At 38.8% G+C, this 71,582-nt stretch overlaps 5 protein-coding genes and 1 long non-coding RNA gene across 12 annotated transcripts; 1 reads left to right on the top strand and 5 right to left on the bottom strand.

Annotated features, from left to right (window-relative positions):
* Positions 1-1,863: 1,863 nt before the first annotated feature.
* LOC104414280 lies at positions 1,864-3,719 on the bottom strand. 2 transcript variants are annotated; one of them, XR_005545498.1, is made up of 2 exons: positions 2,732-3,719; positions 1,864-2,651 (listed from the first exon to the last, which is right to left on the bottom strand). It is a non-coding gene; the product is annotated as an uncharacterized LOC104414280 (long non-coding RNA). The 2 variants fall into 2 exon arrangements; XR_005545499.1 differs by having other exon boundaries at positions 3,583-3,719.
* An 8,561-nt stretch (positions 3,720-12,280) lies between these two features.
* On the bottom strand, positions 12,281-13,383 carry LOC104414279 (protein RALF-like 24; the record flags this gene model as incomplete). Its single annotated transcript, XM_010025347.3, has 1 exon — positions 12,281-13,383. A coding segment is annotated over one exon (603 nt), but the record flags the coding sequence as incomplete, so codon positions are not given.
* A 1,323-nt stretch (positions 13,384-14,706) lies between these two features.
* LOC104414278 (heat stress transcription factor A-5) lies at positions 14,707-21,165 on the bottom strand. The gene is made up of 2 exons (XM_010025346.3): positions 20,702-21,165; positions 14,707-16,231 (listed from the first exon to the last, which is right to left on the bottom strand). Exons 1-2 carry the CDS (start codon positions 20,927-20,929, stop codon positions 15,005-15,007), a joined length of 1,455 nt encoding a protein of 484 aa, XP_010023648.2. The 5' UTR covers positions 20,930-21,165; the 3' UTR covers positions 14,707-15,004.
* Positions 21,166-29,253: 8,088 nt separating this feature from the next.
* Positions 29,254-37,915, top strand: LOC104414276 (thioredoxin-like fold domain-containing protein MRL7, chloroplastic). The gene is made up of 6 exons (XM_010025342.3): positions 29,254-30,028; positions 30,574-30,658; positions 30,867-30,978; positions 31,090-31,230; positions 31,380-31,506; positions 37,458-37,915. The coding sequence occupies exons 1-4, from the start codon at positions 29,307-29,309 to the stop codon at positions 31,191-31,193; spliced, it is 1,023 nt and encodes a 340-aa protein (XP_010023644.2). The 5' UTR covers positions 29,254-29,306; the 3' UTR covers positions 31,194-31,230; positions 31,380-31,506; positions 37,458-37,915.
* A 2,580-nt stretch (positions 37,916-40,495) lies between these two features.
* LOC104414275 lies at positions 40,496-41,315 on the bottom strand. Its single transcript, XM_039299014.1, has 2 exons — positions 40,911-41,315; positions 40,496-40,865 (listed from the first exon to the last, which is right to left on the bottom strand). Exons 1-2 carry the CDS (start codon positions 41,076-41,078, stop codon positions 40,620-40,622), a joined length of 414 nt encoding a protein of 137 aa, XP_039154948.1. The 5' UTR covers positions 41,079-41,315; the 3' UTR covers positions 40,496-40,619.
* A 3,616-nt stretch (positions 41,316-44,931) lies between these two features.
* LOC104414274 lies at positions 44,932-46,299 on the bottom strand. 6 transcript variants are annotated; one of them, XM_039300844.1, is made up of 2 exons: positions 45,411-46,299; positions 44,932-45,344 (listed from the first exon to the last, which is right to left on the bottom strand). In XM_039300844.1, exons 1-2 carry the CDS (start codon positions 46,116-46,118, stop codon positions 45,087-45,089), a joined length of 966 nt encoding a protein of 321 aa, XP_039156778.1. In that variant the 5' UTR covers positions 46,119-46,299; the 3' UTR covers positions 44,932-45,086. The 6 variants fall into 6 exon arrangements, with proteins under 6 accessions (XP_039156778.1, XP_039156781.1, XP_039156777.1 ...); XM_039300847.1 differs by having other exon boundaries at positions 44,932-45,425; positions 45,540-46,297; XM_039300843.1 differs by having other exon boundaries at positions 44,932-45,425; positions 45,459-46,296.
* Between the last annotated feature and the right edge of the window lie 25,283 nt (positions 46,300-71,582).

Raw genomic sequence — 71,582 nt, 5'->3', positions numbered from 1 at the left:
AAATAAAAAAATTATACAAACTTACCAAACGTGTTTCTATTTATTTTTTATTCCCGAAACAAGTTTACCAAACGCGTTTTTTTGTTCAAAAATTGTTCCCTAACGAAACACTTTTTTCTATTTCATTCCCTGGAACAATTTTTAAACAAAACACAAACAAACGCACCCTAAATTGCTTTGGAGAAAATACAAAAACTGTTTGATAAATTCTATCTTGAAAAAGCAACTTTGAGATAAATGTTGTTTGATAAAAAAAACACATTTGCAAAGCCCCTTTAATAATTAATCTAAATATTTTAATTTTTATTTGTTTAAAATTAAAAAATAATGCTTGCGACTTTTTTAATTTATATTTGACAATAATATTAAAGATGTTGTGTAAACAATTTTATTAAAATTAAAATTTCTTTTTTTGCTAAAAAACATCAAATGGAAAAAATTTATATGCTATCTTTCTCAATTACAAGAAAAATACTTTCTTTAAAATAAAAACATGATAACATATGCTTTGAGGAAATAAGCTCATTATACTTCAAAATTACAAATATCTTTAATTATTTCCTAAATTCATAGTTATTTGATCACATAAACATGCCATATTAGATGCTACATCATCATCTGAAGCATGACCCTCCTCATTTACATCATTAGAATCCATTATATAAATTGGGATTCAAATCTACTCTAGCAAAATGTACATTATTCACGGCAATTCTTCGTATATGATTGTGCAAAATCATCATTGTTATCTCAATTTCCACTTGCTTTGTATATGGATAACTTGGCATACTCTTTAAAATCTTCAACTTCTTCTTTAATATGCCAAAAGCTCACTCAATTTCTGATCGTAGTGAGGAGTAAGCACGGTTGAACATTTCTTTATAACCCGTCGCTTGAGAACCTTGTTGAAACTCAGGTAAATGATATATAACTTCATAAAATATCCGAGTATGAGAAAATTGTAAATCATGTTTCCTAATGGCTTCATAAAATATCCGAGTATCATGAGTGTTCCCTCTCAACCAGCCCAAACATAAGTAAATTACATATTAAAATTACATTCAGCCATCACATTTTGTGTTGATATTCCTTTTCGACCAAATAAAACGAATTTGCTCACTTGTTTGTACCACCGCTGGAATATGAGTACCATTTATAGTTCCAATGCAATCCTAAAACAATAACAAGAATATTATTTGATTTATGTTTAATTCATATTTTCTATTGTATAATTATAACCTACCTTAAAATGTGAAAAAAAAATCTTATATTATTCATAATCTTCTTTGGAACTTCCTTGAATTGTTGATCGGATGGTCAGATCAAATCTGCTCACATTCACATACTTTATCCAAAACTAAGTTAAATAGCCTGCATATGATTTTCCCAGAATGGTAAAAACTCTTATGCTAACCTATTAACTATATTATGTCATAAAATATGAAAAAACAATTCTAGCATTTCTGCAACATCAATATTTATAGATCCTTGCAAACTATATCGTATCACTAAATCATTCATTAAATTCTTAAACACAGTTCTATCCATTCTAAACATTCAATAAAACCTTTCGAGATTAGCATCAATATCCATCAACTCTCTTAATCATGCATTTCATGTATATAAAAGGTCATGCATGATATTTTTTTTATCATATGTTGCATGATAAACACCGTAAGTATGTATAGCTGCACAAAATTGCCAATATTCTTATTCATCGTTTTCATAGTTTTCCCTTTCAGGATAATCATCCATAACTGATTAAAGTAACAAAATAGAATTAAAATAAAAGATATAACAAATTATTTAAATCATTCATCAACAATATATATATGCAAACTCAACTCAATAAAAAAACACAAATTAAAAACAAGTTTGACAATATAGCATAAATATGTCTCGCTAACTAATACAAATAAGTAGTGCAAATATGTATCATATTACAATAACGTTACATATGAAAAAAAATAATAATAAATATTCTAGTGATGATTACGTTGTGCAAACTTATACTTGAGCCATGTGACTTTTTCTTGATCACCATCCAAGTTCATGAAGATTTGTCTATTATCTTTCTTTTCTGAAAAATAATCTAGTGCAAAAAAATATAACTCTTGGTTTTGTTTAACCTCGGGTATAGCTTTCAATGCCTCTATAAGTTCCTTGTAAGGATCAAACTCTTTGGCATAACTTCTACTTTCAATAGCTGAACAAATTCTCTCCATTTGCGTCACTAGCTTATCAGTCATACTCAATTTCTTTTGCTTCTTTCTTTGAGATTGCCTCCTCACCGAACTCTGCGACATTCTTTTATCACTTCGATGTTCACTGTCATTTTCACCCACGTCGCCTTCTACATTATCATCAGTAAATTCTGTCGAACCATCGATGTCAAATTGTGTGGCCACATCATCCTCATCAATGCATAAGTCTTGTGCAGGATTCCATGCGATGCTTCCAGTAGTAACAGTATCCCCAAACATTCTATCCCGCACCACACTCGTTCGACTCACCGCTCAAGTTGAGAAAATTAAACAGCACCGAGCAAATTCCGACGCTCGTGACCAAGGTGATCGCAGCCCAGACCTTCTGGTGCTCCTCCCTAGAACCTCTGATGATGCAAAGCTTCGTGATGGGATTTACGTAGTTCACTGCACAAAGGATCACAATCACATGGGTTGACCATGACCGAATCACAGAACTTGGTAGCAAAATAACAAGATAATTTAACCTCCAAACACTACTGATTCCCTCTCGGCAGTTGCATCGGCTATTTTATTTGCAGGCCGCAGTTAAAGAAAGCAGCCAGTACCACCTTTCAACTACAGCAAAAAGGTTTTCTCCCCTGTATCACTATCAGGGGCGTTTTCCCCTTTATCAGGATCAACATCAGTCCGTTACTATGCAATCTACACAAATCTGCAGAAGCATCAGAGACGGACAGACTACCCACAAGCAGGAACAGACCCAGATGAGGAGAAGAATCGAGCTAGAGATGACGACAGAGGAAAGTGAAAACAAGCTTCTTTGCCAAGAGAACGAGGGAGATGAAATCAAGAATTCTCTGCGACATTCGAAACTAACTCGGCTCCATGGACTACCCATTTGTCCTCGGGTTCCGGGGAACTCGAGATTCACGAATTTCCCATTTCTCGCCCTGCATTCACCGGCCCGAACGATGAAGAAAACATACAGAGCTAACCGCCGATCGATGAATCTCCCGAAAAAAGCCGGCTTTTTTCAAGAATTACGCCGACGAGCAAGAAAGACGTACCAAACGAGAGCCCGCGTCCGATTCAAGATGGACGCGGAATGCAGATAACTCGTCTTCCGAGCCCCGCAAGAACAGCGCGGAGAGAATCGAGCGGAGGAAAGTCAATTCCTTTTTTGTGCAAGATATGAAGGTAGCGTCGAAAGGAGGGAGAAGCAACTGCCACACTACCCGGCAACCACCACCCACAACAAGAAACTTCGTTGGTCCTTTGGCCGGGTAATGGATCGTGGTTACGACGTTAATTGTCGATTACAAAGCCCCTCTTTTGTCAATCGTCAATCACAGAGAGAGAGAGAGAGAGAGCTTACACGCTGAAGGTGCTGGAGACCGTGTTGTTGGCTGAAGGAGGATTCGATATCGAAGCTGATGCGCTGATGCGCTGAAGTCGGCGTCGTCGCTGGGCCCTCGGGAGAGTGAGCGTGAGGAGTTGGGAGCGTAAGCAACGTCTGGAGGAGCTGCCAGGAGAAACCTAGGTTTTGTTGTTTTAAAAAGGGGTAAATTTGGATTTCTTGATGATTCTTTTAGGGTAAAAAAGGAACTCCACAAAATTTTATTAATAGAGCCCTTCAACATTCTGAAAATATTGAAAGCTCAATGCTAATCTCTATTAACATTGAGCAATGCCAACTTTCAACTCAAAGCTCATTAAAAAATGATTGTTAAACACCCTAAAATTTTCTCAATAAACTTTCAGGCCCGAAGGGTCTATTTTAAATGTTAAATCAAACACACTATATATGGCTGAATTCAATGTTTAATTGGGATTTTGGAGGCCACATATTATAGGGGTCGCTATCAAGTTACTTTGCCTCCCTCTACTTGAAGGGCACCTAAAAAAACCTAATTCATATGAGGTTACAGTTTAATGAACATTGATTGAATAAATCGACAATTCTACTGTTTGGTTAGCAACGCATGTATGATTTAGCAAAAGCACCAATGCAATGAGACCCCTCTAGACATGGCCTTGGGCCGGACTTCTTGTTCTGGAATGGTGCTTTTATAGTTTGGTTGTGTCTAGTTGGACTTTGCATAAAGGTTTTCAGGCTCTAAAGGTCTTGAGCAAATGCAAGCAGTGTTTAATATTATTTTTTTTATTATTTTTAGAGCTCTAGGCTTATATGACTGCATTTCCAAAGTCCTCCAAAGACCATTGGCTCAATAAAACTCCTACTTAACTTTGGGCTTTAAGCATTTATGGAATGTTGATTCATTTTTTTCCAACTTGGTCCTCACTAAACTTTTTGAAATTCCACATTTACCATCATCATTTTTACCTCACACGTCGTCTTTGGCTAGCCTAAATCTCATCACCGATGAGCGAGACCAAGTGCCAGCAAGCTTCACTTGAGATTGTGCAACCCCAACCGCCCTCGCTGCGGTTGCACGAGGTGGCCCTTGACAAGGCCACATAACCACGACTTTGGGGTTGTGTGACACTAGCAACCCTAGGTGACAGCAACTGGTACTAGATCTATCAGTGGCATGAAGCAACAACCAAGCCCTTCGTTGGCATTTGGCTAAGGATTTGAGGTGTTTTTTGGGGGAAAAAATAGCAATAGTCCTTTACAAGTATAGTTTTTTTTGTTTTTCCAAACAACATTTAATCGGGATTGCTTTTTAATAGACTCTAAAATTACACCTTACCAAATACTATTTATATTTCAAAAAGAGAAAACCCCTTTAACCAAATTCCTTTACATTTTGCTGTTGACTTTCCCCAAAAAGCAAAGTTAGGCATTTTACTCCGAAATTAAAAACTTGTTTTTAGATTTTCGAAAATATGAGAATATTATTTATGTAATATTCAAATATCTCGAAAGGTTTAGAGTATTTTACATTGAATAAGAAGTCAAGATACTAGAACCACGAGATCAACAAAAGTCAAAAATTCAAAAATAAAAATCCACCCTACTCGGGCTGGGCATCAAAGACAGCAAAATGATACAATTTGTCACGTTCACTAGAAATAACATCACCACAACTTTCTCATGCTTTCAACTAGTTTATCAACATACCAACCGTTTCTCCATACATGTCAATCTGCTTCTGCCAATGGATGGTCCACGGTCTTTGTAACTCCTATATTTTAGGAATAACATTTGAACGGAAAATAACCATTCATGCACTCTTCTCGATCTTATATAGCCCGTTTGGCATCATGCGAACCGCTCTTACCACGTGTGTGCCGACCATTGTATGATAGTTGCCTGTGCCACATGTCTGACTGTAATCCTTACATGAAATTACTCACATAGGACCCGCAGGCAATTGTACTTGCCTATCTTTTAAAATAAAATGTAAAAAATTGATCGGCTTTCGAAAATATCAATAGAGAAGCACTAGCTATTCTTCGCCATTTCTACCTGACATTCTTCTTCCTCTTCTAAATCGACCCAGTGGGAAAGTGCTCCTTAGATATGGAAAAAATGGTACTTTCCTTCATTTTCTGTTTCTTTAATTTTCTGCAAGCCTTTACATGCTATCTTAGTATAATCGGTCTCAAACAAGGTAATACAACAACGCTTCGTCCCTTGTTTGAATCTAGAAAGAAATGTCCCATTGGCTCATTACGGCTTTGGCATGTCTTCACCAATTCGACCGTTAAAATTTCGAGTTTGGTCCTATCAAATTGAAAGTGGAACTGTTTTTTTTTCCATTCCTTGCCATGTATGGATAGAGTTCAAGCAAGCTAGCATACTTAGAAAAGGCTACTTTTGTCAATGACAATGGAAGCAACCTTTTACTTCAAGAAATCATTACCAGCCCACAAACTTTCTTAAGTGTTGTATGGTAAATTGATCACCTTCACTAGTTAAAGTAGTGAAGAATTGTGCTATTTGCCCTAACCAATTCAGCTATATGCCCTATCCCCGCGTTATCTCCACATAATGGCGTTTTGGCATCTGGTGGAAGTAGATTTTGCCTTATGTTTTGTAAAGGATTATGCCCCCCCAGCAACTTGATTTTTATTTCCAACTGCCTGCTAGCCGTTTTGGGGCATAATTTGGCATTTCGATTTGCCCCTATTGGTCGTACACTCAGTATATTGAGATTGGCCTAATTCTCTACATTGCCAACCCCTAGCCTTTCCCATTGGTTATACTCCCGTGGATTGAGGCAATTGGTATCTTGGACTCGAGTAGCACCTGTCTGAGTAAATGTTTGAGGTGGATCGGTGGCAAGCCAGTATCGCCATGGTTGGCTTGGTTTAAAGTGGGTTGGCACCAGAACTATCCTCAGAGCCGGCCAAACCAGGGAACCTTGCCAGCATCGTAGCGCGTGTGAAATTGTATGGGACAAAAACTGTCAGTATTGACCAAGTCAGGGTTGTGGAACAGGGATCGAGATATGATGAGGTTACAGCCTGTATCTGCCCCCATCCGGCAACGCGCCCAACATTGGCGGCTGCTACCCAAGATATAAGTACGGGTTTGACATTAAACATACCCAGGTCGACAATCAATGTGCTCGTCAAACCAGCCAAACTAAGGTATGTAATCGATGCCAAATCTTGCTCACTGGCATTCACTCCTTAGCCACAGTTCTCGCCATGACTAGAGTCCCCTAGTAAAGAACTCAAATCAAGTTTTGGCTTTCGCAATAATTGAACATTTCCACACTGGAGGTCGTGACTGGTTTTCAGCATACCTACTGGGTCTACCTGGTTCTTGTCAAACTCTAGTCTAATATGATTCTTTACGGAGCCTCTCCCCTTGCCCGAATTCAGTAAAAGGAGCTTTTGATCAACTATTTTAGATCATTGGAGGAGTCGGCAATAATGGATTTAAACACTTCATCCATGAATTCAAGAACAACACCTTGCATATCAGATTAGGCTATGATCCATTTCTTGCCAAAACATGCTTATATCCACATTAGTCTTTCCAGCATTCGCATTTGATCGTTTTCCTCAACATTTTGCTGGGCGGTATCCCCAACCCCAGCTTGCGTGGTTCTCCTTGCATTACTCCCAGGCATGTTCCTACTCCAAAGATTCGTATGAAAAGCAAAGAAAGAGCCTTTAACTGGCTCCACTCTAAAGTTCCACTGGGCGTGCCCCTAAAATTGGCTGAATGGGATGCCAGCCCCTTCAAGGAAGAGTTCTGAATGAAGACCAAGCTGAGAATTTGCATATATGAAACACATGTAGTCCTTGTATTATTATTCAATGATTTACAGCTTAGAAAGAAACGTGACTAAGATTATGGGTGTCTTAGAGCTAAAGAACGATAACACAAGCTCAAAACAAACTCACAAGAGTGAGAGTTCCGTAAGATAAAAAGAAAACAATTTAAAACTTGGATAAGTAGAATCTTGAAATTTGATTAAGTGCACGTGTCCTTTCCTAAGATATTATTTTATAGTCATGAGTCTCTAAAATCTCACTTTCCACGGTTTAAGACTTGTTCTCTACGTTTTGTATGTGTTCCCCAAAGTTTTGGAGATAAGCCCCACGGGGTGGAAACAATATCTAGTATTGGATTTGATACTCATGCTAACCATTTTTCCACGAACGCCAATTCGCTTCAGCCACATCTTTGGCCATGATCTACATTATTCCTCTACTTTGGGGATGACAAGATTTGACCCAAAAAGTTAAGCATTTTCGCAATTTTCTCGGACTTTTAACTGGTTTAGCATTATGCTAACCGTTTCTCCACTTATGTCAATCTGCTTCTACCATGTGTGTTGCCATAATCTTCCAAACTCCTACGCTATAAAGATGGCGTTTAATCAGAAAATAACTGTTGTCAGACTTTTAACCGGGTTGGGATCATACCAGTCACTTTTGCCACGTCCGTCCAAGCTGCCTGTGCATCTTGTTTAGCCATTCTAACCACATCTCAAGACTCTAGGATCAAGAATCTCCGCCTCTACTTCTCTTTTTCCATGTCGACATCGTCGCAAATTCTAGTGGCCAAACCTATGCTAATAACAACATGATTGGCATAATTTCTATGCATCTTGCAATTATAAAGTAAATATCTCACTTGGTCAATGCCTCACAAGACCAATGTCTCTCAAAATGGCCAAATGGCCATACCTATTTTGGCCATTTTTAGGTATCAACACTATCCAACTCAAATTTTATCGTTAGATGATGTTTTTTAAGCGAACAAAATCACTTCCATGTTGACCATACGCAACAATCAATCAATTGATTATATCACACCAAAGGCCATAGTGGATGTGGTCCTCTTCTTGTTGGCATTGAGAATAAGATGCTTTAAGGTACTTGGTGCTCAAATTGATGCCACAACAGGCCACGCATTTTGAAAATGGGTGCTCTCCTTTCTATGGCTCTTCACCTACCAAAAACTTCACCAAACTTGTAATTTTCTTTTCCAGCAGAGAGGAGGAATCAAATATGCGTGCTTTATGGGACATTTTGTGTAATGACGCCCCTTTACTGGGCGCTTCATCTTACATTACATAATGAAATGCTTTAAATTCAGACCCAAATATATATATGCGTGCCTGTTATTGTTACGGCATCTGTGCGTTTACATATTAATCTGACATCAAATTCCACCTCGGGTATTTTAGATTCTTTTGTATTCGGGTCAGCAACAACTTGTGACGCAATTCGTAATTCACCAAGCGACAGCAACTGCAACATTACATTGTTTATCACCAGCTACACCTTATCAGCCTCTGCTTTTCTTCTATTTTTGAGCTTCAAATCCATGATACCACCTGCAAATCAACTCTTGTGCTTCCTAAGAGATAACTGTCCTGTCTCGTCAAAATAAATACAAGTTTAGTCGTCATGGTTCATCATAACTTCTGTTCCAAGAACAGAAAGGTCTCATCATCTCAGAGTACATTCGGTAAAATAACGCAGTGAATCTTTTACGTTAAATTGTGTGTCAAAGCAAGAGACCGATGAATTTAGCATTGGCATAACGTCCCCTGGAAGCACCAACGGAGAAAAGGGAAATTGGATCAAAAGGCAAAACGGATCCAGGGCTACTATAGGATGAACAAGCATGCCAATGGAGGCCTAGACATGATTAGAACTTGAGTTCTTCCAGAGTGAGTGTACTATGAGACAGTTCGATTGGCTGGTACAAAGTGAAGGACCAGCTTGTTAATTTTTCTGAGGAAGCTGAAGTTGTATAAGTTATCCTGTCATAACTGAGTGGCTTCCTTCACTCAGAAAAGCAAGCTTAGTCAGTCACTTCACTCAGACAAAAGTATACCACGTAACAGTGATGATTGACTGACATATCAACGGGGTACAAATGAACCAATCGAGTGTTCTCCTTTCAAGACATTAATCCTAAGTGCAATGAAAAAGAAGACTTAATTCACTCGGAATACAATTGCTACTGAATATACTTCCATATGGAGCAGGTAGGAGCAAGACAGACCAAATTCATGACCCTATATAAAGTGACTACCAAGAATGCATCTTCAGGGCTAATTTCCATCATCTGGCTCAAAAAGCATTGAGACCAGGCAATGCGGAAACAGAGAAGATGCCTGACAAACACAAAAAGGCATGCAAGGTTTTCCTTGACTGACAAAAAGAAATAAGTTTTCCTCGTCTCCAAAAAGTATGAGCTGACAACAGGCTTATAGCATTACTACAGAAAACAAGTTCAAATGGAACATCTTCTCATCTTTGCATAGATTTTCAACTCCTTGCTTCATATATCAGCAGATCAAATTTTCCCTGTATTAGTTAGAAGTTGTTTGTCTTGAGTTGACATTGAAGGACACACGAAATGACCAACATTTGTGGTAGAGATACTAGAGAAGATTGGACCAAAAGTATGCTTGTAACAATGGCTGAATCACTCTACAACTATGCATCTACCTAAGGCAGATCGGCAATTACATGGTTAGGCTCTCAAGGTCACTTGTAACTAGGACACTGAAGCTCCTTCGACCACATTATCGAAGAAACTTAAGCTTCTTCAAGTAGACAATCCACTTAGGCAGCCAACAACTAGAAACAAGGACCTAAAGTTGCACTATGATCAGAAACCTTACCCCATGGTTCCCCTTGAGTTCACCCTCCCAAGTCATCAAGCTTCAAGGCTGATCAGTCTGCAAAAACTCTGAAATTATCAGGAATTCCTTACGTTGATCACATTTTTGCTCCATTCATCTGTTTGAAACCCTGAATATGCATAGCAACTCAGTTTTTTTTTTTTTTTTTTTGGTTGAAGTAGCAACTCAGTTTAAGTCCATGAAAATGCCTTCCCAACATGTAACTAGTTCTCTCAAGTTGTGAACTTCCCAAATATGACTTCGGTCCTTCCTCAAATTTTACTAATGGTTATCTTCAAAGATCACTGGTTCTCTTGTTTTCTACGATTTTTCTAAGCTTCACGCTTGATCTGCATACTGGCTGCCTCAATTTATCTAAGAAAGACTGAATCATCGTCTCTTGCTTCTTTGGAAGTCCTCAAGTACTCCCATGTCATATATCGGTCCTATGTACTTGTTTAATAATAATATGGGTATTGAGTCATTTCAACTCAACTAATCTCAATAGATATACGCATAATGCCCGTACACATGCATTGCAAAAAAGAAGCATTGGGCACTATAAACTCACTTATCCACATCCACACCTGATGGAGGCAGCCACCTCCACAGAAAGAAGCATTGGGCTCTCCTTACTTTTTTTCTACTAAGGGAATCTCATCATCTTATCATTCCTCCAGCTGATCACACCACCAGATCCTCTTCTGTGTCCCCATTTCTCTCTCCATTTTTTGGTGTCCAGTACTATAATGGGATCTAGCAGGCTATTACAGAATAAGAACATATGTTACAGCAATTACTGAATGCTGTATCAGGAAGGGGATCTATTACCACCACTATCAAGCCTAGTTTCATGGCTTTCTAGTGTCAGATCAATGATGTTGCATGTATGATTGACTTGGGGCATTTTAACTTTTTTTTTCTTGAAGAAAATTTGAGAATTTGATGGGTTACTTACATTGATAGTATTCCGTTTGCATACTTTCACTCTTCTGCATCTTTCTAAGGGGAACATGGACATGGCAAGTGCAATAAACCACCTGTTGATGCACCCACATAGTTTGTACACAACAATATAGAAACTTACAGAGCAAGATGCTGTCAGAAGTCCTTTCACATTTAGTATGGGCCTTGCATTCCTTCCAACGTAATCACCATTTGATTCATTTTGACTTTTGATTTCCTCACGAGCATACATGGCTTGTGATTGACATTGAACTTCATGGGTTTCCCATGTTACTTGTATCTGAGACTCTAAGCCACTCAGTGGAATGGCCACTCAAGATTTGTTGCCTTTATCATCCTCTTATTGTCAACTATGAAAGAGATAAAGTGTGATACTTGATGAATCGGATCTCCATGGGAAATCTATCCACAAAATGAGCATCTAGATGTCGACAAAAGACTGTTTGCTACTAATTTGGTCTTCCCTAACACCAGCTCCAGTATCAATGATACAAGGAACCATTAGAGTACATGTGGCCATGCATTTAGCGCATAGAGGAATGAAGGATATTATGATAGATAAGGCCATACTATATCAAGGTGACAAAAAAGTTTTTCAATCGTCATGCTAATGAATAATGAGATATTGTAAGCACAGGCAGTAAAAACTTAACCACTTCTAGATTTGATACGTGTACAATGTGATCACCAAGCCAAACAAATGCTTGATTGTTGCCAATTTTACGGTTATTTCAGACATAAAAGCACTTAGATATGCTGTGCACTTTAATAGTCATGCTGTTGGCTCCCTAATATATATGGCTTATAGATTCTTGGTCACCCAATTTGTAAGACGATTAGGTTATCAGCCAGTCAAAACCACAAATTCGGACTCCATACATGTTGAATTTCAGGGTAAATAGGATAACTTCCATCAAGCATTTTTATGGAGGACCAAATTGTCGATTCTGATTCTGAAGGCATAGAGAAGTTTAGCATCAAGTCTCCAACAACTTAAATCCCAATTCGGCTTAATTTTCATGGCAAGCGAGTCAATAATCACAATGAGAAGTGCTTCGCCAAGCAGACAAATTTTCAAATTGAAACTGAAATAGGATACAGTTACAGTGGCAAAATACCTACAACTATTCTCATAAATACTATAATGAAAAACCCATTCTATCATTCACCAAATCTCGACGTCAAAAGCCCTTTATAAGGGAGGCTGCATCTCATTATCCCCAGCAAAGAATCAACATTATTGAACACTGGTAGTGTACATACTAGACAGGGTCATGTCAACAGGTGCTCGTCGAGCATCATCATACTTAATAAAGAAGGGTTCGGTTTCCAAAGACGCCGCTTCTTCTTCGTGATCACGGATCGACTCACCATTGGGATCACAACATATACATCAACAGCGCCACATTGCAGCCAAACGACAAGCACTCCCGAGAGGCAATGACAGTCACACAGAAACTAAGTTAAAAAATTTGGTTACCACCGACAACCCCACCGAAGATCAGACACCCACCATGCAGCCAGCCAGTGCCGCCCCCTCAAGTCTTGATGTCCCTAATGTTCCTCGCGCAGTAGGTGATGACCTCGCAGCCCCGGTTGTAGGGGTTCGCCGTCCCGGCGTGGCAGTTGTAGTACGACGCCCCGGCCGTCGTGCAAGGGACCATGTCCCGCCTCAGCGTCTCGTAGCTGATGTACTTCTTCTGCTGCACCAGCAGCACTCTCCGGCTGGCCTCGGCCTCCAAGTCGTCCGCCGCCGTCTCCGCCTCCGCCTCCGACAAGCAGTCCCGCACGCTCTGCGGACGCGCCCGCTTCAGCGCCACGTCGATCTCGCCGCGAGTGCCCAGAACTGGAACGGCATTGCAAACGGCGAGGTGGGTATGGAAGAGGAAGAGGAGAGAGGAGGAGGAGGAGGGGTAGGGACAAGGTGGTGGTTCTTGGGTTGAGGTTGAGGTTGAGGTTGAGGCTGATCTGAAGTAGCATCTTGGGTGTGGTTTCTTGAAGTTTGTCTTGGGTTTCTCTTCTTGGTTTCTGCGGCGGCGTTCCTGTGAAGTATAGAGAAAGAGAGAGGACCTAGAGAGAGAGAGAGAGAGAGGAATGGAGGAGTGCTTTTGGCAATGGTGGTTGGAGGGGGAGGGGAGGGATCATCAATGCAAGACAGTGGGATCTCGTCTTTTTCGTTGCTGATAATTGCGTTACTGTTTGCCCGCCATCGTGCTTAAAGCGCCAAGATCCTTTATTCATACTCCCCCCCCACATGTGAAAGAAAAGCTGGAAAAGAACAAGAGAAATAAGAGCCCGCACTTCCATGGGGGTCCCCAGCCGACCCTCCGTGATAAGTAGTCGGTACCTAATTCTATTTTAAGTTAATGCCATCAGAATTCTCTAACGTACACACATCTACATCTATGATAAATGAAAAGATAAAATTTCAAATTAATATATCAATTAACTGGCATGTATAATGTATTGACACTTTCCGATAACTTTTGTATCGTGTCGGACATGTACTTCGACACATGTCCAACACGCTTCGATACGCGGTCGATAGGTGTCGGAAAATTTGATATGTGGTCGACCTTCTTGCCACGCTCGAACACGTGAATTTGAAGTTCTTACACATGATTTGAACACGTACGGATCAATTTTTAAAAAAATTCAGAAAATGAGGGGTCGAATATAAATATGTAAAAAATAAAAATAAGAAAGGGAGAAAGACTTCTTGTTATATTTGATGGTGAAATGCAAATTATTTTTTTGGACTTATTGTTAAATGTTAAATTTAATAATGGAATATGGATTGGTTGTTTTGTCTCCAAATTTTATAAATTTTTGGAATGAAATATAATTGAATTTGTCAAATTAAAACGATGAATGATATTAATAAATAGTGAACTAATTTTTAATATAAATTTAATGTAGACTCTTTTTTATTATTTATTTATTTATCTGTTAATCTAAATCAAATTAATTTAGAGTAAATTTATTACAAACATACTAGTTTTGAGTTTTTTGTAGTCATATAAATTTATCATAGTTGTAATAGTTTAGAGTTTTTTATGGTTAAAAATTAATTTAAGATAAATTTGTGATAAATGTACGTTTGGAGTTTTTAGGAATACTAATCAATTTTTTTTAAATCTACTTCAATGTTGAATTTGTCCCAAATCCGAAGTCACTTTCTTGCCCACTTCTTTTAGTCCCTGGACCAGCTAGTGACTCCAACCACCTGTCAATAGAAACTACCTGCTCCTCTCATGATCTTTGATCCAAGGCAGGCAAAACTAGACCATCCTTCACCATCAACAGGGGAGTGTCAAGAGCTGAGGAGCTCCCTTCTCATTGCGAGAGTCACGAGCAGGGGATGGTACAAGTATTCTCTTCCACAGGTACATCTCAATTGAGTATATCCTGACATAAAAATTGACATAAGTTCCCAAATTACATATGACGTCGAACACTTGGCAAGAATTAATGGCAAAATATCTGATTATATTTGGCGCCTCGTTAGCCCATGGAGTCCTATTGAAATAATAGTCCCAAAAGCACCTCATGATCACAATAAAACGGGGGTGCGTTTGTGTAGAGCTACATGCCTCTAAATGAACCAGCGTATGTAACTTCATTTTCTATGGCCTTATTAAATGAGTGATTTGTCAAAATCCAGAGATACAATCATATTATGAGCATGTTGTACAATGGACAAAGATGGTCAATACGAAACCCAAAGAAAGCTGTCATTGATCTCCACCTCCGGCTTTACTCTCACAGCGTGAGCCGCTCCATGCTTTTAGAATTTCTGGACATTCCAGGGCCTGGTCTTTGATCGCCATGCACGTCGTACGAGTTTTCCCTGTAACTAGAACAAGCCTCCTCATTCTCCAATGCTCCGGGCCTTTCTGTCAAAAACTGCTCCCAAAACACATCGTTTATTCTACCCGAAGCAGGAGCTATAGGTTGATTGTTGTTTTGAGCCTCAGGCAACGAGGAATTTGTACGCTCTTCATCTGAATTCTTATTCTTCTGGAGAACCCCAAAACCAGATTCTGTGATGCTGGCATTTGACCTTGCATCTGGAGACTTGCTAGTTTCTGAACCTAGCACATTCAAACGATTGAATTGTTGACTGTGGTCAACTTGCAGTAGAGAAGATGCAAGAGATAGATTTAGTTGGCACGAAACATTGTTATCTCCCTCTTCAGTAGTTAGATTCATGGGCAACGGATGCATCCTTGGGCTTTCATCTACTGGTGGTTTCCTTTGCATAGATGAATCCATCTTGAACGTGAAGGAAGTCCCTGTATCTGAAAGCTCTACTGCTTCAGGTGCACTTAAAAGGCTCTCAGTTCCCATTGGAGCATCTTTAGGGTCACTTTCTGATGTAATTCTCCGTGGGCTTCCCCCATCTTCGTATGAACTATGTGTGCTATTGGAAACCAAATTAATATCCGAAACTGCAGGTGATAACTCAAGCCTGAGCTTATTTGAGAAATCTTGCTGGAAAATATTTCCAAGCTCCAGTCTAGAGCTACTATGAGTATCCAGACTGTTCTCCGCCCCTGGCCTTCCATGATCAGTGTGGGGAAGCCTTCTCTTTTTTTTATATGCTGATAGATCCAGAGACTTGACTTTTCGAGTCAGATGTTCAACAAAATTAGGATTCTGGAGATTTTTCTCTAGGAATGCAAGCAAATCCTCCTGCCTCTGCTCCATTCCTCCCACTCGCTGAAAAAGTTCCCCCATATGAAGCTTCCCAATAGACTGCTGCTGCTTGAGCCTCACAATCTTTGCTTCAAGGGCACTTTTATCACGGTTGAGCTTCTCTAGTTCTTCTTCATATGCTGCTCTTTCAGAGTCCACCATTGAACCTTGAGGCTGACTATGGCTATGGATGGGCTTTCTACGGTGGATGTTTTTGAGAAGATGTTTTTTGTCCTTCACAAATTCTTCATTAGCAAACTCCCATCGCTCAGGATCAATTTTTCGGAATCCCTGAATACAGTTTTCAGTATGAGACAGGCATATTAGAAACCTGAATTTCCTGCAAATGTTGATCCAATCACAATAAGACCACACCCAAGCTGTAATGTGATTGTGCAAGCAAGGCCATGTAAATGATGGCCAGTTAAAAACTGTATTTGAATAAGAAGCTTCTCTGGTTATTTAATTCCTCAGTTTGAGAAAGGTGCCATTGAAGGGCATAAATTCATGTACCCAGAGAAAAACTCAAAGTACAAACACACTAGAGTTGGAGAAGACCAGAAAACACCACAGCAAAATAAAGTAGATAAAAAGAAGCAGCTGAATCAGTAAAGGGCCCTATGATCATGCAGTGAGTTTGAATTCAGAGACTGAATCCTATAAAGCTTGATGAATATTCAGTATCTTTACCAGATTAACATGAAGCATATCATTATTTCCAAATCCAAAAGGTTAGTTGGTGCTTGATTTTCTTAAGAAAATGATTATAGCATCTGCAGCTGCCTCCGTCTAGAGCTGGCCAGACTGTCAGAAGCTAATTTTCCAAGTGAAAGAACTAACCCTAAAGGACATCCAGCAGAGGAAGCATATAAAAAACTTTGAAGTTATTTTATGAGGCAAAGGTAGTTCATGAATGTTTTTTTTTTTTTTTTTGGTAAGGGTAATAATATAAAGAGCTAACCAAAGAATACACAAGATTCGGCGCCACAAAACAAGTTCATGAATGTTGGAGTCTATATTAAACAAAAAATGTTGCCAATTTTGCCATTAGAGGCACTTCAACATTGCAAGTTCTCTCCCATTATGCCATCATCTCATCTATTGAAAATGTAAACAATTTAACATGGAGATTCCTCTGGTGGCAATTTCCGATCAATTCATCTTCACCCTCACAGAAAGCTTAAGATGACTGCTGCGATATTAAAAACACAGAACCTTAACATGGACTCTAGACAAGACAATCCACCACATTTAGAACACTGAACGAGTCTCCACAATGCTCCACAGAATGAATGAAGCTCACCTCTTTTAGCCATACAGGAAACTGAGGCAGGGACAACCCAGTCTTAATCTCATTTTATGTCATCCAAACATGTAAAACTCTCATTTCCACTGTGACATTGAATTACTTAAAGTCAAATTCTAATATCTTATAATGTTGTTCTCCCTTCTTCAGAAGTAACTTAATTCAGAGAGCATAACTGCTATATAGAGAAAATCCTTTGTTTAAGAAACTTTTTACAGAACATCGACATGAGATCACCTCAGAGCACTTCATCATAAGATATAACCTGGAAAACTCAGTTTTCACTTAGGGTGCGTAGAACACAGAGTGGACAAAGATTGAGTGGGTGTCTGCCAAAAAATTTCTGAGGGCACCCATCCCCCTGTCCCCAAAACCTCTGCATTTTTTTAGTCTGATCACTGGAGACAGCATATGAATCATGATTAGCTGTTAGATGCTTTTATAGCAGCGGATGCAACTGATGACAGCAGGAGAGAGATAGAAACATAAAAATGCTAGCAGAAACACAAATCCACTGCACCCTTCCATTGGCTTTTATTGTTCCTCTTTAGTGTTTCCCTCTTTCCATTTATCTTTTATTTTTCCTCTTACCCTCCCTGACCAGTGGACTGACGAAATTCCAATTTCTTTTTGTTATTATAATGTACTTTTCTATCAAAATTGATGATAAACCTTTCTATTTCGTGTTCCACAAACTTGATTTTCCCCCGTCTTGAATGTTCTGCAAACAATTTACCATTCATTATGTTAGCATTACTACCCCCTTTAAGAGTAGTTTTACCATTGATAGAATCTATTATTAGGATCCTTTCTAGCTGAGGCTTTAAGTAAAAGATAAGTATTAAATATGAATTTTATACATGACTATTTAATTATGACAAATAAACGTAAAACTATTGACCGGATCTTTGTACATTAAAATGGTAAAACTGTAAGTTATTTAATGATTTTTATGTTTGAGCATTTTCAATTTAATGTTCCCCCACCCCACCCCAAAAGAAAAATGAAAAGAGGAAGAAAACCAATGCCACAAAAAAAAATATCAGATCCCGCATCCTTCAACAGCCAAAACCAACCTTGATGTTGTTCCCTTCTAGAATTATCCTGGAAGCTGGCATGTCCACCACATAGAATCTAGGATACCGTATACTTGTTTTTTTTTTTTTTTTTTTTTGGGTCAAATTTTCCAGTATTGATATAAAATAAAAATAAAAATCATATAAAATAGTCCCTGTTATCTGTCTAAAATAGCTAACACATAAAATATAAAGCTTAATTGATTCATAAAATAAGAAGATGAAAGACAGATAAAAGTAAAATAATATAATGCTTTGATCCCTAATAACCAAGCTTATAGCAATGCCTATCCTCCAAATCAAACCTTTCTGGCTTCATAACCCCCAAGAAAGATGCTCCTATATATTTTGAAGAAAGATGACCATTTGATATCATAGATTATCTAAAATCATATTTCAGTAGAGGTTGGGTAAGACCCCGTAGCCTAAAACCTACCATTTTTTTTCCAATTTCTCAAGTTTTGTATCTTGAAACTAAGTGTCTACTCTCCAATACCCCATCCAATTCCTAACGAACCATTCCAGCTTAGTAGGTTTCCTTGCACATCTCTAGTTTTCCTGTGGCCTCCCAAAATATTCTCCCTTCCACCTAGGAGGTTTAACTGAATAAAATTGGCCATGAGAGAAGTGATTGATTCAAATTCTAGACTTCAGCAGTTCTTGTAGACCTAACAAGCCTCCATCAACATGTAACAAGCAGAGAGAAGAATACCGCCTCCAGGATATCACCGTCATTTTAATCTCACTTGCACATGAACCGCACAAAGAGATGAAAGCTCCATCAATCAAACAAATCCACCCAGCAAGTAAGTTGCATTTTTTCAAGCCAAGTATTTTTTTCAAGCTCACTGAGCTTCCAGTCTCAAAACTAAAGAAGGCCAGTAAACCACCGTGTATAGGTAACAGGCATATGCAACTACCATGGAAATGATTAAGTAGACCTTCACAAAAGGGCAAACACTAAAAAAGGTAGCCCGGCAACCAGGGCTCACCAGATGCATATCCCGATCCTAGAAAGCTCTAGTTCCAAGAATGAATGGTGCAAGAAAGAATGCTCCAATACCAGGTTGATGTAGGAATTAATGCCAAACTGACCGCTGAATTCCAGATAACTAGCTTTGGCATCATACCCATATAGATGTGTAACATCATGCAAGATCGTAGTTCTTGAATTAGGGAAACGCATAAGGATCAGAAGAAAAGAAAGCAACAACACAAACAATGAAATTAAGAAAGGGAGACACCAATATTTAGCAAGTTGCTTCCAACTTCATTTGATAGCTAAGTAGTCCAACCGACCATAGCACGTTGTCAATAGCTATTACGTAGAAAGTCTTGCTCTTCTTGAAAAAGAAATCCGTTATGATACATAGGTCTACTTATAACATTAGACAGAGAAAAATTATTCCTGAAATTAAGAAATCTATTGAAAATTATCAAAGTGATATCTGTTTCCGAGACCCAAACCAAACATCACAATACTCCTTCAAGTGATAATTTCTTCCCGGATTCCTTATTTCCCTCAACCATTTTGAGTGTGGCAACACTAGGAAGCGAGGTAATATTGGCAGTGACAAAAGGCTCAGCTCAAGAGATGCCATTATTAATACATAAACAAAGTGATCATCAGTGGAACAGTGGCAACACTAGGAAGCAAGGTAATATTGGCAGTGACGAAAGGCTCAGCTCAAGAGATGCCATTATTAATACATAAACAAAGTGATCATCAGTGGAATAGTGGCAACACATGCTCCCAGAAAGCCCCGAATCAATGTAAAACAAAAGGAACTGCAAAGGGATGTCAAATTGGTCCACCAGTCACACTGATCAATCATTATAAATAGTCGAGAAATGACTTCAAGAGACATAAAATGCTGACATTTGCACAGACTTTCGGACATTATCAAAAATTAATTATAAGAAAGCTTATCCATGGTAGACATAATGCACTCATGTAGCAAAAAATTAGTCATCACAGACCCCTAATAGTGGCAAATGAGCTTAAGATGCAGAATTCACATTCCTTTCAATCACAATGCGAGAAGAACCACTGATCCCGAAAAAGCAGAAGGCGTGAAAGCAAGACAAAAGCAAAGAAAAGAAAAGAAGATGCGAACTGCAGAAACTTCTAGCTCATACAAAACACCAAGTATTCAATCCGACAAGAGATTCGATGCCCTCATATCATACACAGGAAAGCAAAACGCCGCAGCATAAATTCAGAACAGCAAAACAATCATCAACCCAGTAACCAGAACAAAAAATTCACGACCAATCACAGACGTAGCGTCCGACGCACGCATCGAACCCCCCGCCGGCGCGAGACGGGAGCGCGACGGCTCGAAACGAAAAGGCGGGCGCAGGGTTCCGAGGACTCACGTAGGTGTTGAGCTGCCGGATGAAGCTGGAGAAGTTGTTGTGCTTGAAATAGGTGGGGAGCAGGAGGCGGGCGAACTCGGGCGGGTTCCACACGACGAAGCTCGTCTTGCTGGAGCTCCACGCCACGATCTCGTCCGTCCCCGCGTCGTCCACCATCTCGTAGGTCTTCATGAGGAACGGCGCCGGGCCGCCTCCGCCTCCGCCGCCGCCCGGCGGCGCTGCGTCCATTGCGGCGGGAGGGGGCGGTGGCCGGAGGGGGCTGCCGGAATCGATTCGGAGGAGGGTTTTGGGGATCGAGGGCGGAGGCAGAGAGAATCCGACGATTTGGGGGAGGGGGAGTGCGGGTTTGACCGGGTCTGGGTTTTTGGGGGCGCCACCTTGTATTGACTTTTCGGACGACGACGACGAAGGTTGGACTGTCAAAACCTGGCAGACCGAACCAGAAGCAACCGAAGGTTCCACCAAACTGTCGTTCGGTAATAAAGCACAAAAACAAAACACGGATGGTCCTTACATGATTCATGTGACCTCCGACCTTTTAATTTATAAATATTAGTATTCTTTTTGTTTTGGTAACCGATGACTCCACCACGGAACCCCGTGCCCGAATGGCTCTGAGGGCCGAGCCCCTATACCTCAGAAGACTAGCCAAGAACCCACCATCAGCCCATTTAAATAATTAGCAACTGCAAGTTTCGAACTCTTGACCTATGCGATGAGAAAGGAACTCTCAACTAATACAGCTACCCACGAATGGGTTAATAAATATTAGTACTTGATCCCTAAACTTATAAACTAATTAATAAGATCTCTAGATTTTTGGTATATATTCAAAATTTCGTCGTGGGACTACATGAAAATATTTAATGTCGTCCTTGAACTTTTGTCCAGTATAAAATGTTGTCTCTGAATTTTTAAACTATTTAATTTGGTCATTAGGCTTTTGATATATGTTTAATTTTATCCTTGAAGTATGACCATTTGGAGTATGAGATATCATCAAGTGTGAAATAGTATTTTAAGGTTGAACACTAAACTTGAATTAATAAAGTGAATAGTTTATGAATCAAATTAAACATATACCAAAAGTTTGGGGACTACATTTTACATTTAAGGTAAAATTAAATAACCAATGTGCAGAGATCACATTGAATATTAGGTAAAAGTTCAAGAGCTATTTGTATCATTATGTCGATAATAAATAACCAATCAATAGTCTTTATTTTCAATATAATATCTTTTTATTATAAATTAGACAACAAATAAATTAACATATCTCATCATAAAAAGGTAATTTTAATGTGGTCAATTTCCTCGGCCTAGGAGGAGGGTGAGAATATACCGGAGAGGGTCTATAATTTAAAATACCTTTACTTCTTATTTAGAGATTCTTATAAAAGCAAAAGATTAAAAAAATAAAAAAAATGAACAAGCATCTTAGATATTTAATAACATAAAACTTGTTTGGTCACGGTTGGATGGTGAGTATAATTATTCGGAGTCGTGACCTGATGCTTTTTAGTTGAGCGCTTTAGAGCAAACCTCGCCCAAAAAAAAAAAAAAAAAAAATCCTAAAAAGTGATTACGTTCGAAGAACTTAAGAATGCTTGATAATTTTGTTATATAGACCTTAATTTTAGGTCATTTTAATTTAAAATATCATTTTATATCACATTGTACTCTTGCCATCTCGATTTTTAATTTTAGGCAAATTTATAATTAGTGAGTTATCACCCATCCTTTCAAATTTAGGTTTTGTTTATTTTATAGAAATAACCTAACAACGTGACATATAGTGATTAGGTGAGAGTATCGAACATGTTTGATGAAAATAAGGTTTTTGATGTGTTTGCAGATAAATAATCTTGGGAGTAACCAATGACAAAAAAAAAATACTTTACTATTTACCATCAATAAATTGGATATAAAACCGAACGAATCATTCATTTTAGAGATATTTGCGTCCTTTAAATTGAGAATGCATGTCTTATTTATAGACGCACTAAGACCAAGCTGTCGTTTGGTAACAAAGGAAAAAAAGAAAAAAAAGGACAAGGATGGTCCTCCTGGGAGAATTAGTAAAAAATCCTAAACTTATTGTAATTGCGCCAATGTAATTATAAACTTTTTGTTTGCTAATTCAGTCCTAAACTTAATTCAATTCATCTAACTAAATTTAACCAACCGATACTAACATGGATCCCAGCCACATTGGTCGTTTGGTGAACATTGACAAGGCAATTCTTTAATAGTATTTTATTTCTCTAAATTATTTTCTTTTTTTTTTTTTTTTTCTCTTTATTCCTCTTTGGCTTCCTTACTTGCAATGGCTGGTGAGGCTTCAATGGGGCTTGCCGGCCACTGAGCGAGGGCTATGAAGCCCTCACCGGTGACCTCACCTCAATCTAGGCCAAACTTGGGGCCGCAAGCAAGGCCAATCTCGCCCTGTTCTTGCTGGCCTCACTAAGGGCAAAGGCAACCTCGCCCATAGCTAGCAAGGCCATGGGGGTCGTGACCGATCCATGATTCCTTGCCGATCGAACTGATTGATCCATGGCAGGCCTAGGTGAAGGTCACTAGTTTGGGTTTTGGGGGCACCACCTCATATTGACTTTTCAGACGATGAAGGTTGGATTGTCAAAAAGCCTGGCAGGCCAAACCGGAAGCAACTGAAGGTTCCACCAAACTGTCGTTCAGTAATAAAGAACAAAAAAAAAAAGACACGGATGATGCTTGAACTTTGATCCAACAAGTGATCTCCGAAACTTTAATTTGTGAAATGCGAGTCCTTGATCCCAAAACTTATAAACTGTTTAATAGGATCTTTGATTTTTCGTACATATTCGAAATTTTGTCATTGGATTATATGAAAATTTTTAATATCGTCCTTGAACTTTTGTCTAAGATAAAATGCTGTCTCTTAATTTCTAAATTGTTTAATTTGGTCTTTAGGCTTTTGCTATATATTTAATTTTATCCTTGAACTATGGCCATTTGAAGTATGAGATATCATTGAGTGTGAAGTAGTATTTTAAGGTCGAACGCTGAAATTGAATTAACGAAATGACAATAGTTTATGGATCAAATTGAGCATATACTAAAAATTTAGGGACTATATTTCGCATTAAGGTAAAGTTAAATAACCAATGTGCAAAGATTATATTGAATATTAGATAAAAGTTCATGAGCTATTTGTATCATTATGCCGATAATAAATAACTAATAGATAATCTTTATTTTCAATATAATATATTTTTATTATAAATTAGACAACAAATAAATTAACATATCTCATCAGAAAAAGGTGATTTTAATGTGGTCGATTTCCTCGGCCTAGGAGGAGGGAGAGAATATACCGTAGAGGGTCTATAATTAAAAATACCATTACTTCTTATTTAGAGATTCTTATAAAAGCAAAAGATCAAAAAAAAAAAATTAACAAGCATCTTAGATATTTATTAACATAAAACTTGTTTGGTCACGGTTGGATGGTGAGTGGTTAATTATTCGGAGTCGTGACCTGATGCTTTTTAGTTGACTCTTTAGAGCAAACCTCGCCAAAAAATAATAATAATAATAAAATCCTAAATAGTGATTAGGTTCGAAGAATTTAAGAATGCTCGATAATTTTGTTATATAGACCTTAATTTTAGGTCATTTTAGTTTAAAAAATCATTTCATATTACATTATACTCTTGCCATCTCGATTTTTAATTTTAGGCAAATTTATAATTAATGAACCCATCCCTTCAAATTTAGGTTGTGTTTATTTCATAGAAATAACCTAACAACATGACATATAGTGAGGTGAGAATATCGAACGTGTTTGATGAAAATAAGGTCTTTGATGTGTTTGCAGATAAATAATCTTGGGAGTAGCCAATGATTAAAAAAAAAAGAAAACTTTAATATTTACCATCGGATATAAAACCAAACGAATCGTTCATTTTAGAGATATTTGCGTCCTTTAAATTGAGAATGCATGTCTTATTTATAGACGCGGTAAGACCAAGCTGTCATTTGGTAACAAAGGAAAAAAGGAAAAAAAAAGGACAAGGATGGTACTCACGGGAGAATTGCTAAAAAATTCCTAAATTTATTGCAATTGCATCAATGTAATCCTAAACTTTTTATTTACCAATTTAGTCCTAAACTTAATTCAATTCATTTGACCAAATTTGACCAGCTGACATTGACATGGATGCTAACCGACGTTGGCTGTCCCATGAACGTTGATGTGGCAATGCTTTAATAGCATTTTCTTTTTCTTTTTTTTTCCTTTCCCTTTTTTTTTCTCTTCTTTCTCTTTGGCTTCCTTACTTGTAGTGGCTGGTGAGGCTTCAATGAGGCTTGTTGGCCACTAGGTAAGGGCTACAAAGCGCTTGCCGGCGACCTCACCTCAATCTAGGTGAGGCTTGGGGCCGCGAGCAAGGCGACTTTGCCTAATTCTAGGCAAGGCTAGCCTTGCCTGGTCTTGCTAAGGGCAATGGTAGCCTCGCTCGTGGCTAGCGAGGCCATGGCAAGCCTGGGTGACGGTCACCAGTCATGGGTGAAGGCATCTTTGCTCATGGCAAGGCCAGGGTGAAGCCGCCGGCAAGGGTGGGTGAGGTATGGCAAGGGCTACGACCCTCATTGGCGGTAGAGCTTGCCGGCCACTTGAGGGAGAAGAAGCCAAAGAAGAAGAGGAGAAAAAGTAAAGGAAAAAGAAAAAAGAAAATAAAAATTCAAAAATATTATTAAAATATTATTAAAAATTGCTACGTCGGTGTTTATCGACGGTGACACCAACCAGCCAAATTTAGCTAGATGGACTGAAGACAATTATAAAAGGTTTAGGACTAAATTGGCAACAACAAAAATTATGACTAAATTTGCACGATTGTAATAGGTTTATGACTTTTTTAATAATTTTTCTGGGCCTTAACTTTGATTCAACGTGTGTGTGTGTGTAACGTGGTCTTCAAACCTATAATTTGTTAAACGTGAGTCGTTGATCTCTAAACTTATAAACTATTTAATAGGGTCTTTGAACTTTTGTACATATTCGAAATTTCATTGTTGGACTATAGGAAAATGTTTAATGTTGTCTTTGAACTTTAATCCAATGTGAAATGTCGTCTTTGAATTTTTGAACTATTTAATTTGGTCCCTAAGCTTTTGGTACATGTTTAATTTTATCCTTGAACTATGGCCATTTGGAGTATAGGATACCATCGAGTGTGAAGTAGTATTTTGAGGTTGAACCCTGAATGTGAATTAATGGAAGGACAATAGTTTATGAATCAAATTAAATATATATCAAAAGTTTGGGGACCACATTTCACATTAAGATAAAGTTTAATAATCAATGTTCATGGACTATTTGTGTCATTATTGTGATAATTAATACCAAGCAATAATCATTATTTTCAATATATTATTTTTTAATTAATAATTAGGCGATGAACAAACTAACATATCTTGCAATAAAAAAGTAATTCTAATGCGGTCGATTTCCACGGCCTAAAAGGAGGGTGAGAATATTTAGTAGAGTGTCTATAATTAAAAATACCATTACTTTTTTATTTTGAGATTCTTATAAAAGCAAAAGACTAAAAAAAAATTAACAAGCATCTTACATATTTAATAACAAAAACCTTATTTGGTTACGGTCGGATGGTGAGTGGTTTAACCGGAGTCGTGACCTAATGTTCTTTAATTGACTGCTTTAGAGCAAATCTCGCCAAAAAAATTCCAAAAAGTGATTAGATTCGAAGAATTTGAGAATGCTTGATAATTTTGTTCCATTGACCTTATTTTTAGGTCCTTTTTAGTTTAACAAATCACTTCACATTTTACACTCTTGCCATCTCGACTTTTAATTTTAGGTAAATTTATGGTCAATGAGTTATCACCTATCTCTTCAAGTATAGACTGTATTTATTTCATGGAAATACCCTAACAATGTGACGCATAGTGATTAAGTGAGAATGCCGAACGTGTTTAATGAAAATAAGGTCTTTGATGTGTTTGCGGAAAAATAATCTTGGGATAAAAGAGTTCGTCACCAAAGAATAAAAGAATATTCCACTAGTCAATGATTAAAAAAAGCCTTAATGTTTTTCACCAATAAATTAGATATAGCACTAAACGAATTATTCAATTGAGAAATATTCCCATATAGTATAAACTCAAAATTTACGTCTTTACTATTGAGAATGCACATCTCATTTATAGACATACTAAGACGGCCTAAGACTAGGAAACATTAAATGGACTAAGACAAGGAAACACTAAATAAGAAAGTAATCAAAGCAAGCCTTCTTAAACTAGAAATCCTACTCAAGTAAAGGAAACCTACTTATATGATGAAACACCCAATCGAATTAACCGTTGTTTTTCAACTGCTAGAAACTCCATCTCAGATGCCTTTCATTCTTTGGACCCTATCTCCACATAGAACCCCTTTAGAGTATGTGATGGCTGAGATTTCCCTTTACTTGCGCAAATATGAGATGGGCTTGGTCGATTGACGAGATTTGAGCTGAGCTTGTAAGTTGTTTGTCTTCAATGGAATTTCCAAGCTCCCATTCTCCCCGCATCAAAATGTTTTCAGAGCTTTCCCTTATGTTCGGAGCACGAGAAATGAGTAACTCAATTACAAACATATACTTTGCTCAAAAAAAAAAAGAAAAGAAAAATTACAAACATATACTTTTGCAATATAATATCCTTTTCGTAACAGGAAAAGTCAATTTCGGCAACCCTTCTTTCTATGATGCCCCACAGCAGTTTCAGAACTTCCACACCATCGAAGTGTGCACAAAAAAAAAAAAAAAGAAAAAAAAAAAGGGCAAGTTTTTAAGATGCATATATTTCGCAAAAAAATATTTTATAGAATATTTTTAAAAAATGAACTATTATATCTCTTAAAAAAAATGATGAACCGATTCTTCTTTTATCATTTATGAAAATATCTAGATAAAAATAATTCTCCATAATGAAAATAATTTTAATTGACTAATTATTTTAAACGATACAAATAAGGATTTTTAAGAAAATGTTTTCCAAATCACTAATTTTTCTGTGAAATAAACCAAGAGATTTACAAAAATATTTCATCTTTCGGAGCGATAGTCACAAATTCAAGTTTACAAGAATGAAAATCTATTCACAAATTCATATTTTTTTTAAAAAAAAATAGTAGTTTTTGATATTGTAGTCTTCACAGCTTCATTTCTCATCTGTTGTCTAAATTCATGCCGTGATTTCTTGTGTTCCTTTTCTTTATCAATAACAATCAGATGGTCGTAATATTCAAAATACAAGTACTTCCGTTTGGTATGTCCATGGATTTAGAATTTGCGAGATAACATACACTCGTGGTAGATCTTTAACTGCAATTATTTTTCTGTATTCGCTCAAATTTGATATCCCAAATGGCCAGGCCTGTGTTCTAGTGCCTTGGTCTACCAAAAGAAGTACCATTAGGATATTAAATGCGAGCTGCTATTGCAGAAAATACAGACATAATCCCCATCCTTTTTCTTTTGAAAAGCACATAACCCAATATGGCGAAGATGGTCCGAATCTCACTCAAATTTGATTTTTTTTATAAGTAAATTTTTTTATATTGACATCTATCTTTAATAGAAGATTGTCCAATAAGGTGAAAATGAAAATGCGCATTTTTTTCATCTCAATTTTGCTTTATTGATAAACATGGTTCTTGTTCTTTTTATTTTCTATTCTTTTGTTTCCTAAAACAAAAAACTTGGAACTTGAAATCGAACTAAGTAAGGTGAATTGCAGGTTTGTGGAATTGGGAGTTGGCACACCTAATCCTGGACCCGTGAATTAATTTTTTATCCTTTTTATTCCCTAGGAGAGTGCAGGTGTGTCTTTCTTCATGCAAGTTGTCATCGTCAAAGTAATTATCCTGACCATGCAATCATCAATCTTCACGCTTATTTGGAAGTAAACCTTAAAAAACATAACATATGACCTGAAGTAAGCACTAAAAAAGGAGTGAGTTGTGGAAGTATAGGAGGGCCTTGAGTTTATTTTCTACGAACTCATTAATATCCAAATGAACGTTGCTTTTGTCTGGATTTTGAGGCTTTTGCCCCCATTCATCTTTTAGGAAACGAATTAACAAAAATTGTTAAAAGCAAAAAAAAAAAAACCATTGGTCTTATTCAGGTTGTTCGGTCCGCACTTAAAACTGGGAACTGGTTCGATTATCATCAACTTCAAATTTTATGAATCGAGAATTGTTTAGAATTAATCAATTAAGTTCCGTTCTAGTTCTCGATTGGAATTGGACTAATGTTCACCCTAATTATTTAGGGCATGCTTGCTCAAGATTATATAAAAATTTTCGTGTCAAAATTTAAAATACCACCTCAATTTGAAAAGAAATCACAAAAAAATATTTACCAAAAAATCAGAAAAAATTACAAATAAATCCGTATCTCAATATTCTAAAATAATATGAATTAGAGGAAGGTTAGTAGTTCATCAGTTGAAAAGTTTCCTTCCCCTCTTTACCCTTCCCGCTAAGCTCTCTTCCCCCAGTCCACCGCCTTACTCACAGCTTCTCTCTCTCTCTCTCTCTCAAGAAAAAATGGTGGTTGTTCAGAGCATCTGCACGCCTCAGACTCTCTCCTTTTCCCTTCCTCCCGCGCTCCGGCCACGTCTCCCTCTGCACTCTCTCTCGCCATCTTCTCTCCGCTCCGATCGCGGCCGGCGCCGCCCGGGACCGCTCCCTCGCATGGCGGCCGCCGCCGCCGCCGGCTCCCGGGGACCGCCCGACCCTCGCGACCCCAGCGGCGGCGACGGGCCCGGAGAGACGCCGCCGCCGCCGCCCCTGTCGGCCACGAAGCCGCGGAAGACCAGGCGGAGGAGGGGCCGGCGGAGCGAGGCCGAGGCGGTCGAGGACTTCGTAAGGGGCTCGCTCGACCGGACGTTCGCGTCCATCAGGGACCAGAATCCCGAGGCGTTCGATGGAGTCGCGGAGAGTGCGGTGATGAAGGAGAAGGTCGAGGATGAGGACGAGGAGGAGGAGGAGGAGGAGGAGGGGGAGGCGGCGGAGGTGGAGAAGGAGTTTGTGGTCGAGGAGGAGAGCTCGAGCTGGCCGCTGGATGCGGACGTGGGCTGGGGAATCAGGGCGTCGGAGTATTTCGAGCAGCACCCGATCAAGAATGTGGTCGGAGAAGATGGTTCGGAGATCGACTGGGAAGGGGAGGTGGAGGACAGTTGGGTCCAGGAAATCAACTGCTTGGAGTGGGAGAGCTTCGCTTTCCATCCGAGCCCATTGGTTGTTCTCGTCTTCGAAAGATACAACAGGTTGGATCATTGAAATCCCCTCATTCTGGACAAGTTGAAGGTTTCCCGTGGCATTAGTATGAGTAGGTTATGATGTTGTGTGCAGGAAGACAATACGTTGTATATCAATAGCAATATTAGGAGATGGCAAAGAGCTTTCGAGCAATCCAAATGAAAAAAAGAAAGAGATAATTTAAGATCATGAATTAAGAGAAATATAGTCTTTGGATAGACTGGGGTGGCGGATTACTGAAATTTAAAGAGTTTGGATTTGGATAGTCTATTTTATGCTTATTGTGGGGGATTGTTGCCACGTTCTGTCAGATGAGAGTTCTGATTGACTTGTCAATGTGATAATGTCTTATCCGTGGTATCCATACCTTGGGCTACCTGTTCTCGGCTGTAGTCCATAATCTGGTCCGCATTTTCGCTAAATGTATAATATCTTCTTTATGTATGTAATCTTTGAGCCATTTAGAAAATTGAGTGCTCCTTTTCTGTTGTTTCTGATCTTGCAATTAATTGAGGAAGAAATCGTAATCTGTGAATGGTATATTGTATTTCAGGGCATCTGATAACTGGAAGGTCTTGAAAGAGTTAGAAAATGCCATCAAAGTTTACTGGGGGACGAAAGACCGATTACCACCTCGAGTATGCTATAGTCAGACTTCTTAACTTTAATGGTTGTATTTTCTTCGGTCTTGGAGCATTGCTGGTTCTTGACTTTTAAACCTCTTGTCCTAGTCTTTTCTATCCCGAAACTTAAATACTTGGAGCAGATCATTACTGATAATCCAGTATAGATTTTGGTGAAGTGTGGTGTTTCTTTCCTCTCTGATTGTCATTGTTGTCATTGTAGGCTGTTAAAGTAGATATGAACATCGAAAGAGACTTGGCATATGCTCTTAAAGTTAAAGAGTGCCCACAAATACTATTTTTACGTGGAAACAAGATTTTGTACAGGGAGAAAGGTAAGATCCGAAACCTTATCTTAATTCATGAGGATGAAAGTTCCCAGTTGCTTTCGATAATCATATCATGATTAAGTTTTTGAAATAGAATCCTTTCCCTTGTCCATACAGAGTTTCGAACAGCTGATGAATTGGTTCATATGATTGCACATTTCTACTATAATGCAAACAGACCTTCATGGGTTGATGGTGCAGCCCTGAATTCACCTTATTAAGTGCAAGTCAGGACCTGACATTTTTCTTCCAGTACAGGTAGTTGGTTTTGATCCTACTATAAAGAGTTTAGTTGCATGCGTCCTTTATATGGTTAACTATTGACAATGCCTCTGCTTGATCAGTCAGTATTCCTGTTGATATGATGAAGAGTGTGTACTAATCAATACATTGTACATGTCATGCAGATAAGAAAGGAACAAACCTTAATGTAGCAGACAAGGCGTTATTTATGTGGGCTTTCTTCTTTCTGAGTATCTGACTAGCACTTGTTCAGATTCAAATAGAAAATACAAGACAATCAGACTGCTGAAGGTGACTGGCCTACTCTTATCCAATTCTTGCTTAACTCCGTCATGCACTTGTTGATCCCATTTAGAAAGGCTTAGCAGGATCTGTGTATCGTCCCCTAGAAGTTAGAAAATTGGATGGTTCAGTTTAAAGCTTGGATTTCTTATGCAGATAGTTTTCATTGCATTCTGTTTTTCTTCAGTTTTGGTTTGGTGATAATCTTTCTGTTACTGTATACATTGCTAGTCCACCATATTCAGTGTAATAAAAGTTTTGGAGGAAAACAAATGAATCTGACTTATTGGATTGGTTTGTGCACTTTTGTCTAATGGGTGCTTTGTCACTGAACAAAAACTCATTGGATTAATTTGTCATTCCTTCAACTATAGTGAAGGTTGCATGTGGTAGATCATACATAAGACTCTGCACAATAATAGTTATTCTGTTGAACATTTTGCAATTGGCAGTGGCTTTTGGGTTGGGTAGGGGAGCTAAGCGTGGTTATTTACCTTCTCCAAAGCTCAAATGGGACTGGATGAGATATATGGTCTATCTGGCCAAAAACATAATAAAAAGAAAGAAGGCAGAGTTAGACTGATTGTGTCACGCCTGCAGCAATGATGTGTTGCTTTAGGTGTGTTTGCATCAGATTAAGTGTGTGAATCCCTGTGGATTTTGCTTTTGATGGTAATATTCCATCCATCATGAATTCCTACTTTAGTTTTGTTAAAGTTAGTGTGTGAATTCCAGTGGATTGTGCTTTTGATGGTAATATTCCATCCATCATGAATTCCTACTTTAGTTTTGTTAAAGTCAGCAGTCTTCTTGGCATGCTTGGGGAACAATCATATTTTAGAACGCTTACTTGTGAGTTAATAGAAAACTAGAGATCATTCTTCTTGAAGCCTGCTGAATAGTGAATACTTGGGTGTTCTTTGTTATAAGCACGTTCTCCACTTTTCTGTTTTCTTTTTCTTTTGAGAACACAGAAAACTTATTTGGTAGAGTTTTCTAACAATATTTTTTTGAAAGCACAGAAACCAGTTTTCCAAATTTAAAGATGAAACTGGCTCACTTTTGAAGACCACAAATTGTCGTTTTGAGAGTTTTCACCACTAGTGAAGCACACTATCGAGCGAAAGGGGCAAAAAATCTTCACTTTTAAAGAAATCGCTCACTTTTCACAGGACCTCCTCTGCCTTTACTGATCACAGTTCATCTTCAAAACTAAAGCACAAAAATCATCCCTGCTTCTTAAATTCCCACTCTTCAAGTATTTGCAGACTCATTCACCCAAACTCTGTGTGTGTTTGTATCTGATGCTTCAATAAGGTAAGGAAAACGTTTGATGTAGAATGGAGATTGAGCTAGATGAGAGGATAAAGATATCAGGGCTCTTTGCACTGGTAGACTCTGGGGAGAGTTGTTTGAAGCACAAGCTTCAAAGAAGTTCTTCATTTACTGAAAAAATTCTGAATGTACCCTTTATCAAGTAAGCAACAATATTAATTTTAAAAGAAAATTAGATGATGATGGCCAAAAAAATTAAAAGACAATGAGTTAAGGTCAATTTTATAATCATACCGAACATGTTTTCACAATTTAATTCAATAAAGATTTTTATTTTCATTTTGCAAACACAATTTCAGATAAATGGAAGATTGAAAATAGAAAACCTTTCTTGTGTTCATTTTCAATTGAAAACTTTTTGCGAACATAAAGGCCCTTATTGTTCTTCAAAAGGCTGAATAACACATGCTTATATCTGAAGGTGGCTAAGGATGGGTGGGTAATTTCCCCAAAGTTCTCTTGCTTTCTGTGGAAGAGAAAGAAAGCTGAGGTTTTGGTTTTAATGAGGCAGCTTGATAGACAGTTTTTTACTTTGCCTACAGAACGAAATGGGTTTCTGATGTGTCCTCCTGATTTTACAAGCCGTAACCAAGTATCTCCTGGTGTTTACTAATTCTTCTTTACTGTCTTTAGACTCTTTACCGTTTTATACTGGTTTAGAAACTACACTTGGTAGGTGGAAATGGGACGCTTATACCACAGTTTCTTTATATTTTCACCTGATTGCTCATTTGCTAAGCCAACTTTCCTGTTTCTTGCGCTAGAACTTATGCTCAAGCAGTAAGAATATTCCAGATTGCATAAAGTAGCATCTTAGTCTCAGTCTTTTGCTGCACTGAGGAAGCTTTGAAGATAAAATAATGTCTTATACTACAGAACAAAAGAAATTGCGTGCTTATGAGGGGATTGGCTTTTTTGTAGTGCTGAAATTGCCCCTTGATCATGTTAGGGTTGCTATGCTTTCTGGTCAGTGTTGACCCTGTAATCCCCTAAACTTACTATCACTAAATTCTTGGCATTACCATCCCATGATGACTTATTCTCCCTTGATAGTATGATCAAACCACTTCGACTTTGCATAAAATTAGGTCTAAACTACATCAAGGCAATCTATAGCAATTAGAGTTCTCCCAACTACTTTAAGTTTGAATAAAATTAGGTCTCTACCACATCAAAGCAATCTAAAGCAATTAGACTTCTCCCATTTGTGAACATTGATAAGGTTATTTTGTGTACATTTTGTACTGCCCCTCCCGTCTTTAAATGCGAAATATGCGAAATTCCACGGTTCATTTGATTAAAGTAGAAAACTTGCTTCCTTCTATGGGGCATGTTGTTTCTTCTTTAGGTGGTCATGGCCCCTTCATACAGATTATATCTTTTTCTCTAAAAACTCTCTTGATTAAATGTAAATATATTTAAGGCTCTTTTTCCTTGGAGAGCAGAAGTTGCTCCCTTTCGGTTTTTTCTTTGTGAAGTATAAGATCCATCTCTTTTCACCATGATGTGCTGAATGAGTGAATCATGCCTATCTTTAGAGAAACTCTCTTTCACTCTTCCAGGAGAATTTCATTACAATGTCATCGGATCCACTACTCTCCCTCCAGAACTTGCTCCTTATGGTAATCAATCTGGAAGAATGGATGGCATTAAGTACTGCAAACCAATCAATTGTGCATGTGTTTTCCTCCTTTTGCTGATTTGCTCTTGGGGGAATTATATGTAATGTATGTATACGTTGTTCTATATGTAGAGCATCATTGTGCTTATCAACTGAGGAAATGTTATTGTTCTCTTCCATAGGATTAAAATATATTATTATCTTGAAGAATATAATATATTCTAAAGTCTTCTTATATACCCAATTTGTCAAGGAGGAATTTATATTGGTCTGGGAGGATGGCAACCAAGATGGGTGGCACTAGGGCTGTCAACAATGTGATTGACTCAAAAAGCCAACTCAATCCGGTTGACATGACACATGAGATGTTAAGTTTGAGTCAGAGTGATATCTATTTAGCTTAGGAGTTAAAACAATAAAATATTTGGTGGGTTTAGTTTCTGGGTAAAAGTTCAAAAGGTCCAAACTGTTTAGGTAATAAAAAGAAAAATAGAATCAAAGTACATATCGGTGTTTGAAAGTCTAACATGTATTAAGGCCTCTTCAACTCAGTAACTAAAATTTGTTTGGATGAAAACACTTTGGAGAAAGTCATATATCAAGCCCTAGCCTCTCCTAGGGGTGTCAAAAGTCTTACTTGAAACATGCAGGGGTTGACAGTCAGATCTTTTTCATGCCCAACCTGAGTTAAGGATTAATGGCTCAGGATAATGTTTTTGTGAGGCCCTGGAAAAGAGAGAAATAATATTTCTCCCGAATAATTACTTCATAGTAGTAAAATTAGGATAAAAAATCTGGCATTCCAATGAATGACCACAACACAAAAGTTTGAACATCAAATCACATAATATTTTTTAAGTGAAGCAACAAATTACCATAATAAACTCCATGAAAATATGATCACAAATCTTGAAACCTAATTTAGGAGACAAAAAAGTATTGGGAGGCATAGAAAAAGCCAGATATCTTTGCCTGGGCAGATCGAGTCCAAGTTCATCAACATTTCCAATATATCTCGTTTTCACTAAAAAATTTGAGCCAATAAGTTATATATTACACCACATCCCCGGTGCGCCTTCTTCTTACTTAACACTCTCACATGTGCACCTCAAGAAATCACCCTTCACATGTGAGTTTCTAGCATTAGGTTTGTTCCCCTTTAATCTAAGTATCCTCTGATACCAACTTTATCTCAGTGCAAATTTCCATTTTTGCTTGGCCAAGTTTAGCAGATGTTGGTGTGGAACTTATGCATTTCAAACTCTCCTCAATGCCTTGGCCCATCAAGTTCAGGCGGAAGCCAAAGGACACTATCTGCCACCTTGATTAGGGAGTCACATCCAAGATTCTTTTCTTGAGATAATCACCAGATGCCGATACATAATGAGTGTGAGTGAGCCACCAATGAACTATTGGCTCTGTTACCACTTGTTGAGAGGCACAACATCAGTCCAATACCCTCACTTGAGGAGATCATTTGGGGAGAGCCTAAGTTTGGGTTCATCAGTATATCCAGTTGAACTTATGTTCCTTGAAAAGCTTAGACCTATGAGTTATAGGCCAAGTACGGTATATTAATTGCTCCGCCCACATTACACTACACCCCTGATGTAGGACTTATTTTTGCCTAACACTCTCTGGACACATAGCTGCACATGATACAAACCTTGATTTCATATCTTTGCCAACACTTCCGCTGTTGGTAACCAGACTAGGTGGTGTTAGCGATCATCTACATGTAAACATAAAACTGAATCCATTGTTTGGTGCCTCGCTCCTTTCAATCTAACAACAATCTTCAAAATCCAAGAAGTCTCTTTGATGGTGCTGGTAATCATTGCCATGTCAACACAAAACCAAGTCAGTCATACTGTGTCTCTCTCCCTAGCTTAAAAGAGTTAACCATTTGGCAACAATCTACAAATTCTAACAAGACAGAAAGCCATGAGAGAGAAAGTATGTTCTTATGGTTCCACTATCTTGCACAATAAAATCAAATTATCACTACAACTAAATGATAATTGAGAGCCAAGAGACAACAATGAGGACTAGAGATTCACAATGCAAACATCAGAAGAAATTCTTAAGCCTATATTCCTGTACCACACTATGTCTCATCAAATGCTTGGACTGTAAATCCATTTAAATATTTATGTGTGGATTTGTTTTCAGTTCGATGTTCTCAAGGAAAAGAAAAAGAGAATGATATAGCTATTTCTTATTGTCCTTGTGCAGGGAAAATCTGTTATAACAAAGTAGTACGTACTCAAGATCCAATGTATGACTATGAAGCATCTCGTGGAAACACTCCATGCTCATTCTTCTAATTGTGTGCCCATGCTGCGACTAGGACTAGTAAATGAGAGCCATAAAACTGGAAATAAGCAAGATGCACCATGGGCAAAATAAGTAAATATAAGAAAGAGCTAAAACAATCTTTGACGTGTGGCAGTGTGTCAATTGGTATCATCAACTCAAACAGCTGCTTCTGCTGTTGACCTACCATGGTTGAGTAGGTTTGATTGCTCATTGAATCAGCATGTAGAGCCAACAGCTGAGTAAACAGTTAATATCAAGAGTATTGGGAACATATTTGGTTTTTGCGACCTTATTTGATTTTCTCCTATGTTCATAATTCTTTATATGAAGTTTGTGCACCTTGAGATATTGTTGCAATAGTACCAGGTCTTGTTTGGACATGAATTTCCTCTACTGACTATAGAAGCAGGCAAAGTGGTAGGATATTAAGAAATTCATTGATATAACCGTGGTTGGATGAAAAGTTCTTCTCTAATGACTTGGGAAGAGAATGAAGGTATCAAATTTAATATGGAACTCCCTTTTCCCACTCCACTCAATATTAAAGAAGTTGCTTGGCATGAGTAACTTGAATCAACCATATTAGAATAATAAATTAGACTTGTTTCTTGGCACGGTTATGTTTGTTAGTAGGGATTTTTTGTAAGAGGAAAAGCAGATTCTTACCAAAATATTGCATTTGCAGATGGATGACTGCTATATGTGCTGGAAGCAATTTATCAGATGAGACACAAATGCCTTGATACAAGGAGGCCTAAATCAGTGGGAACCATCTTGACATAGGAAGGAAGAAGCTGGCAAGTAACCATTATCCATAACCTGGAATAACTGAGATTCAAAATGGTTGCTTGGCTCGGATTACAACAGGACTTGCTTCTGTGCGGGTTAGTGCAGTCTTTTACTGGAGTTCTGGAAGAATTCTCTGAAATGCTTTTGACTGCAGATTAATTTCCTAGTACAAGTTAATATAAGTTTTTTGGTCGTTCTTGAGAACTTTGTCTCAGTTTTTGAAGTAAATTGCTCTGGCGTAACTTTTCTACAGTTTGTGGTGGCTTGTTTTTGCAGAAGAGCTGTGTTCTAAAAATTGTTCAAAGATCATACTGAGGAAATAGATCAACCACATGAGCTTTTTAAGCTGTGAAACATTCACTTTTGTCTAGAGCATAGGCTTAGAGTGGATTGAACTGGGAGAAAGGGAAAACTAGAATAGAAAATCTGATTCCTCTGTTTATTTGGAAGACAGTGAAAGGGGAGGTGTTGAATTAAAGCTGAAAAACTTCCCGGGCAGCCCACTTAAACTAATTGTCCCAATATGGAAAAGAAAGCGAACTGATTAGCTAATTGAAGAACAAAAATTACCTAAACTTAAGTCTTTTAACATTTCCCTAAGTTTTGGTCCTATGTCATGTCTGCACGTCCATCCTAAGAGAATGTGTTTGCAACTCTGTAATGTCTCCTAGCAAAATTGCTTATTTACCATAAAACACCTTCATTTTAGGATCTCCATTTACCTACTCCCTGAATACCATATTGTTAACATAAGAAAGGTCTACGTTTTCCTTTGCCAATGAAGTACTGTGAGGTTAAGATAGGAATGGCTATTATAATTATTGTCTCTCCTCTCATTTTCTCCTCCTTTATTTATCATTTTTCCGGACAACAAGAAGAATCTCTCTCTCTCTCTCTCTCTCTCTTTCCATATTCATTCTTTTCATTTCCCTCACCTGGTGAAGTTTATTCCAAACGCTACCTTTTGTTGAAAAAGATTGAAGAGGAGGTAACGGCGAACATGATTTTGGATATTATCTCAACCATATCACGTGATGATTTTGTACGGGGACCCCTTCTCATTTTTTATGTTGAAGTTCATCAAGTGGCCATTTAATTTGGGCTCTTTGTTCTAAAGTTTTGGGGCCACTATTATCCTCCAAAAGCAATATTGCTTTACGATTCAGATCATCAATTCTCATTTTTTACGCCAAATTGTTTCTTCGTGATTCTATTTATGTTCATCTTTGCTTTAGTTTCTCTCTTTTGTCTTTTATTTTTAAAATGCTGAGAAATTCCTTTTAAGTCGGTTTAGGCATACACTCTTCATGGTTCAATTGGAAGTTATGAGTAGCTATGCTTTGATTTCTGCGCCAGACCGTGGAAACGATTATATTGCTTTATAGTGTAAGGATCCTCGAGACACCATGAACTTCGCTGGTGCTTTTGCTATACATGACCTTGCCCTCGTGACTTTTTTGTCTAGTGTGAAGCTATCAATTGAGTTTGGACGATCGTTGAACTCAATGGCTGTCATCCACCGCCCGTGATTGTTGCCCTTTGACTGTTTTGTACAGCCCTTTAATACGAAATGGTGTAAGAACATTAATCTTTACTGAGCATTGTTGATTTTTGCCTAAACATGAGACGAAGAGTGCTCAAAACAGAATTAAAAATTTCTCGACTCTGACATCGTCTGGAGATGGAAAACCATAAGGAAGATCGCAGACTACAAACTTTACTGACGAAAGAAGTTGAATAAGGACCATAAAAGAGACTTCTCTTCATGTAGGTCCGTTCGTTTCGTAGAAAATGGGCCATTTCCGGGAAAATTTTTCCAGAAGTCATTTTCCAAAAAAGTGGCTATTTCCTGGTGTTCAACTAACACTCGAAAATGTTTCGGAAAATATTTTCCGGTGTTCGGTAAGTAAAATATTATTTAAGACTTCATCATTTCGGCATGTATCACTTACCGACCTATAAATCCATCAAATATGAATTTGCCTTTAAATCCAGGCAAACTTACTCATGTCTTTGTTCCCTCATTGTCGCAAAAAGCTCATCTACTCTAAAAAAATGTTCATATGGATTTTAAAAAGAAGTAAAAGAGAAAGAAGCAAAGCATGTATAGTTCTTATGAGAATCTCTTAGTTGAGTGGCTTGTTCTACCCCGTTGTCTTTTTTCTTTTTTTTTTGGTAGAAACCCCTGTGTCTTTTGTGTTCTAATAAACAAACGAAAAAAAAAGTAAAGCATGTAGAGCATTTTGATTGAGTAATGGACAATTGCATGGTAGAATAAATAAATAAAATGATAAGCAATAGTGCAAAGTGTGAGCTTGAGATTGACGAGCTCGAAATTAGCCTGGCAACGGCTGATGACTAGACAAGAAAGAAGAAGATGGGAAACAAAGAAAAGAAAAAAAAAAAAAGAAAAAAAAAAAAAGAAAAAGAAATAGAAAAGAAAGAGGAAATTAAAAAATAATTCGAACAAAAAAAGAAAAGAAGAAAAATAAATGTGTGAGATAAGAAAGATAAAATGAGGAAAATGTTTTCCACTTTTCTTAATTTAGAAGACTTTTTTCTTTTCATGGCAAACATTTTCTCCAAGAAATTCATTTTCCGTGAAACAAACACCGGAAAATCTGAAAAACATTTTCCTGGAAATTATTTTCCGTTAAACGAACGGAGCCGTTAAGAAATCTTTAACTTTTTTCGGTCTTTTATGTCTTCCAGTCACCTTAAGGATTTGATCACAGTGGACCACATGGCATCTTGCACGAGTAAAATTTTTGAGACGAGCACAAGCGTGCATCTCAGGCTAACATACGTCCTTGAATACGATCGCTGATGGGTCAACACGAGATTTGCGGCCGATCCAACAATTTTGGTGCACTAAGTGAACACGCGTGGACATCTCATGCTTTGACCGAAATTTTTTTATCATGCGCAAACCTATTGATCAAGTTAGGAACTTGAAATTCATTAGCATGCTTGCAAGCTCAACTGCATGACTCAACGGTGCTTATTATTTTCTGGGCTTTTCTCAAATAAAAGACGGTTAAAATGCACCGGAGATACTTTACATCATACAGCAATCATGTGACGCTAGTCCACAACAACTGCCAAGCGGTGGCGAACTAGTGTCGGCCACCACCTTGGCCACCGGGGCCATGCCCTCCTGGTCCTCCATGGCCGTGATCTCCTCCGGGCTTGCCGCCGTGGCCTCCTCCATGGTCATGTCCATGTCCACCGCCTGGACCTCCATGGCCTCCACCGTGGCCTCCCCCGTGGCCTCCATCATGACCACCACCGTGGCCTCCATGGCCTCCACCGTGGCCTCCATCATGACCACCGCCTTGGCCTCCATGGCCTCCACCATGGCCTCCCCCATGGCCTCCATCATGACCACCGCCGTGGCCTCCATGGCCTCCACCGGGGCCATGACCACCACCATGGTCATGTCCGTGTCCGCCGCCTGGACCACCGTGACCTCCACCATGACCACCACCTGGGCCTCCATGGCCTTCACCGTGGCCATGTCCACCGCCGGGGCCGTGCCCACTGCCGCCGTGATGGCCGTGATCAGACATTTTGGTTGTTCTCTTATCTCGAGGAAAATCTTTTCTTCAAAGGTATGGGTAGCTGAGATTATCTGGTGATTGAAGGCGGGAAGAGACGGGGGAGTTTTATAGGGAACGAGACTGGGGGAGAATGATCTGGCCGGCGATCAAGGAGACGTGAAGGAGACCGGTGGTTTGAAGTTAACACCGCCCCATGGCGACTGGTTGGTGTCCCCTTGTCTGAAGGTGACGATAGTCCATGTGTCCCCACGTTGTAGGTTTTATCCATTATCATATCCGCCTCAGCCTTGTTTGGTCGTCTTGTTACCCGCGAAAGTGGCACGTTAATCCGCGGACTTAATACACACATTAAATTGAATTTGAATCATCATATCAAGTGGGATTAATATGTAATGGAGTCCACCGTTTCCGATGACTCAAATTCAGTTTAACGCCGTTTGGAGATTAGAGTCATGACGTGAAGCTTCCCGGTCCCATCTGATGAATAAAAGTAGATTAAGAAGTTAACCGAACAAAACAAATTAAAGTCAAATCGTGCGGCCACGGAGGAGCTGTCAAGACTCAATTGCCAAAGAGAGAGAGAGAGAGAGAGAGGGAAGGGACCGACACGATGGCTGGGAAGCTTGGCCTAGACGACACGGCACGGCTTCGTCTGCCGTGCCGGTGACTTAGGGTATGACGGCAGAGGGTGGTGGCGTGGCCTGCGGCTGTGGCCGAGGTAGAATTGGGTGTTGCGGTTTTTTTGGGGATCTAGAACAGCTTCCCCCGGGGACTAGAGTTAGACGCGTGTTTGCGATCCTACGGCGCACAATATACACGGACCTCTCTTATTTCTTGCACAACTACTCCGCACACCTCGCATACGCTCTTAAGCGCGTTTGAGGCCATGTGTAACCTCTCAGTAGCCGATCCTTATCGGGGACTTCTTGGACGAACTTCGCCTGGTCAATTTTCAAAAGGATAGAGACGCATTTAAGGGCATCGTTGATTTGCTGGGGAAAATATATGGATGTGATTGCCAGAGTAGATTGAAGTTCATTTAACAAATCCCATAGCAAATTCTTTGCCGACAGGCAGAGAAGGGTTCGTTGCTTTATAAAATTTTCCTGGATGCTTGGTCCAATTGCCTTTTTTTTTTTCTTTTGGGTGGTAAATATAAAGTACAAACTAAGAAGAATTAATGTCTAAAATCTACAATCCCAACTTTATCACTAACATGAGATACTTCTCTAAGAGGCTGCAAGTAGAATGTAGTATCTAAACACTTCACTATGCGAACATTGTTAGACATATTAGCAGGCTGGTTGCCTTCTTGAAAAATTGTGACAAATTTTGAACTCAAAATGAGAGCTTGATAGTGTCGAGATATCTTTAAGAAGTGCTAATCCAATGTTGTTTGCTATTCTCTCTTGGTCAATAAGTTCTGTAATAATTTTGGAGTCATCTCAATGATAAGCTTATGGAAATCTTGTTGCTTTACAATGGAAAGTCCCAACCATAGTGCCCATAGTTTTGCTTATGTACATGAATAAATTCTAAGAAATGAGGTAAAACCGTTAGGCCAATCACCCCCTTCATTTCGGAACAACCCTTCGGCCCTTCCAAGTTTAGGATTACCTTTAGATACTTCATCCGTATTCAGTTTGATCTATCTCGGAGGTGGATGATCCCAAGTAACCATAATGGGAGAAGTATGTGATCCACTTTTAGACAAGTTGATCATCAGCAAAGATATGATTTCCTTCGTGTTTTTTTGGATTACTTGTACAAGGTTGGAAGGAGAAACAAAGCTTTCTTGGAACAATGACTTGTTTCGCCATTGCCAAAAAAGCCATATACTCACACCAAAAGTAGTACTCTAATCAAAGTGGGAATTAAATCTCCCGTATTTAGCCATTGAATTTTAGCCATTGAGATAAATTCATTGAGAAGAAGCCGACAGTAAGGATTACCTCTCAAATTGTTAGATGTTCTCAATTCATTGGTTAATAAGCGTTTATATATTGCTAGCCAAAGGAAGGTTCTAAAAAGTTGAGGTCTTCTCCACTTCAATATAAAGGGGTCATATCCTGTTAGTTTCTTGATTTTTTTATCTCTCTGATAATTTCATATACTGACTTAACTTAGAATATCCACTATTATTAGCTTTCCACAGTAGAATATCTTTCCCATTGGAGGCTACTTGGGGTTTATTAGCTCGAATTCTAAGAATTACATCTTCTGGTAAGATTTCTCGGAATAGCAGAAAGTTCCATTTCCCATTTGACACATAATCACGAACTTTTTTGAAAATGCTTCTTGTCAAGTATTGAGACTAGTCAAGTGGTTTTTTAGTATTTGTATTTGAATGTTAAAAGTGATAGAAGGATCCTCATTTAGTAAATAAATTATTATTTTAATAGATAGGGTTAATAAATATCACAAAAACTTTCAAACTAGTACACTTGTGCAGCATTTACCCTAAATTAATTTTCATGTTACAAAAAACTTTAAACTAATACATATGGGTCACATTTACTTCAAAATATTAGGTGTAATAGCACCTTGACCAAACCTTTGCTTACCATGAATGAGATGGATGTGAGGAAAGTTAAAAGGGGAATTGCAGTTGCTGAAACTAGATTTTGGTGTATAGCATGGACGGATTTTCTCAACTAAAAGGGAATATTGAAATAGCAATTTCACCATGTCTTTTTTCCCCATGTGATAATTTGGAGTTTTATTGGCAAAACTTGAGAGATAGTTTTTATTGGCTACAGGCTAAAAAGCATTTCAACGAATGGATCAATCAAGTTCTATCCCCCTAGATACTACCACTTTCTTCTGTCCACTGACAACCCGAGGTGTAAGGTTAGCATCAAGATCAACTGCTTTATGAATGTAATCTGCAACCATAGGTATTATCATTGTCCCAAACAACAAAATGAAAGTAATTTTCTTCTCTACCTTAATAGGGTGTAACAAGCTGGGAATTGTCTTAGGGAGAAGCTCAATGAAATAGACATGTCTATGAAAATGCGGTGACATAAAGACCCCATGGAGTTTTAAGTGTTCCATGGGATTGGCTTGTAGCTTAGGTGGAAGATGAAGAAGGCCTTCTTTCATGGGGACCTGAGCCTATTAGTGAGATATCACTTTTTTTTCGGTTCTGAAGATACCACTTTAGAATAATTAGAAGAATTAGAATTTTATTGTTGACCTATGGACTAAGGGATAGTCTCAAGTAGACTGTTTCTATGGCCTCTCAAAAGGTAATGGACCTTAGCCATTTTATAGAGGCAATAAATCACGAGGAAGATCTCAGACTATGAACTTCTACTAATGAAAGAAGTTGGAATAAGGGGCATAAAAGAGACTTCTTCTCTTCATATAGTTGCATGGATCGTCTCTGATTGAGACTGGCCTAGTTCGCTTTCAATTTTTGTGTTGCGAAGTCCTGCGTTCGTGTTTCCATCGTCTCTTATCGATACTGGTCAGTTGAATGATGTTTGCGAGGAAACATGCTTCTACTCAAATTGGAGTTCTGTTCTGTTCATTTATAACCTGTTTATTGGAGGAGAATTTTAAAGCACATTAACTTAAGAAATCACTTTGTTTGGTCTTTCATGTCTTGCAGTCACCTTATCTAAGGATTTACTCGCACAAGTAAAATTGTTGAGATGCACCGTTTGCATGTGCACCTACGTGCATCTCAGGCTAATATACGTCCTTAAATCCGACCATTGATAGGTCCAACACGAGATTTTCCGACGATCCGAGAATTTTGGTGCACTTAGTGTACACGCATCAACATGTCATGCACAAAGCTAGGGATCAAATTAGGAATTCGAAATTCATTAGGACACTTGCTAGCTCAAGTACTCAAGTACATGACTGACTCCACATGGTTCTTATTATTTTTTAGTACTTTTCTTCTCCCAAATAAAAGATCGTTAAAATGCTGCGGAGATACTTTACATCACATATTAACCATGTCTAGTCCTCAACAACTGACAAGGGGGCGAACTGGCTTCAGCCGTGGTGGTGGCCGCCTCCAGGACCATGGCCATGTTCATCGGGGCCGTGACCGCCTCGTCCTCCATGGCCATGATCTCCTCAGGGCTTGCTGCCGGCTCCGCCGCCTGGACCTCCATGGCCTCCCCCAGGACCACCGTGGCCTCCGCCATGACCACCACCCGGGCCTCCATGGCCTCCACCAGGGCCATGATCACCATGTCCGCCACCTGGACCTCCATGGCCTTCGCCATGACCACCACCCGGGCCTCCATGGCCTCCGCCATGACCACCACCCGGGCCTCCATGGCCTCCGCCATGACCACCACCCGGGCCTCCATGGCCTCCGCCAGGGCCATGATCGCCATGTCCGCCACCTGGACCTCCATGGCCTCCGCCATGACCACCACCCGGGCCTCCATGGCCTCCACCAGGGCCATGATCGCCATGTCCGCCACCTGGACCTCCATGGCCTTCGCCATGACCACCACCTGGGCCTCCGTGGCCTTCACCAGGGCCATGACCGCCGTGGCCGCCACCATGGTGATGTCCGTGTCCACCACCGGGACCACCATGGTCTCCGCCAGGACCACCGTGGCCTCCACCAGCACCACCACCAGGGCCTCCATGGCCTCCGCCAGGGCCATGATCACCGTGTCCACCGCCAGGGCCATGATCACCGTGTCCACCACCTGGACCTCCGTGGCCTTTGCCAAGACCACCAGCCGGGCCTCCATGGCCTCCGCCTGGGCCATGATCACCGTGGCCTCCACCATGACCACCACCCGGGCCTCCATGGCCTCCGCCCGGGCCATGATCGCCGTGTCCACCACCCGGACCACCATGGCCTTCGCCATGACCACCACCCTGGCCTCCATGGCCTCCGCCTGGGCCATGACCACCGGGGCCACCACCATGGTCATGTCCAGGTCCGCCGGTTGGACCACCATGGCCTCCTCCGCCAGGAGCACCACCCGGGCCTCCACCGCCTCCACCAGGGCCATGTCCACCTCCACCACCAGGGCCGTGGCCGCCGCCGCCGTGATGGCCGTGCTCAGACATTTTGGTTACTCTCTATGTCAACGGAATCCTGTTCTCCAAAAGTATGTTGGCTGGGATTGCGTGATGGTTGGAGGTGGGAGATACAGCGATTTATAAAGGAAATGACAGTGGGGGAGAGATATCCGACTGGTGGCCTGGGGAATCATGTGGAGGAAGACCAGTGGGTTGAAGCGTACTGTCACGCGGCGACTGATTGGTGTCCTTTATCTGTAGATGAAAGTTCATGTTCCCCGCATCATAGGCTTGTTCATAGTCGCATCCGCCTCGGCCATGTCCCTTTTGCTTTTTACTGTCGAAACTGGCAATCATTTCATGGACCTTTCGGCATTTACATGGCATAATGCTGATCGATTTACCCAAAGTCGTCTTCAATCAAGTTTAGATTTGAAAAACTTCTTCATGACGATAACAGAAATATTTTTCCTAAATCACCAAATAAATATAAATTAATTCTCATTCATCATAAAGTTTTCAATAAAATAAATGTACCATAAAAATTCGATTCATGTGTATATTCCACATAATAAGATCCCATTATGCATGCATTTGGTTCAGTTTTATAAATGAACTTAAAGCCAAAGATATTTGAGAAAATGCAAATCGTATATGATAAAAACTCTTTGCAAATAGACCATGAGTTCAAGTTCAAGTTTGGCAAAAACATTTTTGCGATGGGTTTTGGGTATTCTTTTTTTTTTAATTAAAAAAGCACTCAAACATTTCACCGGTTTCAACGAGGGGCTATAGTCGCTAGCAAGGGTTGCACAACCCAAGTGAGGGTCCCTCGAGGTCACATGGCCTCAGGCGACCCTTGTCGATCTCGCGAGGGTCATGTGACCTCAGGCAACTGCCGGCTAAGACCGCGTGACCTTAGCGAGGCCTCATTCGCCCATTGTGTTGAGCGACCCTCACTGGAGGTTGCTCGAGGTCGAGGGACCTTAACCAACAATTGTTGGCGGTTGTAGCAGGCTGGTTTTGACAAAGCGTTTGAGCATTTTTTAATGAAAAAAAAAATATAATGATGGACAAAATTGAAAATTTGAAAAATTAATGAGAATAGTTTTAGATGAAAAAATTGATTTCAACATTTAGCCAAATGTGGCGAAATATTGAAACTCCAATGTTAGTCTCTGAAAGCCCAATGCTAACAGTTTCCAAGGTCAGCATTCGATCGAAAGGCCCTTGAGAAAACTTGTCAAACACCATAACATTTCTTTAAAGGGCTTTAGAGGCCAAAAGCCCTTGGGGAAAGCTGTACCAAATGCATCCATATACTATTCCGAATCTCCTCACAAAAAACAACAACACTTAAACCTCCTCTCTTCTCCTCCTCCTATCCTCATACGTCAGCCACAGCTCCTGCCGCACCACCCTCCGCCATCATACGCTAAGTTACGGCCGCTCCGAGCCAAGCCGCGCCCAAGTCGTGCCACATCGTCAAGGCCGAGCTACTCAGCCATCGTGTCGGCCCCTCCCTATCCATGTTCACGCTCCGGCAATCGATCCTCGGCGGATTGTCCATGGCCGCGAGACTTAACTTGAGGACGTCGTTATAGTGAAGCTCGGCCAATCAAAATTACTTTTAGAAGACAAGTGAAAATCAGCTCGTTCCATTCTTTTCCTTTTTTCTTTTGGACTATTTGGTTTAGATCAGGTCAGCTTTTCAAAAGGAGAGGCAACAACTTTTCTAAAGGATGGAGACACGTTTAAGATCGTCGTTGATTTGTGGGGAAAACATATGGATGCCATTGCTTCGAGGAAATTGAAGTTCATTTAAAGCAATACATATGGAATTTCCTTGCCGACAGACAGAGAAAGGTTTGTTGCTTTATAAATTTTTCGTGTGTAACTTGGTCCAATTATCCAATGGTTCACATAAAAAGAGAGAGGTGAAGAATTCAAATCCTCACTTCTCAAAAGAATTGAGATAGATACAATTTAACATCAAGTGGGGTAAAGTAAGATCAATCCAATTATTTAGGACCCTCTCACATAAAAAGAGAGACGTGAAGAATTCAAATCCTCACTTCTCAAAAGAATTGAGATAGTGACAATTTAACATCAAGTGGGGTAAAGTAAGATCGACAAAAAATAAAACCATGATTAGCATCTAGCACATACCATTTTCTTCCTTTATCCCCTCTCTCTCTCTCTCTATAGAGAATCTCCTCATCTAGGATTGAGACTTTTTCGAATGGGTTTCCAGTATTTGAATGTGAAAAGGGGTATAACGATCCTCATTTAGTGGATAAATTTTTATCTTTTATAGAGTTAATATTAAAAAAAAAAAAATCCCAAACCAATACACTCATATCATGATACCTCTAAATTAATTTTCATATAATAAAAAATTACAAAAAATCTCAAATTGATACATTCATACCGCATTAATTTAAATTAATTTTGTGTTGTAAAAAAAAAATCTCAAATTGTTACATTCGTGTTATCAAAAATTTCAAAAATCGGGTTAAATGTGGCACAATTTTACTAGTTTGGAGATAAATATGGCACATGTATACTAATTTGAGATTTTTGTGACAAAAAAATTAATTTGGGGCACATGTGATTCATGTATTTTAGTTTTGGGATTTTTTGCGATATAAAAATAAATTTAAGGTAAATGTAGTACGAGTCTATAGGGTTCGGGGATTTAATTTGAAAAGACAGCTCTAAACATTAATCGATCTTCCAATATCTATTACAAAACTTCTATTATAACTTTTTTTTGTAAGTGATGATTTATTAAAAAAATGACAAATCGTTTCCCCTCGGTGCAATAGATGCGCTTTCTCTAACGGGTGCTCCACGACCATGCGTTGTGAGGGCCGTCAAACCAAAAGAACGGCGAGAAAACATGTCCAAAACGCTTATGATCGACTTGGTTGGATTAGGACGATTGAAAATTGTTACATTTATGTCATATTTATTCCAAACTTAATTGCGAATTCAAGAATTGAACCGTAACAAAAATAGCAGTCCCCATGACCTGAGGACGTGTTGCGACATTTCAAAATTTATTGGGGATCGTTTGGCAGGCGAATGAACACTTTAATCTTGCCGTCCAGCACCTCTAAAGGGCTGGACAGCATGCTTAGATATGGCCTTTTACCAAGGGTCTCAAGCAGTCCCGGAGCGACCGTTTTACATAGTACACTATCTCTGTGAAGATGAGCAAGATGAATGGATACGGAAGAAAGATTATCTTCTTCTCTTCTCGTTTGTATTATTTCAGTATATGCAACACAATACAGAGCACATTTCAATGGCGTGCTCTTCCTCTATTTTCAATCTTTTCTGTTACATTGACTCCATGAAGAAGAAGAAGGCTAAGCTCTTCTATATACAGCAGATGCTAAACGAAAAAGAACCAGCTGTCATCTAAAACAGACTTCATGAAAGACTTAAAGAAGAAAAGAACTGATTTCGTCTATTCTGTTATACATTGAAAAACTAAACTAACAGCTTCTCTTTTCCTTCTGAGAATATGACACGTGTTATTTACACCGACTTATTTCCATCACATTGTGTAGATACACGACTGACAGCATCACTGGTACTGACTTGTGCATTCTGCTTCTTCCGAACTTTTTCAATGACAGCCGTCTTTGCTCTGGCAATGCTTTCATTCTCTGCCTTTGTTAACTTCATAGCAGTATAACAACTTCTCTGGTTTTGTGTTCTCATGTTCTTAACATCCCCCCTCAAATTGGGAGGGGATAAAAATCCCATGCCCAATTTGGTACGAAGATTAGAATGAACAAAGTGCGACAAGGATTTTGTAAAAATATCTGCAAGTTGCAGATGGCTAGGAACATAGCGAACACTGAGTGATCCTGAGGAGACTTTCTCCCGAACAAAGTGGAAATCAACCTCGATATGTTTGGTACATGCATGTAGAATTGGGTTGGCTGTAAGGGAGATAGCAGACTTATTGTCACAAAATAAGAGAGTTGGAGACGGAAGAGATATACCAATATCACGCAAGACAAAACCGATCCAAGTAAGATCAGCTGTAGTGGAGGCAAGAGCGCGATATTTGGCTTCTGTGGAAGAGCGAGAGACAGTTGGTTGTTTCTTAGCTGACCACGAAAGAAGATTGGAGCCAAGATACGCACAATAACCAGTTGTGGATCGCCTGGTGTCAGTACACCCAGCCCAGTCAACATCTGAGAAGCCATAGAGAGCTGTTGAGCTATTAGAATGAAGAAAGAGACCAAGATGAGTGGTGCCTTTAACATATCGAAGTACTCTTTTTAACCGATGAAGATTTGCAACTGTTGGATGTTGCAGTTTCTGACACAAAGTATTTGTTGCATAAGCAAGATCAGGACGAGTAATTGTTAAGTATTGAAGACCCCCCACAAGACTTCTATACTCAAGTGGATTAGAGAGCAAAGTAGTATCATCTGTCATAGTAACCGATCGAAGTGGAAGAGGAGTTGACACAGGTTTGCAATTGGTCATATGAGCTATTGTCAAAAGATCAATGGCATACTTAGTTTGATAGAGAAATAAATCATGAGTAGAGCGTTTGACTTCAATGCCGAGAAAGTAATGAAGATGGCCCAGATCTTTCATGTGAAAATGAAGACTCAGCAATTTCATCAAAGTAGTTAGTAGCTGAGCTGAGCTACCTGTCAACACTATATCATCAACATACAACAGTAACAGTACTGTGTCTGAACCAGTGTGAAGCACGAATAGAGAAGGGTCAGCAGTACTACTAAAGAATCCATTCTCTAGGAGAAAGTTGCTAAACTTATCAAACCATGCTCGTGGCACTTGACGAAGTCCATATAGGGATTTCTTAAGCAGACACACACAATGAGACTGTTGAGGATCAATAAAGCCAGGAGGCTGCTCCATGTATACTGTTTCATTTAGTGTGCCATGGAGAAATGCATTTTTAACATCAAGCTGATGTATGGTCCAATTCTTCATCATTGCAACAGAAAGAACTATCCAAATAGTGGCATGCTTGATGACAGGACTAAACGTTTCAGTAAAATCAACCCCTGCTTCTTGATGAAATCCCTTGGCAACTAAGCGAGCTTTTAATCTATCTAGACTGCCAGTAGATGTTAGTTTAGTTTTAAACACCCATTTACAGCCTATAACATTCATTTGTTTAGTTCTAGGAACTAAGAGCCACGTCTGATTTTCATACAAAGCATCCATTTCATCCTGCATGGCTTTGTACCATCCTTTATCAGCTAAGGCTGCTTTAACTGATTTAGGCTCCAAAGGTACAATATAGTCCCCCAAATATGCATATTTGGGGTTAGGTTTGATGATGCCAGATTTCAATCGAGTTTGCATATGATGAACAGAGGAAATACCTGAAGAAGTAGCTATTAAGTTTGGTTGTTCTTGATCAATGTCAAGTTCATCTGGTTCAACAATTGTAGATAGAGGATCTTGTTGCTCTATGGCAACAGAGTCAGACTGTTGCTGAAGAGAAGATGATATATGTGGTACACCTTCAGACTGTGATGTATGAGTGTGATCACTTTCTACAGAAGGAGGTAATTGAAATTTTGTTGTATGATTATTGGAGTGACTGTCCACTGAGGTTGTGTTTGTGGAATCAAGAAGATTAACCTCGTCTGCCCATTGGTTATATAGAGTTGTGTATTGATCATAGTCGGATATTACCTTCTTTGTAAAGGGAAAGAAGGTTTCATCAAAGACCACGTGGCGACTAATATAGATATGACCATCAGTAGGTACAAGACAACGATACCCCTTATGTCGTTCACTATAGCCCAGAAAAATACAAGTAAGAGATCTGGGGTCGAACTTGTGTTGTGCATAGGATCGAAGACAGGGATAGCAAGCACACCCAAAAACCCTGAGATGATCATAGCTGGGCTGCTTATTATGAAGTCTGAAATAAGGAGAAGCCATTTGTAACTTCGGTGTAGGAAGAATGTTGACAATATAGTTAGCCATTATGAAGGCATCTACCCAGAATTTCAATGGAACTCTAGAATGATACAGCATAGCTAAGCCCAATTCAACTATATGGCGATGTTTCCTTTCTGAAATTCCATTCTGTTCTGGTGTATGAGGGCAAGACAGACTCTGCTTTATACCACAATTCCGCAAATGATTCTGAAATCTGTTACTGGTAAACTCTCCTCCACCGTCACAATGAAACATTTTGATTTGATGATCAAATTGCTTCTCAACTAGTTTCTGAAACATGATAAAGATATCATAAAAGTCTGACTTTAGCTTCATTGGATAGATCCAGCTGTAGCAAGAGAAATTGTCTACAAAGATGACATAGTATTGAAAGTTTTGTAAAGATCTCACTGGTGAAGGACCCCAGATGTCACAGTGTATCTTTTCTAAGGGTATAGTAGATGTAGAGTCTGATAATGGAAAAAGTAAAGCTGCACTTTTTGCTATTTGACAGCTACTACAAATGGATTCAGATTTTGCATTACAGGAAATCAAGTTTTGACTTTGCAGATGCTTCACTATGTTCAAGTTTGTGTGAGCCAGTCTTTGATGCCACACATCTGCTGCTATTACTCTGTGTCTTCGATAAAGTATGCTGCTGTAGTTTGAGGATCCACACAGTAAAGTCCTCTAATTTTCCTTCCGAGCATCTCTGTTTTGTTGGTTTGGTTGTCCTTTATATAGACACCAAGTTTATCAAAAACAAACGAACAGGGATAGTCATCTGTCAGTTTTGAAACAGAGAGAATGTTCTTTTTGATTTCAGGAACAATCAAGACATCGTTTAGAGGTAATGTGTTGTTTTCTGTATTCAACTGAGTATTACCAGTATAAGCAATAGGTAGACAGGAGCCATTACCTATCATGACTGTGTCAGCTCCAGTATATTGAGTAGAGTTGAGGAGAATACCAGGGTCAGCACTGATATGTGCTGTTGCTCCAGTATCAGGGTACCACTCACTTCCTCTTGGATCCTCTAGATGTATTACTGCCAAAGCTGTTGGGATCTCTTCAGCTGATATGAATTATCGAATCGATACCAAAGAACGAAGAGCATCATGTCCTGGTCGTTTACAAATCTGACATTCTAACCGAGTGTTTTATGTTGTTTTCTCATCTTGCAAGTGTTTCTGAGGCATCAAGATTTGAGTTGGATAAGATTTGGTGTCTTGATACCTTTGTGAGTAACTTGCATATGGTTGAAACCACTGTCCAGGACTAGAGTAATCAATTCTCTGCCTGAATTGTTGATCTGTTCGTTCCTGATTCAAGTTGTTTGGTCTATAGTATTGATTTCTTCCTAAATATCCATAACTACGGCCTGCATTGTTCATTGCACGACCTCGACCAAAAATACGTCCTCCTCTGTTACTGCCTCTTTGACCTCCAAAACCAGAATTTTGAAAGCTATATTCTCTTTCAGAGTTCCCTTTCTGTTGTGTTTCAGAATTTCTTTGTCCAAAGTAGGCTAGATTAGGGTTAAATTGATTCATCGAATATGTCTTTAGCCTTGTTTCAAATCATTCAAGCTGTGTTATCACTTCATCATAATCTGGCTGGGGTTTCAAACAGTAGATAGTAGTTCGAAAGTTCTCATACTCAGAGCCTAGTCCTTCAAGAACACCAAACATTTTGGTTATCTCATCTATAGGTTTTCCAATCGCATTCAGCTGGTCACAGATGGACTTATACTCTCTCAAATAGACAGAAAGAGCTCGATCTCGTTTTTGACATGCCTGTAACTTTCCTCTCAGTTCAAACTCTCGAGCAACCGATTTCGAGTAAAGCGATTGAGAAGTGTTTGCCATACCTCATAGGAGGTTTCTAAACCAATGATCAAGCTTAGAATATTTTCGGATACAGCTCCACTAATCCAAGATGAAACAAGCTGATCAGTTCTTGTCCAATCTGTGTAGTCTGGATTTATGACTTCAGTTTCACAATCTTCAGTCTCAGCTTTTAAAGTTCGAGGAGGTGTAGGAATTTCACCACTGATGAAACCAAAAAGTTCTTGATTTCGAAGAAATCTGTGAAACTGTACTTGCCACAACAGGAAATTATCTTCAGCAAGTTTAATTGTGACAAAATTGGAGATGTTAACATGTATTGGAGATGGATACTTCTGTGTTCTCGCTGCCATTACTGTGCTCACAGAGGTTTGATGATGACAAAAGTCGATTCTGTGACTGAAAGCAGGATTACCTGTTTTACAAGATGATGTTCTGTTCGTGTCACCAGCAATGTTCAGATCTTAACAAGGAACAGTAGAATCGATTGCAAAACACTTTGAAATCTTCAGCAAACCAGCACACGAGGATGATCAACAGCTACTTTGATCTGCTGCGATCATTGAAGTTCAGAGACCACTTCGATCTTCTGAATCTTCAGCACCTTCGATTTGATTTCACGAACGATTGAGTATTCATGAAAACTATTCAACACAGATGATCGATCAAGCTCTGATACCATGTGAAGATGAGCAAGATGAATGGATACAAAAGAAAGATTATCTTCTTCTCTTCTCGTTTGTATTATTTCAGTATATGCAACACAATACAGAGCACATTTCAATGGCGTGCTCTTCCTCTATTTTCAATCTTTTCTGTTACATTGACTCCATGAAGAAGAAGAAGGCTAAGCTCTTCTATATACAGCAGATGCTAAACGAAAAAGAACCAGCTGTCATCTAAAACAGACTTCATGAAAGACTTAAAGAAGAAAAGAACTGATTTCGTCTATTCTGTTATACATTGAAAAACTAAACTAATAGCTTCTCTTTTCCTTCTGAGAATATGACACGTGTTATTTACACCGACTTATTTCCATCACATTGTGTAGATACACGACTGACAGCATCACTGGCACTGACTTGTGCATTCTGCTTCTTCCGAACTTTTTCAATGACAGCCGTCTCTGCTCTGGCAATGCTTTCATTCTCTGCCTTTGTTAACTTCATAGCAGTATAACAACTTCTCTGGTTTTGTGTTCTCATGTTCTTAACAATCTCTATATGACAGATTCGCGTGTTAGTATCACATCGTAACTTAATTTCTAGCCTCGTGCCTAGTTTAACATGTTAGTGTATATTTAGTAAGTTTAGGATTTTATCTTGTTTATCACAAACAGAAATGAGAAAGATGAACGAAGAAATCGGGTTTGCATTTAGTTAGGAGTTACATCCTAGGGCTAGACTAGACTCGTGCTTAGTCGTAGTCAATTTTGCTTCATATTTCATTGTCGTTATTTAGCGTTAGGAAATGTGCATTCATGACTTAAGGCATTGACGTGTTTAACTTCAATCATGGCCCGTGGGGTCATTTCCTGAGGTTCGATAACGAGGTGTCGCATATCCTTTACTCGATGCGGATCGAGATTTACTTACTGCATTTTCATTGCTTTGATATTATCGCAACTTACTTGATGCGACCTTTTTTTTTCTTTTTTTAATCATTTGATTGTTGAAGTATTCTGATCGTGTTAGAGGAGCTTGATTAAGCATGGCCACATAAATTTGCATGTTTACGGGTTAACATGGGAAGGATTGCATGAAACGTTTTCTACTAATATCACTTTTCCCGAATTATAGTAGGAGTAAGCAAAATCTTAAGGGGGCTTTTGCATGCGAATCAAAGAGAAAAAAATTGCATGAAACAAGCAAATCACCATCACATTTAGTTTTAAATCAGAGAAAATTATCCAAAAAATTTTAAACTTATTGTATGATGGCCAATTTAGTCTGAAACCTTTAAATTCTTTCAATTCAATCCTATACCTAGTGTACGGCATTACGTCAGTAATGTCTAGCAAAAATTAGCCAGAATAACTAAACTAACAATTCGTTAAAAGGTTTAGGATTAATCTAGCAAATAGTTTAAATTTTTTGGACTAAATCGGTACAATTGAAAGGTTTATGACTGAATTGACAAGTTTTTAAAAGATTTAAGACTGAATTAGTAAAATTGAAAGGTTTATAACTGCATTTGCCGTTGTACAATAGGTGTAGGACTTTTTGTACAGTTTTCCCTTTTAAACTGTGAATGGAAAGTGGTAAATCAGTTTGACAATTAGGCTGCATTTGTTTCGCGAAGAAAAATAATTTAAAAATATTTTCGTAAAAATAATCGTTTTTATTACTTAAAATTATTAGTCAATAGATTTTTTTTTTTTAATCATCGACAACTATTTATATCAAAATATTTTTGTGGACAATGACAATACTTTTCGTTCGTTTATTTTTGTAAGCTATACAAGAATAAGTTTTAAGAAAATATTTTTCAAATTATTTATTTTTTGCAAAACAAATGCAATTTCAATATCAATATCTTTCGCTCTTGTAGCTGCATCAAGAACATGAACCGCAATTCTGAATAACAAAAAAGGCCTGCACGGTCAGATTGCAAGGCAACATCAATTTCACAATTTTGACTAAGCCATATAAGAACATCAATTCGTTCGCCATGTTCATAGCTAGATTCCAAGGTATTGCGAAAGGATCAAACACAATATCAATCTTCAAGAGCAACGTTAACCTGAAGATCAATACATCGTCTGATATCTATTGTGTTTCCGCCATTGTCATCAAATGTTGAAGCTGTCCAAATGCTCAGCATGTTATACATATATCTAAATTCAAATCCGCAGACAATTCAAAGTGCCCTTAAGGACACAATTGAACCCTGTTAGCGGCGGCATTAGCAGTGGCAGCGGCGTCGGCGCAAAAGCCAGCCTTAGAAGGAGAAAGGCAGAGATTCACACCCTTGATGTACTATATACCTTACTAACGAAACTAAAACAAGTCGTGACTACAAAATGTACAGCAATGCACACTTCCCCGTCAGGCAGTTGAAGGGGAAAGTACCTGATAATATGAAAATAAACAGAGACAATGATGAGTTTAAAATCTCCAAACCAAAGGTAAATGTACACTTGCTAATACTGAGCTTGTCAAAACTGACTACAGAGTAAGAAGTTCACAAGAGAATGATCTCAAAAGATCTATGCCTGATTTGGGACACTTCATAGCACATGTCTGACGAGCAGCGGATCCAACCTGGAGTCATCTTTAGTGTACACCTTGCAACATACAAAGCTGACGCAGATAGCGGTGAGGGTTTCCACTCTAAACCCTTGTATTCCCCCTAAGCATAGCTCGGCAAGATAAAATGCTAAGTGTTCGAGCAGGCAGGAATGACCAAGGCAATGAGAAACATTAGCAGGTTTAGCGCTTAATGAAATTATACCAAGGCAACATAAGCAAGAATTTGCAGGATGTGGACATTCAAGTTTCCGCCACATCCAAATAGGTTAATAGGGACATCTGCAATCTGAAATCAACTTACTTCTACATTTTGAAATGTCTGAAGCTCTTCACGACAGTAGGAAGGAATGAGATTATCCTACATGCTAGTCTGATCTCAGTCATTCATGAGTTGCTGCATACCTTTTTGTCTGAATGAGCTGCTTTGAGAAACCTCATCATAAAAACATAGGGGGTAGGCAAATTGAGATGAAATTTTCAGCTGCTTTAAGATTGAACTTTCCTGAAAAAATATTACAAAAAGAAGCCATTACATGTTAATAGAGGCAATATTTTCCTAAAGAAAATAATGGAAGCAGGTCTTTATCGCTCACCCATGGTGATTGAACTCAATCCCTTAATTGAAGCAATTGTGGCTCAAAAGGAAGAAGAAAACAATAAGTGGATTGCCAAGATAGAAGAGAGGCTCCAGTTTATGCAGGACTCTGCGACCCAGGTGACAGGAGATTTCTCTCACTCTGCCAAGCTGAGGTGGTATTGGGGATCTGAGGATTTATTTGAAATACTATGTGCTGAAGATGTCATGGTACATCAAAGATGAGTCCCTTATGATTCAACTCGAAAGCTTAACCAGACCAGAGCAAAAAGCACAGGCAAATTCTTCATTTTCAACTCTACCTGGAGCTACCACTGGAACGTCTTATAGAAATTTGGTGATCACTTCTAAAAGTAGTCACTCAGTAGGCCAAGATGCACTTTTTTGGTTTCAGTCGATCACAAAGAAACGGAAAGAGCACAGAACAGGGCTTTTGGGTATGTCATGCTCGTTATATTGTCTCCAAGTTTTCCGTGGTGTGTTTTAGGTAGTCACCTGCTGAACCCCTCTTTTCTTTTTTCTTTTTTTTTTTTTTTTTTTTTTTTTCAGGTTCTCTGATTTTGTTCCGAAGGCTGACCACATAGCGAATTTTAGTACTTCTCCTTGTATCCCACATTTCTAATAAGAAACAGCATTGAAACTAGAATTTTTCTTATACTGCAGAAGAATTGCTTCAACTAAACGAAGATTTAATAGCGCACCTTGACTAAACCTTTGTTTACTATGGGATGGATGTAAGGAAAGTTAAAAGGGGAACTGCAGTTCCGAAACTAGATTTTTTGGTTCTATAGCATGGACGAATTTTCTCAACTAAGCGTAAGCAACTTCACCATGTCCCTTTTTCCCCCAGTGATAAATTAGAGTTTAATTGGCAAAACGCACAAGCTGGTTCTATTCTATTGCCACTCCTGCTACAAAAAGAAATCTTTCTCTCTATCTCTCTCCATTATCATTCTTTTCATTTGCCTCACCTCCTGAATTTCTTCCCAGCACTACCTTTTGTTGAAAGGGATTGAAGAGGAGGTAATGATGAACATGATTTCGGTTATAATCTCAGTCAATTTGACATAATGATACTGTGCTTGCACCCTTTTCTCATTTTTGAAGTTGGAGTTCATCGAGTAGCCAATTGATGTTACATCCTTGTTCTCAGCTTTAGGGCCACTATCATACTTTCAAAGCAACATTGCTCTAGGAATTTCACCAAAGTCGATTGAGATCATCGAATTTCATTTTTGACGCCAAATTTTCCCTTGGTAATCTTATTTATGTTCTCCCTTGCTTAAGTTTCACTTTTTATATTTTGGAAATGCTTTAGAATCCCTCTTAAGTTAGTTTATGCATACAATGAACCAGAACTCACGAGTAGCTAAATTGTTTTTTCTGCACCAGATCGAAGAACCCATGATCTTGCTATGTAGCAAAGAATACCCTCAAGACACCCCAAACTTTTGCTGATTCGTTTGCAACATATGGCCCCACCCTTTGACCGTTTCGTACAGCCCTTTGATGCAAAATGGTGATTATATTAATTTTTTATTGAACATCTCTAATTTCTGCGGAAAAATTAAATGAAGAGAACTCAAAACAGAACGTGAACTTCGTCGACTTTGACATCGTGTGGAGATGAGAAACCACGCTGAAGATCGCAAGACCACGAACTTCACTGGCTGGAAGGAATTGATGAGGGGACGAAAGGGCACAAGAGAAACTTTTGTTCATATAATGTGTTTGGATCGTGACTAATGCAGACCGACCTAGTTTGTTTCTATTTTCTTGTTGATAATCAGAATTAATGGGGAGCACTGTGCTTATGTTTCGATTGTCTCTCGTCGTGACTGGTCAGTTGATGAACGATGCTTGTGAAGAAACATGCTTATCTTAATTCGGAATTCTGTTTCTTTCATTTGTAACCTGTTTCATGAATGAGGTTCAAGGACATCTCATGCACAAAGCTACAGATCATATTAGGAACCTTGAAATTCATTAGGATACTTGCAAGCACAATTACAAGACTGACTCCACACGGTGCTTATTAGTTTTTTTGGGTTTTTTTTTTTTTTTTTTTAACCTCAAATAGAAGACGGTTAAAAGGCACCGGAGATACTTTACATCACATATAAACGATAGGACGCTAGTCTACCAACTAGCATCTGCCGTGCTGGTGGCCGCCCCCAGGACCGTGGCCACCAGGGCCATGTCCGCCGGGGCCTTGCCCGCCCGGTCCGCCTGGTCCGCCATGGCCGTGATCTCCTCCGGGCTTGCCGCCTGGACCACCCTGGCCTCCACCAGGACCACCATGGCCTCCGCCATGGCCACCACCTCCAGGGCCTCCATGGCCTCCGCCAGGGCCACCGCCTCCAGGACCTCCATGGCCACCTCCGCCAGGGCCACCACCTCCAGGACCTCCATGGCCACCTCCGCCAGGGCCACCACCTCCAGGACCTCCGTGCCCGCCTCCGCCGTGATGACCGTGATCAGACATTTTGGTGACTCTCTCTTAAGGAAATTTTGCCCTCCAAAGGTGCGTTGCTAGCTGAGATGATGGGTGGTGATCGAAGGCGGGGGGATACGGGGATTTATATGCGAAAATATCTGACTGGTGGCCAAGGAGTCACGTGGATGAGGACCAGTGGCTTGAAGTGTACTGCCACGCGGCGACTGATAAAGGAGTTAATGTTCCCCGCGTTTCAGCCTCTATACATTATCGCATCCGCGTCTGTCATTTGTCGTTTTCTTGTGCAGAATTTAGCGGGCGTATCAAACTGAATTTGGACCATTCTATCAAGTGGGATTGACATGGAGGCCATCGATTTTCTACGGCTCGAATTCAGTTTTACACCGTCCGGAGGTGAAAATCATGCCTTAGAATTCAAGGCCCGTTCGAGGAATAAAATTAGATCAAGAAGTTCACTGAACAAAACATAAATGATTTTGGAGTGGCTCCTGCTCCATATTTGTCCAGAAATCCAATAATGAGATAGGAAGAAGACATGCTCAACCAATGTCAAGGTTTTTTTTTTTTTTTTTTTTGGGTCAAAACCAATGTCAAGATTGTCCTGTCCAATTTTCATTTGCTTTTGCACCTTGTTTTCCTATCAAGTCTTTCCGATTCAATGTGTGTTTTAGGTTAGGTGTTCGGTTTACGTGGGTATCCCGTCCCCAAGGATTGCCATACTTGTCTAACTCTAGTCCCCGGGTTAAAAAACCCGTTCTAGATCCCCAAAAAAGAAAACTTAACACCCAATCCCCTCATACTTCAGCCACAGCCTCTGCGCCACCACCCTCCGCCTCCGTACCCTAAGTTGCCACCACTATCGGCCAAGCCGTGCCTCGTCGTCTAGGCCGAGCTACCCAAGCCATCGTCTTGGCACTCCCTCACTATTTTCATGCTCTTGCAATTGAGTCTCGACGGCTCCTCCATGGCCATAAGACTCGACTAGACTCGACTTGATGATATCGTTGTCGCAGGGGCTAGGCCAGTCAAATTACTTTAAGAAGACAAATAAATCGGTTCGTTCAACTTTTTTCGTCCTTTTCTTTTGGATCATGTCGCTTCAACTTTTTCAAAGGAGAAAGGCCATCAACTATTCAAAAGGATAAGACACGTTTGAGATCATCGTTGATTTGTGGGGACAAACATATGGACCTGATTGCTCGAGGAAACTGAATTTCATTTAATACAATCTCATGTGGATTTCCTTGCCGACAGACAGAGAAGGGTTCGTTGCTTCATATAAATGACACGTGCCATTCTTCTTCCTTTATCCGCTCTTTTCTTTTTCTTTTTTTTGTGAAAATGCTTCTCACTTATGAAATTATCAGCATGAGAGTAAAAGCGGTAAAAGGATCCAATGTCTCAAATTTGCTTGAGAGTAAAACAGAAAAAGTAAAAAAATTAATCGCCAACCCCTACGTACACCTTTTTGTTTCCTGCCCATAGTAGACGTGTAGGTTGCATCTCCCTATATTTTACTTATAAAATAGGAAAGAACCTCTCTCTAAATTTTCAATTTCTTTTCCATCTAGTAATAAGGTGGCAATTTTGACACGTGATGATAAAATGATTTGAACTTGAGATGAAGTTAACATGTTTGGACCGAGACTAAACATATTCAAGTCAATTTTGTGCCAATCCATAATATATCATTAATAATCCTATTGGATGAAATTGATCGTGTAACCCTGGAGATACAAGAAATAGAAAAGACCAAAATAAGATGAGAAAAAAAAGGCTAGTAAATTTCAAGAAATAAAGAGAAACAAAGAAAAGGTTGAAATAGTAAAAAGAAAAGACCAAAAAAGAGTGTGAAGTTCCCAAAGACATAAAAATACTTGAAAACTAAAAGAAATAATGGTACAACTCAATAACTTTAATTGCAGATAGAAAAAAAAAACGAAAATGACAAAAAATGGCCACTAAGGTCCAAATTATTAAAAAGAAGAAGAAGAAGGGAAAACATGGAGGAAATTCCCAAAGGCTCGTTAAAGGTTAAGAAAATGGACATTAAGTTTCAATAGTTGAGAATTTCCCTAGATGCTACATGTTAAGAAAACCTTCAACGCTAGATAATTAATCTTTACCACTTAGCATCTACTTTTCATTTTCACTTGGATTAGAAAGTACAAAGTTTTTCTGAAAATTTGCAATTGAAGATCAGCTCGAAGATCATGTCCATCATAAAAATAAAGTAGATCATATCTATTATCCTATAAAGGACATCAACCGAAATTGAATATGAGCAATAGTACATAGGGACCATTTCTTTTGTTCCCAAATTGAATATGAGAAATTGTACATAGGGACCACTTTCGTTTTTTTAAACCTCTCTCAACTTTATTTTAGTACTCCACCTCAGGGCCAATGTTCACATCTAGTACTCGATCGGTAATTTCTGTCTAAGTTTTTATACGAAATATGAAATTTGTTGTGTAATTTTGATTCAAATATTACTTTAGAGTCCAAAATCGTCACAAGTCAAAGTACAAGGATTAAAAATAGACAGTGGCAGACAATAAAACATCGGCGATTTTTGCAGTTTCTTCACATTCATTCATATTTTCCCCTTTACATTCGCACTCCATCTTCATCCTCCACTTTCATAATACACGCACTTTCTTTCAGCTTTTCGATTTTAGCCTTGAATTATTCCCGCTACCGGCCATTTTTTAATCTTTGATACTCTTTTATATTTTAAAGGTTAGAAACGTGATTGATTTGCAAAACACGGGGCGGTGCATGTAACTCTGCCGACAGGCGCCTGTCCCTGTCACTAGTCTTGATATTGCAAAAAAAGATAACGTTTTATAGTTCGGCGTTCTCAAAGCCACATAAATTATTATTATTTATTTATTTTTCTTATATAGAACACATTAATATCTTGTTACTCAGGGGATGAAGGGGGGACCCTTTATCTTATTATGGTGTCCTAATTTATCTCAAATTATTAACATCATTCTTCTTTAATGAAGTATCATAATTAATGAGAAGAATTTCTTATCATCATGACCGATCAATAATCTATTATGATAGATGTACCTTTGTCCTTAGATCTCTTTACCTTGAGAAAATATTTTGATTATCTTTATCACTTACCTCAATAAAGATTACAAGGTTTTTAGCACTCGACTCCCTCTAATAATTCATCTACTGCATTTTCAAAACCCCACTCTTTTTCTCCATATGTTCCATTCAAAACTCATCACACATACTCCAAAAGATGTCAATGAGTATATCCAGTTTACTCATTTTGATTAGTATTCTATTCCCACTACTCAGTAAGAACATTTTCTTAGTCTTCAATTTCCTCCGAACTTGTCCAACAATGGCATTTCCAAGATTATACACATCTCCATCTCAGAGCAGTCCATCTTACTTTAACCTTTCATGAACAAAGATGGAAGAATTGTAGCAATTTACTGAAGTTATGTTAATTTGGGAATAGAGAGACCCTTTATCTTATTATGGTGTCCTAATTTATCTCAAATTATTAACATCATTCTTCTTTAATGAAGTATCATAATTAATGAGAAGAATTTCTTATCATCATGACCGATCAATAATCTATTGTGATAAATGTACATTTGTCCTTAGATCTCTTTACCTTTAGAAAATCTACTTCCTCAAAGCTTGATTATCTTTATCACTTACCTCAATAAAGATTACAAGGTTTTTAGCACTCAACTCCCTCTAATAATTCATCTACTACATTTTCAAAACCCCACTCTTTTTCTCCATATGTTCCATTCAAAACTCATCAAACATACTCCAAAAGATGTCAATGAGTATATCCAGTTTACTCGGTTTGATTAGCATCCTATTCCCACTACTCAGTAAGAACATTTTCTTAATCTTCATTTTCCTCCTGAACTTGTTCAACAATGGCATTATACACATCTCCATCTCGGAGCAGTCCATCTTACTTTAACCTTTCATGAACGAAAAGCCTTCCAGTGGCTGCTAGAATGGTGCTCCTTCACATTCGGTTCCTCAAATACCAATGTGCTTGCATAGGAACAATTGAGATTACCCACCACCGATTGTGGTGGCTCCACTGGATAAGAGTTTCTTTGATCCTTGCCCAAAGGTAAGGGGTTCAAAACCCAATGGAGGCACTTGGGGTGGTGGGTCTTTCGCTAACGTTACTACAGGGTTTACTCACTAGTTGCCGCATTTGTCAGATTCCCGGTATAAAAAAAAAAAAAAAAAAAAAAAAAACAGTTGAGATTACCCTCAATGCTGGCACAGTCTCTGTTACCCCTTTTCTTACCTTTAATAAGACCTTGCTCGATCCTCGAGTCCTTGATGCCTTAAAGGTCTAGTTGCAAATAACTAAAGCACCCCAAATTGCTAATTCAATTGCTGCGACCCTTCATTACCAAATGGTGGATTGAGTCCAAAATCACGCCTTGGATCTAGAGCTATCTTCGACAGACGATGCTCTATTCATTTCCATCGACAACAATCAAACACCATCTTGCATCCACGTGCCTAAAAAATCCCTCGCTTTGAGTTAGTTAAGCTCCTCCCAGATACTGGGTGACTAATTGTGAAAAGCTCCATCGAAATTCCAGACCCATTCAAGCTATAAAATCAAAGTTCACCAAAAACAAAGATGGCTTTATAGTCATCAAAATTCGAACACTCTCATGAGAAGCCCAAAAATTTCTATCTTTCCAACCATCCTTACCATGATGCCATATGTTCTAGACGAACTAGAAAGCTCAGAAGGTGACAAACTTGAAATACAAGCCTTTGATTTTGAAGGAGATCCTATAGTATATTTCAAAGACACCTTTTCGGGGCATTGCCCATAGGATGTGGATTGCCAGGTCTATATGATACCAGATCTGATGATGATGATAGGTGTTCCAAAAGAAAAAGGAAATTCAAACATCCAGTCTTCTAGAAATGACAGGAGAAGGACCCTTCTATTGGGCCACTTGGAGAAAATGAAGGAAGATACCAATTTTTGGTGTCTTATGGCTCTTCTAAAAAATCAAAACCATTAGTTTCTTAAAACCCTTCAAAGAGAAGACCACAACCTTCTTCTCTTGTTAAACCATGCTACAAACCTATCCTCAAATGGGCCAAGAAAAATCCGACTTGTGATCTAAACATCTTTCAATTCTGCAAATCAGTAGAACTAAATCCTCCCAAGCCATTTACCCCTTCCCACATTTGCATGGTTAATGAGTTTGAGTTTCCACATTCGAAAAAATTCACAAGTCCTACTAAGTATAATACCCAAGATTCCCAATCCCACTAGAATTAATTCTAGTGGAACTACTAGAGAGCTCGGTCCCCCAGAATTTGTCATAAATTGGCAAACGAAAAATGCCTTAGTCCAAAACAAGGCCCTTACCATATTGAGGTCCGAACAACAAGCGGGCTTTCTGTTCTCAAAACTCAAGTGGCTGAAGTCCAAAGTGAAGTGGGAGAAGTCAAAACTCAACTAGATCGTGTCTATCAACAGATATATTAGACTTAAGTGGTCCAAAACAAACTTCTTCAACTTTATTAGACTAAGCTACAAAAAAATAGAAGTTGGGTTAGACATTACCTTGATGATTAGTCAGTTGAAGTAGAAAGACTTTAGAAACAATCAAAGAACTCCAAACCAACGAAGAGAGGAAACACAATCCCTCTTCTTCTACCTTGATCTTTGATCCATTATTTTCCTCTTTGTGAGAAAAATATTCATTCCTCCCTTTGAGTTCCACCATTACTCCATCCTTTCCGTCTTTACTTTCTAGTTTAAATCAAACCACTCCTGCTTATAGGCATGACGTGAGGGTCATCAAAGAAAGGTTCTTAGCAAAACAAAAACTGAAATCTAAAGCCAAATCAATAGAAGAATTGGCAAAATTAAAACAGTCTGAGCCTCCACCACCTGACCCTCCATCGTCATACATGATCTCCAACCCCCTTGAGTCGTTTATGAGAGAACATGCCAAGACGAGCATCACTATAGTAGGCCGTGACAAAATCCAGTATATACAATACATCATCCACTTCATGGATGATGAATAGCCTCAAACTCTTCCTAAACAAGGCCCCATTAGCTTCATGATGCAATCTGAAGAAAGTGATGAAGAAAACACGATGGATTTTCCCTTCCATAATACTAATTTTGGGAATAAAATCTCTAATCCCACCTTCACACTTGATGATATATCATATCACAAGTGGCATGCTAGGCTACAAGAGTTCTATGCTTTGATGGATGTCAAAACTACTAATCTAGAAAATGACCAATTTCATATTCTCCTAGAGTTTACTGCTAGATTTACAAGTAGCTTGCTAGAATAGTGGTTGGCTCTTGCTCCAACAGATCATGATATGTTCTTAGCACAAGATTTTGACCAAGTGATTTGCATTCTTCACCTTTACTTTATTGAGAGACTAGAAGATCTCGTAGAGCAAAAAAAGAAAGAATTCTCTAAGAGAAAATGTTATTCTTATGAACAAAAAGATCTTGATAGACATTTGCAGGGAATGATGAAGCTCTACTAAACCCTTGGTGGAGATCCGACTCTCAAATTGGTATTCTTGTCATCTGTGCCAAAGCAAATTGGCAATATAGTAGACAAGTATTTCCAATCAAAGAATCGGAGAACCTTAGATGCTTCCTTTAGAGAAATCAAGCAAGGGATTCATGGAACCCTTGACAAATTATGTCTCAAGAAAAAGGCATTCAAGAAATTCTTAAAAAACAACAAAATGCTGGGCAAGGCCTCCAAAAGACTAGGCCGCCAATTCAAATGTGGCCATAGAGATTCTTCTTATGATTGTCCAAACAAGAAATAGAAGCATTTTCGAAAGCATTCTGCCAGAAGAAAGAAAAGAAAATGGAAATTTCTTAAAAAGAGTCGGTGATACCATCGAGGAGATCATTTGGTAAAAGGAAGAAGAAAGATCACTATTTCATCTATGGTCATAAAGGACTTTTCGCAAAAAATTGTCCACAAATTCACAAAAATGTATGGATCTTGTGGACGCCATCCACAAGAAAATTGGTATCTCTCTGGTAAAAGATGATCTTGAGTCCGTCTTCTCTCTTGAAGATGAACTTTCTGACACAACTATTTATGCCATAGAAACTTTCTCAAAAAATAGTGAAGATGGAGATTATTCTACCCACAAAGGCATGTTCTTTTTGATGAACCATCATCCTCTCTAGCAAGCCAAGACCAAATCTCATCCATCCAGGTCAACAAAGAAAAAGCTCTTTCTTTCAAGCCATATGTTCCTATCCGGTTCCTTCCATCCCAATCCTCTAAATCCATTCCCCTCATTGCACTCAAAAACACTGGTGTAGACTCTTCTATCCTTGATCCAAAGCTTCTTCCTGAGAATATTGGGAACCTCATACCTGGTATTTTACTTCTACATCTGGAAATGCTTTTCCAACCAAATAAGGAGTAAACCCATCAAAATTTAGTTATTTCAATAGTGCACCATTACTACTTGGATTATCGGATTCCCATTCCGAATTTGGCACATCATCATTAGCTAGGATATCCTAACTCAGACCCTAGAAGTTTCGAGAATTTTTAGAGACTTAGAGACTCTATTTGATCTAGCCTAAAACCCTTGATTTGATCATCCAGCCCTTCTGGAGTCATGCACTGAAAGCCACTTAGAGTTTCTTGGTAGATGTTCCAATTCTTTGTGGAAAAATTAAGAGTTTTTCATTAAATTGCCCTTTAAAAAGAAAGAGGATGTCAACCCAACTAGAACAAGCTACAGGGAATGAATCCATGACACCTCCAATTAGCCTAGAAAGAATGCAAAGATCTTGTCCAACAATGACTTATTGAGCCCACAAACTCAGTGAGCATGTGAAGCATTTTATATGGAAAAATGTGCTGAACAAGTTAGAGTAAAAATGAGATTGATCATCAATTATCAACATCTTAAAATGTTCTTCCAGGATGATAAGTTTCCCTTATCCAACGAAAAAACTTTATTCTCTCGTCTATCACTACAAAATTTACTCTAAGTTCGACTTGAAAATAGGATTCTAGCAACTTGGAATCCACCGGAAGACAAACATAAGACAACATTTTGGATACTAAATGAACACTTCGAGTGGAAGGTCCTTCCTTTTGGATTAATGACAACACTCTCATTATTCTAAAAGGTCATATGCAAAATATTCCATCCAATCAATGCAAGTGCATGGATCTACATTGATGACATATTGCTCTATAGGGAAGACAAAGAGTCTCACTGTATGTTGCTCATCCAATTTTGCTCATATTTTCAAGTAGAATGGTATTATGTTATTACTGAAAAAGATGAAGATTGCCCTGTCCATACAAAGATTGAATTTTGATGGCATGCAGCTCAAGGATGGCGCATTCCAACCAAGTGATCATATTGCAAAAAAAAAAAAAAAAATTCAAATTCCCATTTAGAATCTCTCCCATAAACAAAGCCAACAATTCCTTAATAGTTAACCACTTGAGGGATTTTGTTCCTAAGACCACTAGGTATATGCATCCATTGCAAAAAATACTAAAGAAAGACCTACGTCCTTGGGGACTTTCACAAAGTAAGGTAGTCTAGTCACTCAAACAAAAGTTAGAATCTTTACATTCTCTTCAAATTCCCTTTCAAGGAAAAAGAATTCTCCAAACTATGCTGATGAAAAATATTAAGTAGCTATTCTTTTCGAAGAATAGCCTGATGATAAAAGGAGAATCCGTGGATGCAAGAGTGGAAGATTCAAGTAGAAATTCGTTACCATTTTACTTTCAAAGAAATCTTGATTGTTAAGTATGTGATTAAGAAATTTGAATCCCATCTCATAGGTCATCATTTTCTTATCGAATTGGACATGTCTTCCTTTCCCAAGATGTTGAAATTCAAATAGAAGACAGTTCGCACCCACAGCTTCTGAGGTAGGCAGAATGATTTTCCAAATACTCTTTTGGAACCAAACAAATTGTGGGAAAAAAGAATATGCTTATAGATTTTCTATTTAGGTCAAATCAAGATCCAATGAGTTTCATCAACATGTATCAAGTACAACGGCCAGTGGCCAAATTTGAGCTCAACTAATGCGCCAAAATGGCCGAGTAGGGAATATCCTCTAGAAATTCTAGGACTCATTCAAGGGAAAATTATCTTTGAAAGCTTAATTGATCTGTTATCGGTTTATAAGCTAAGAATCATCAACATATATGGTGGATTATGTTTGAAACCTTTAGGTCCCAAGTATCCATTCATATATCATTTAATCATCTTACCCATAGACCCATTTCCCGAAGACGTTAAATGGCTTCTTTGGTATATGCTTAATTTGCATACAATAGCTGTCGAATTTCCTATAGCTAAAATGCCTTTCATCATTAGATAGATTATCCAAAGAAAATAAGATTTTGCACATTTGGGAGAATTCATGTCATGGTTTAATCCTTTAGAAACCTAGAAATTAATTTTCAAAGAACAATTGAAAGTTTGCCGGCCAAATCTAGAACTTCACACCTTAATCATCTTTCATAGGTCGTGGATGTTTATTAGGCCAAGTGGAGATCTTCACCAGACTCTGGCAAAGGTTGGTGTCTCTACTTTCAAGCCTCAACCAAAAACAAACGATGTTTTCAAAACCCTCCTAGCAAAGTCAAGCAAATCCCATAGGAATATAAGGAACTTCAGAAATTTGCACCAACACAATAGGGTGATTCCTCCATAAATTTGGCATTGGCAACACACTAATCTAGAGTTTCCTGAAGTAAGTCACCAAATTCATCAAGTCTTAAGATAATATTATGGAGAAGATCTCAGTTTCGACCATGATGAAGCATTCACTTTTTCCTCCCAAGATCCATGGGGTGGGCCACTAGCCCAAGACCCATACTTATCTAAATTCCTTTACACAGATTTATAGTTGGCTTCCACCACTTTCGAAAATTGATCCCACTGGTCATAACCCTAGAAAAACTAGTCCTCTCCCTTTAAGAAAACAAGAACAGATTGCCCATCTTCATTAGGAATCCTTGACGACCTTGTTGCTGATAAGGTTTTGTCATAACAAGAATAGATAGCCTTATTCATGCCTTTTGCAAAGCAAAAGACGAAGACGGCTCAAATAGCTCAATAGACAACACTAAAAGGATTCAGTAATAATATATGGTAGTGTGCTTTGTGCTTTACCACGTGCTTTAGTAGGCTTGGTGTGGAGTGTGTGTTGTTTGTAGTGCTTTAAGCATCTTTCGTACTTTGTGGCTTTTGTATCTATTGTTTGTAGCATCATTAGAGGGACCTATCCTCTAAATGCCTTGTGATGTTTGATGTAGCTCATGCCTATATAAGGCAATGTATTGTAAATTGAAGGGGCAAACTAACCTTCCCTGAATAAACCCATATTCTGATATCATTCATGGCTTTCTAAGTCCTTTTTCTTCCTCCTCGGAATGGCTTATTCTGATTAGAACTTTGTTGTTAGCTCGGTAAGATGGTATAATTTTAAGCATGCTCTCCAATTATCATTTTATAGAACCCATGGATCAGAAAATCTGGCATTATAATGTCCAGATTCAAGAGTAAAAGGTTAGGAAACTAAGAGGCAATCCCCTGAAAAATGGCCTGTGGTGCTTGTTAGTTGGGAATAGCATACCTATTTTAACCTTTTGTTCTTCAGACTCTACCTACCCAACATCAAAGAGGCATGTGTCCATAAATTAAGACATATAAACAATCGACTGGCCATTAATTTGGCCTATCCGTGTAGCTCTAACCTTGCCTAAACAGTTTGCATGTAATTGGTAAAATTTAAACATATGACCTAAACTTCATGAATTGGAATTTCCTTTGTCAAGTCTCCAAGAGATAATTACCCAAAAAGTCCTAACCCTATTGTGCATTGGCAAATTTAGTCTAAAACTTTTTAATTCGGGCAAATTAATCCTAAACCTTTTGAAGATTTGTCAATGTAGTCATTCCGGTCAATTTGGCTAGAAATCACTAATGTGGATGTCGATCATCCTACGTGGCACGATTAATACTAACATGAACCAAATTGCAATTTTTTTTATAAAAAGATATGTGATTTTTTTTCTTCCTTTCTTCTTTTTTGCTTTCTTTCCTCTTTTTTTTTTTTTTCTTTATTTCCCTCTGTCAATCACTAAGTCCTCAATGATGGTTGGCCACAAGCAAGGGTTGCCCTTGCCGGCACAACTCTTGCTAAAGGCTAACATTTGGCAAAAGCGACCCTTGCTAGATCCAATTAGGGCAACCCTGGTACATGGTAAATGACCTCCGCAAAGCATTGCTGTTAGTGAAAAAACAAAGAAGGA

This window comes from Eucalyptus grandis, chromosome 8, assembly GCF_016545825.1.
Source record: "Eucalyptus grandis isolate ANBG69807.140 chromosome 8, ASM1654582v1, whole genome shotgun sequence".
In the NCBI taxonomy this organism is placed as follows: Eukaryota; Viridiplantae; Streptophyta; class Magnoliopsida; order Myrtales; family Myrtaceae; genus Eucalyptus; species Eucalyptus grandis.
The sequence above is the reverse complement of the archived record's forward strand: the minus strand, read 5'-3'. Positions and strand labels throughout refer to the sequence as shown.

What these genes read in the sequence shown, in the direction of transcription:
- LOC104414275 (XM_039299014.1), bottom strand. Translation starts at nt 41,078, where the DNA reads ATGGCCACGGTGAAGGCCATGGAGGCCCAGGTGGTGGTCATGGTGGAG. An exon ending in TGGGGGAGGCCATGGTGGAG is followed by an intron (nt 40,866 to 40,910) that starts GCCATGGAGGCC and finishes GCCACGGTGGAG; the next exon opens with GCCATGGAGGCCACGGTGGT.
- LOC104414274 (XM_039300843.1), bottom strand. Translation starts at nt 46,118, where the DNA reads ATGGCCCTGGTGGAGGCGGTGGAGGCCCGGGTGGTGCTCCTGGCGGAG. An exon ending in CGATCATGGCCCTGGCGGAG is followed by an intron (nt 45,426 to 45,458) that starts GCCATGGAGGCC and finishes GTCATGGCGGAG; the next exon opens with GCCATGGAGGCCCGGGTGGT.
- LOC104414276 (XM_010025342.3), top strand. Translation starts at nt 29,307, where the DNA reads ATGGTGGTTGTTCAGAGCATCTGCACGCCTCAGACTCTCTCCTTTTCC. An exon ending in AAGACCGATTACCACCTCGA is followed by an intron (nt 30,659 to 30,866) that starts GTATGCTATAGT and finishes TTGTCATTGTAG; the next exon opens with GCTGTTAAAGTAGATATGAA. An exon ending in GATTTTGTACAGGGAGAAAG is followed by an intron (nt 30,979 to 31,089) that starts GTAAGATCCGAA and finishes TTGTCCATACAG; the next exon opens with AGTTTCGAACAGCTGATGAA.
- LOC104414278 (XM_010025346.3), bottom strand. Translation starts at nt 20,929, where the DNA reads ATGGACGCAGCGCCGCCGGGCGGCGGCGGAGGCGGAGGCGGCCCGGCG. An exon ending in TCCGGCAGCTCAACACCTAC is followed by an intron (nt 16,232 to 20,701) that starts GTGAGTCCTCGG and finishes AACTGTATTCAG; the next exon opens with GGATTCCGAAAAATTGATCC.